The sequence below is a fragment of the Corvus kubaryi genome, unplaced genomic scaffold (genome assembly GCF_017639235.1).
Source record: "Corvus kubaryi isolate FWS band 111438036 unplaced genomic scaffold, C.kubaryi_AGA036_p1.0 64881, whole genome shotgun sequence".
NCBI lineage: Eukaryota > Metazoa > Chordata > Aves > Passeriformes > Corvidae > Corvus > Corvus kubaryi.
In genome coordinates this window covers 941-73,029 of record NW_024581579.1, presented here as the reverse complement: position 1 = coordinate 73,029, position 72,089 = coordinate 941, and the positions used below count along the sequence as shown (strand labels likewise).

Genomic DNA, 72,089 nt, shown 5'->3' with positions numbered 1-72,089 from the left:
TATAAGTCATTAGTGCTCAGGCTGCTCCCAAGACTGATCCAGCCCTAGCACAAGCAGGTTTCACTCAGTTTAGATCCTGCAGCCTGAATGTCCCACTGCATCTTGTGGCAGATGCACGCGGACGTGCCAGTGTTGTCCTCTGCAGCCTGCACAGCAGCTGCTGGGGCTCTCCTCATGGCAGATGTGATTGCAGCATGCTGGATTCCATTTCAGAAGACAAACAGGAACACCCCATCAGAGATCTCAAGACTGATGCTGTCAGCATATGATTTGCTGTTTTGCCAAGACCAAATTGAGAATGTTCTAAACAGGAGTGTAAATGTAGACAATCGATCCACAAAGACCTGACCAAATGTCAAAGTATTTTGCTGGTTTTGTAGATTGAATAAATATAGTCTTACACTACACAGCTTCCCCAAGGACTTACTGTAGCAGAGAAGAGTAGCATTGGCTGGAATAAAAGGGGGCTTTTTAAGAAACTGCAGAAGACTCTTGGTGTTAAGTAACAGTAGAAACTAGATACTTAGCTACTATTGTTTTGGTAGAGATCAGATTACTTGTGAAACATAGAAGGTTCTATTATAAAAGAAAGCTGAGAATTTGTTTTTTCTTTTGTGCTTATTACATCTTCATGTTTTAACATTGACAGCACAACAAAAATGACCTGTGCCTTCTGAACTCAGGAACAACTGAGTTCCTAAAGGTATTTCCTGCATGCCCTAAGAAACAAATCAGCTATACCTTTTTTATGAATTAAATTATCATTCATGCCCTTTGGACTTAGGGCACTAGAAAATAGAGATCCCCATATCATTGCTCCTATCTAAATACCTTTATCAGATCTCAATTCTCTCTGTGTTGCCACCCTCCCCTCCATGTCTGTTCTTCGCCTAAAAACAAAACAAAAAACCCACCCACAATGAAGAGGCACCACCCTATACTTCAAGATAGTGGTTTCTCAGATTGTGTAAAGTAACATACCCTTCAGTCCTGCACCTGCCACCATGTTTGATCTCTAAGGTGAAAATGTGTTATACTTGGTAAATGCAGACTAATGACACCAGGAGAGTGAAAGCCAAATTTTCCTGTGCTGAGACCAATAGGGACCATTCACCAGCCCGATTTTGTCTGTTCTCACCAACAGCAAAGGAACTGCATGAATCTAAATTCAAGATCAGTATTTTTACACTGATTGACTTTAACAGAGCTCAGACAACCGAGAGGAATCAATTGCCATTTTCAGGACTAGATCTGTGCTGAAAAAATGATAGAGACAAAGAGCATGATGAGAAGGTGGAATAGTTTACTGTTGGTGAGGCAGGAGGGACCCTAGCATGTTTCTTTAGCCATTTCCCATTTCACCAGCAGCATTATTAGGAACTAGGTCAGAGTGACATTTTCAGTATTATTGCAGCTTGTTCTCTGCTGTGGTTTGACCCCAGGTAGCAGCTAAGCACACACTCATCTGTTCATACACTTCCTGCCCCCAGCAAGACTAGGAGAGAATAGGAAGAGCAAGAGCAAAAAAAACCTGGTTAGTTGAGATAAAGATAGTTTAATAAGTGAAGAAAGGAGGGGAAAAAACAAGTGATGCAAAGGCAGCTCTCCACAACCCACAAGCAGATCAATGTCTAGGCAGTTTCTGAGTAACAACTAGAAGATAAACCACATGATTTTTCTTCCTACCCGTTTTACTGCTGAACATGAAATCTTATGGTAAGGAGTATCTTTTCAGCAGTTGGGATAATTTGTTCCAGCTGTGTCTCCTCCCAATTTCTTGCCCACCCCCAGCTACTAACTGGGGTGGGAGGGAGCAGAGAGGAAAAAAGAAAAAGCTTCCAGTGCTCTGCAAGTACTGTTTGTCAGCAGCCAAACACCGGGTGGTTTCAATCACAAATCCAAACCAGCACTGTGTGAAGAAATTTGACTCTGTCTCAGACAGGTATTGCACATTCTCTGTGGGGATTAGAGACAAAGGACAGAAATGCATGTTCCACCTCCTCTGTTTGGAGATGGGATTCCCACATTAGAATAGGAGTGATTTGCTCTTCACTGTCTCATTTCTTTCGCTGTTCACCAGCTACACTGTATTTTTAGACTACCCTACACCAGGATGTCATTAACCATCAAACTCGCACCACCTTTCCAAGGTTTCAACCCAGCAGAGGGCAACTAGTCTTTACTTACTCTGCTGTTTGATTAGTAAAGTACACATTACTTCTGGTCCCACATTCAGTTGTCATTCAACCAGTTCACTTTATAATATCTTTGATCAATTGGCAGGCTTCTAGAAATATAAAATAAACTACTTTACAGCTCTTAACCTCATTACTCCATTTGCAAATAAATGTGAAGTGGCTAAAGGTCACTCTAAATAATCCTGCTGAAGTTGAAGAAAGAGGAAGAAAATATTTTTCTCCTATATCTTTTTATGAGTATTTTTATAATTCTTACAGTACTTAAATCCTTTTCTTACAATTTGAAATGACTGAAATAACTTAGAAAAGGTAATTGCATTCCAGGTTTTAGTCTGAACCTGTGTGCAGAGAAGGGCAAATTATAGTTTTCATCTTTACATAATTCCAAAATTTTTGAAAACCAAGGTATTACTTTAGTTACCTATTGAAACTGGTGAATGTAAGGTGTAGCGGGTTCGGTTTGTAACCGGGCAGAAACACCAATTTAGTGCAGTGGTTTGGTCCAAAATACTTATTACTGTTTACCTTCTGTGAGATAAGAATTAGGAGAAACACAAAGCAGGCACCAAATTTGAAAGAATACAAAGAAGTTTATTAACAGACCTAAAAGAAGAAAAAAAAATATCATACCACACCTTCAGAACACTTCTCTTCCCCCCCCCCCCACCTTTCTCCCTTCTCCCACTGATAATGTAAAAAGACAACCCTTGCGATGTTCAGTCTGTTTATCACTTCCATAATAACCTTGTTCAGTCCATTTAGGAAGAGGAGTCTCTCTTGCCCATGCTATGAAAACATTATCACAACGAGACAGCCGCCCTGGTTGGTTCTGTGCTTGCATGCAAGTCCCTTCCCCCCAACTTGCAGCTTTTCCAACAACTGCTTTTGAGGGCCCACTCTTGAATTACTGGGGTAAAATTTTAAGGTTGAGCCGTTCAGAAACAAAAGTTCTCTTCACCCATCTCTGGGGAGCATTTCATCTCTAAGAACAGAGGCCCCTCTCCTTCCCTGGGAGCAAAGGGTCCTCCTCATCTTCATCTCTAGGACTATCTCTGGGAGCATCTCTAGGAGCTGAGGTCTTCTCCTTTTCCATTTGGAGCAAAAGTCCTCATTGCTTCCATCTCTCCCTGTTCAAACTTCTCAGGAAATTACAGCTGCATCAGCATCTGCCTATCTCAGCGCAGGTGCTTTTGCTCACAAGTTGAACGCTCCACCCCCCATGCCTTCATGAAATTACAATGGGTACTCTGATGCATCATAGCTTTACAACAGAGTTTCAGCTTTAAGCATCTCTTCTTTCTCTTCCCTCAGGTTTTCAGCTCTTCACAGCACTAAAAAAAGGGTTAGTCTCACCTAGGCTTTGCAGCTGGAATGAAGCTTATCGCTGTTGGTCACATGATCTTTTGCCGGACAGCAGGGCAACTTCAGCTGCATCTTGGCCGCACTGGAGAAGGGGAGCCGGGCCGCTCCGGCTGCAACAGAGCAGGGCTGTGGGGGGGATTCTGTGGGTGGAACAGGGCCCATCGGCTCCAGGACGGCCGTGGCCCGGTCCAGCCCGGCCTGAGCGGGGTCTGGGCCGGGCCCGCCGGCCCCCGCATGGGGCCCGCAGCCACCTGTCCCAGCACCAGAAACGAGACAGAGACTCTGCCTTGGGGTTTTCTTAAGTGTGGATCACTTAAGAGGCGGTCACAATTTTAAGTGCTTAAAGAATTGTCCATATTCAAACTGGCCAGCTGATAGGTTCTGTCTGGTCACAGAGGAAGCTGTAAGCACCCCTTTGCAAGAGCATCACTTCCGGGACTATGCTTGCTAACCTGTGACAGTAGGTAACCTAAAAAATGCCTGTATTAAGACATTAACTGAACTTAATAAACTCTTGCTTTATTAAAAGTCTATTATGTTGGATGAAATTAGTATGTTATGGGAATACAAACACATGGAGGCAATTTTCAATTTTACAAAAGTTTCATTAGTGTTTTTGGGCTATCTGTTGATGTTTAATCAATCTGTCCTGAAAATAAACAGGTCATCATCAGAAAACCAAATGAAGAAAACACAAGCAGTGGAGTAATAATATAATAATAAATAGCAGTAAAATGAAATAGACAGTTTTTTACAAGATCTGTAAGTGCTGGATTTGTACTCTTTTAACATATCATTTTTCATTGGCATTGAAAATGGAAAAAATGTAAGACATTCATCTTCATTAGCAATCACGAAGAGGTTAAACAACACAATAATTAAATTAGCAGATGATAATAAATTGGGAAGTGTAGTAAGTGACCTTTCTACAGCAAAGGCACAAAAATGCAGTATAGAATCTCCTTAGATTCAACTAAATATGTAGAAGAGGAAGAAACCAGATTAAGTTATTTTTCAAAACATGAGAAAAGAAACTGAACTACCAATATTACCGCAGTACAGTAAAGTGTGAATTACACAGTAGCATATTGCACAGAAAGGACAGTGTGATTTTGAGCAGCACGTATAAAACTACCTTGACGTATGGGAAAGAAAAAATATTTCATTTTACAAAGTTAGTAGAATTTAGACTAATGTATTCAATTCTAAGCACAGCCCAATAGACATTGAAAAGCTGAGGGAACCAAAAGCACAAAGGCAACAAGAGTGTGAAAGAGAACAATTTAACAGAAAATACTTAGAGCATGAAATATCTATAGATTGATTAAGAGAAAATGCCTAAATAATCTAAATGAGTTGAGAACTTATTATTGAGGTCAAATTAGGCAAAATAAGTAGGTTGGGTTGCAAGTGTTTAAAAGAATTTTTGGGAGAAATGAGATCTTTCAAGTTGTGTTTCATTGGAAACCCATTTTGAAGTTTAGAATAAATTGTTGGAGACCATCCTACCTTTGCCAAGATGTTAATTGCTTATTAAATCCACCCACACTGAGCAATTTCTCCATACCCTTCAAAAACAAACCAAGGAAAGGCAGCCAAGCAGGAAACCCTAAGGGAAAGAAGTGGAAGTAACTGAATGTCTAGCAAAAATACTAGATTTTCAAGTATGTAGTAGTGCCCATTGAGTTCAAAGGTCTTTAGCCTACTTGCTCTAAAAAGTAATTTAAGTAGGTTATCTGACTCTTCGGCTCCTTATATGTATCTTGAAAATTATTACCCTTAAAGGCCACATTGGTTTGTTTCCATTAAATATGAAACTTCACCACTTTTGTCACTTTTTCGCAACACTATTTTACATTTAAGTGCAGACACACATACTACAGACCACAGACTGACTTGACAAAAAGGTCACAAACTCATAATGCTGATCCAAGACTGATCTGTCAGCAGAAAAAATCTTTTTTTTCTTTTCTTTAATTATCAATAAGCTAGTCTATGTGCACAATTCCAGAAATTCTCTATTCTTTCAATTTTTCATAATATCTTGCAATTTTAAAACTTACGTAACACATTTTTGTTACGTTGTTTCAATTTCTCATATTATGTCAGAAATGGTACTTTGAATAATAAAACTATTGCATGTCTACTGCAATAAAACGAGTTTCAGATAGGAAGATACTGTTTAGGTACATTAAAACTATAAAACATGCATTTTATTATGTGTTCTAAGAGAATTATTATTATTATTGTGCAAGCATTGCATTTGTAGCTCAATATAAATTAAAATGTTTTATGTTTAGAAACTAGCAAGACCACATTTTTCTGAAAATCTTCAAGATAAAGTTGAGACATTTACACCAAATACATTGCATGGCTGACTCCCTTAAAATTTTCATTGCAGTTTAAGATGCAAAGAAAGTTAGCAGGAGTTCATTGTACTACTATAACAACTAAGCATTCATACTCTAAATTAAATATTCAAGGAAAATGCATGCAGCGAAATGCCAAAGTCAAACAAATTCCTGAAAAGTTAAGCACATTTCAATCTTTCTTTTCTCTTCTATTCCTAATCATGTCCACCAAAAATATGTCTAAAGTTCACAGGTTTTATTTTACTAGCACAGCAGGTACCTGTAACAACAGGCTCACCATCAGCTGCATAGGCTCAGCTGACTCATTAAGCCACACTAATTCAATCACTTTCAGCCATGGTCAACTACACTCAAATGGAGACGAGGGCTCTAAAACAAGCACAGTGCATTCCATATCTGTACCAAGAGGCACAAGAGAGCACACTTTGAGAAGGTATATTATATGGTATTTTTAGGGTAAAGCAAAGTCTCCATAATTTTGAAAAGATATTTAGTTCCTTGATTTAAACTGAAGTGTGTAAGGGGGTTTTCTCACGGAGAATCAATTGAAGTTCATGTTCCCTTTTAAAATTTAATTCTATGCTTCCTCTGCTTTATATTGCTCAAGTGCCACATTTGACAAGCACAGCCTTACCCAGCCCACCCTGTTGGCCTGGCTAAGGCATGCCAGCTGCTGTTGCCCTTGAACTGACATGTTGGAGTGCTCCTGTCTGTTTCTAACTACCAAGGCCTCATTAGATATGTTCAATGAGGTTGAGTGGAATGATTTGATCTCCAATCGGTGTCTTCATTTCCTTCCAATGATTCATAAAAGGTAAGGGAGTTACCACTGCCCAGGGCCCCATATTTTTTGAGTAGGAGCCCCGTATTTACACAGGTCCTTTACTGATTCAGAGCCACATTCAACTACTTATAGCATTCCAAGGTGGAGTTAGCTTGCTACAAAACCCTAATGGACCAGAGTCACTACAGGGTTAATTGACTTTTGTACAACTGACAAGCAATACTCTCATAAAAGTCTTTTCCCACCCAAAATAGGATGAATTTTTATCTCGTATCAGACTTAACAATACCAGAGTAAGAATTCCTCCCCCCCTCCTAGAAGAAGTACCTTTTGTTATACAATGAAAGATTTTATATTTGAGAAGAAAAGTTTCTGACCTTCATGCTTGCTAAGAAAACAGCAAACACACAGATGAACTGCCCCATTTTTTCCAGCTCTGAAATCTGAAGATGACACTTTAAAATGTCAGCATTGTTAGCTACTCTAGTGCACAAAGTTCTATAGATTCAGGGGTATTAAAGCCAACAGGCATTAATGGGCTAACATAATCTGACCTGCATAATATATGTCACTGAATTCCACCCATCCTTTCCTGAATCAAGTCAGTAACTCCAGGAAAGCTGGTGCCTGTACCTCTACAGCTGGTGCCTTTACCTTTAGAAAGATGTTGAATTTTGAACCGAAAATTTTCCATGATAAACAAGCCACCATATTCCAGAAAAACTTATCCTTGGCATGAAATAAAAATAAGCTCACTTGTGTTTCCATTCATTTTTCTGCCTCTATCCTTTAATTAGTAGCTTATTATTAAACAGATTTAAATTACTTCCTCTATAAAGGTTTTTCACCACTTAGGAAGCTACAGGATGTGTGTGCACCACACAGCAGAGTTCAGTGCAAATACTCCCAAGTTAATGGACAGTCAGCAAATCCATATGGTTCAGCTTCTCAGTATGGCTTTTAAAATGCAGATCAAGAGCCGTATGAACACAGCATAAAGGCCAGAAGCATTCTCTTGCCTTACACATATTTCATGAGTCTTTGGATCTGTCAAGTCACCCTACAGCTACAGAATTCCAGTGAAAAAAAGCCATTGTCTCAGTACTACATCAATTTCCTCTATTCTTTATGAAATTGCTGCAATACTGAGAGATTAAAATTAAAGAGGGTTTGTATCCCATAATCCTGGCAATATTATTCCTCTTTGTTCCTTTCATGAAAAACTGCAGTAATAACGTTATCACAGACTTTCCCTGTTCTGAATCCAAGATTTCTTTCAAGAGACCCAGGGATCTCCACTCCTGGCTATCATTGCCCTAATCCTTTCACTGAGCAGTTCAAAACCCTACTTGGAGTCAGTTCTCCAGGTTTAGCTCTACACCTCTATGTATTTTTCCACAACTGAGACTCTTTCTAATTAAAGAATTACAGAGTAGGAGGTTTCAGAGCAGTTAGATATGCCAGAATGCTTAGTTCTCTAATGCAGTCATTCATTATTCTACTTCCAGGTTTCAGATTAAAATAAATGAAAATCAAAGTAACCTCCCTCTCTCTCCAGTCTCATTCCAATACACACATACTGCTATCAGCCTTTCCCACAGCAGCAGCAACAACATTGTCCCTGCAATGATAACTTTCTTTATTCTCCCCTCTTCTTTATTTCAATGGTCAGTTCTGAAAATTGATGGAGTTTTTGCTTCCATTGTTTTAAAAATGTATGTGGGACTTTCTGTCCAGAAATCTCTTTTCTTAATTATTATTCCTCCATTTATGCAGGCTTTTTCTGCTTATAGCTGCTGTTTTCTCTCACCTCTCTCCCCTCTGCTGTCAATCTCCTTTGAATGATTGTTGCTACATATCATACACATGCAGACTAATCAAAGAAAAGGTCTCCTAATCTAAACTGACTCCCTAGTATGAGAATGATTTGCTGTAATTGCAGGCAGTACTCAACCCATGCACAAACATATTAGCTTTATCTTTCTTTTCCAAAATCTACCTTCTAGAGATAGTTTTCCTACTTTAAGTCACTACTGAGTACAAAAGAGATACATTTCTCGTCCCACCCTTGCTAGAAATTAAGACCACAAAGGTAAAAACAAGCTGGGTTTTGTCTCTGAAGAAATGTTATGTTGGAATTTACCAACCAAGCTGAGCTAAATGATATTATGCCAACACCCAGAGCCTGTCATTCATAGTTTAACAGTAATGCAGCTTGAACAGTCATTTACTATAAAAAGATGGTGCTGTGAATGAAGCTCAAGCCAGTGGAAAGGAAAATTAGCTCAGACAACAGCAGTTTTATTAAATCTCATATTCACTATGGTCTAGGTTTTCTTCTTTCAGCAAATCTTTTTTATAATATCCAATATAATATGGACCATGTGACAGGACTCCGATGGAGCCAAAGCTTTGAGATTAATTTGCTCCAGGTTATTTCCGACATGTTATAGTAAACACACTTAGGTCCCGCAAATCCACATCTTAAAAGATGCATTTTACTTGAATTCAAATTAGAAAAATCTAACATTTAAAGTAGAAAAAATTGATCTGCTGAGTGAGAAAAAAAAAAAAAAACCAAACCAAAAAAAACCACCAAACTAAATCCCTTTAGTCCTGTGTACTTCCTAGATCAGTGTTGTTCTCAGTCCAGCAACTTGCAAAGGCTTTCTATGGTACATTGCCCTATCCCTGTTAACATTCAGGGCCAGGCTGGAGGGGGCTCTGAGCAACCAGTTTTAGCTGAAGTTGTCCCTGTTCATTGCAAGGATTTGGACTAGGAGACCCTTAGAGGTCCCTTCCATTCTATGATTCTAGGATTTTCCTCTGCTCCATGGGGAAAAAACTACTTTCCATCACAGCTTTGGCTACACTTCAGTCTACCATGCTTTTCAGTAGCCTTCCAGTCTGGCTGCCACTGGAGCATCCTGCAGAGTATGCCCTTCTCTCTGCCAGCTCCCTCTGCTCTCCTCCATATCCATCTGCCCAGATAAAGCTTCTCATCTTCTGCCCTGAAAGGACTCCACCTGACAAAGGAAAAAGGCAGCCTTCCTCTCTTCTCCTAGATCACAGTCTTTAAAGTAATGTATTCAGCCATGAGATACAGAACAGGCTGAAGGAAGATGTTTAAACACGGCTGTCACAAGCCACATAGATATTATCCCCTGGCAAAAGACCTGGAGAACACATCTGTTTTCAGTACTGGAGGACTGTATTTGAAGGTTTTATAGCAGTACTCAGGGCAAGTCAAGATTAATGCTCAGGCCTTAGTAACAGAAGGGCATAAAAATTGCCAAACTAGGTCAGTCCTGCTTCCAATAGTAGTTTCCTAATAGATGCTTTGGGAAAGATTATATCAGGAAGAGTAGGAACAGTGTGATCCAAGCATAGCCTCACAGCTTCCAGCAACGTGTGCTTAGGGATTTCATGAGCTGGACATTGCATCTGTCCATCACATTTAATAGCTACCAGGGGAACTGCCTTCCATGAGCTTGTCTAATCTGTCTTTGAATCCATTTTTACTCCCGGCCTCCACAGATTCTTATGACAACAAATGCAGTAATTTCATCATGAATTATATGAAAGAAGTGAAGACAGACACCTGTCTTCACCAAGCTCCTTGCTTCTCATATGAGGAAGCTATCAGCTCCCATTCACCTTCTCTAAACCATTCATGGGTTTATAATCCTCCACAACATACCTTTTCCAAGCTGGAGTTGTCCTATATTTTCCTCTTATTCAGAAGCTTTTTTTGTAGTTCTTATTAAGGAATGTTAGGAGCAACTGCTCCCTCCAGCAGCTGTGGACCAGGACTCTTCTGCTTGACCACTGGACCCCAGCTTGGTATGCCTGTGGATCCAGGGCTTCTACCCAGGTTTGCAGGTTCAGTGGGTAGTGAAGGTGAGCACATACCCCAGGCACACACACACACACAAAGGCACACACAGGACACTCTCTGGAGTCACACACACGCACAGATTTTCAGGTCCCCTGAATACACGCAGAGACCCCCCCCAGCAGCCTGATTCCATGCCTAAACCCAGGCTCCCATGATTGCTGGCTGCTCCAGCCTGAGGTTTGCTGGTGAATGACACAGTCACACCACACCCATCCCAGTCTGGGGACGATGCAGACTCTGGCTCCCCCAAAAGTTGGCATGGGGCACGTGGGCTGTCCCACTCCAGCTGGCAGCACTGAGCCCCTCAGTGACCTCATTTACACTGGTCACCCACAGTAGCTCGATTTTTTTGGAACACACACCACAATGGAGAGAGGCAGAGATGCCCCACCCACTGAGGCAGCTGACACTGAGATGCCCCGTGCTCCAGTAGTTGATAACACAGACTGTGGGGCACCCATACCCCCAGTCTGACTCCAGATGGCACCGAATCTGCTCACAGTGGCCGCCCTAGTAATTGGCACGTAGTCTTTGCAGGACTGGTGGGGCAGAGAGCGAGATGACACAGAAAGATATTTAAGAAAGGATTAATATAATGGTCCATCAATTACTGTGTCTGAGGAGGTGTGTTCTGCTCTCTGCCTCCCTTATATTCATCTCTCAGGTTTGTATCTGTATATTCTTTTTATGGCTTCTTCCTTTTCTTATTATGCCCTTTTGTATTGAAAAGTCCTTGACCGGATACCCTCAAGAGAGTATCCACTCTCTCCTTCCACACACCCTTACATTTCTTAGCCTATTCTTTTCCACAAATTCACATTTCTTCCAGGGTTAGTATGCCAAGCTTGAGGTCCCCATAAACTGTTATAAAACACTGAAAAGTGTTTTCTACTTGATTCTTACTCTATAATTCTTGAAACTCAACTTGATTTTTTAATTGTCATGAAGATAATTTCTTATGTCTTTAGAGAATTCTATGTCACAACTCTCAGATATTTACAATTGTGACCCTGAAATTTCAGATGGTTGTGTATCACAATGTTTCACCATCATTGTATAAAATAATATTTCATGTATTTTTCTTTTTTGCACCTATAATTTCAAAATATAGAAATAACAACTTTATTTTCATGTAATACCTAAATGAGGGTGTTACATTGATGAGTAATTTTAAACGTTTGCTTTATAAAAATAAAGATTTTTTTTCCTATCATTTTCGTATAATATATTTATTTTGTGACCCAGCTCATAAAATAAAAGAAAATGAAACCATTTATGTATTACTTTTATGTTTTCAATGGCATTGTTTGGGAGAACCATATATGACTGCCTAAATTAGGCAACATAATTGCATTTCCAGTGACACCATTTCTACCAATCTATGTTTGTTCTAATTTGACTGCTTGTGGGTAGAGGTCTTGGCTATCCTTTTTCTGACTTGAGAACAGCCATATGTTGGTGAATGAGATACTGAGGAATTTCAGTCACATGGGCTTTTTGCATAGCTAAAATTTTGGGAGTCTGGCGAGGAAGAGACTGCTGGAGTACTAAAATTTAGTTACTTTTCCACATTTTCAGTGGTAGAATTTCAAGGTAACTATTTAAGCAGCAGGGTGGCAAACAACTAGACTAAGAAAGAGATCAGTAACTAATGGTGATTTTGCTCATACATGACAGAATTAGGAAACAAAGGCATTATGAGATAAATTCAGGGCAATCAGAACTGTTCATGTTATTTCTATATTAATTATTATCACTAGTGAAGGATGATATTATGTCAAAGGTTTTTACAAAAAAAATCAAGAGAAGTCCTCCTTTAAAGATATTCTGGTTCATGCAAAACACGATGGCTCAGAGAGTGGAAGGTGTGGCAAACAGTATAAGCATGGAGGCCAATGTGTTGATTTGCAAACGCCACAAATATTTTCTGCACTGGTTTGTGGACCATGTTGCAGGCATATCAAGTCTCACACTTCCTGTGATCAGTGCAGTTGTTCACACTTATGTTCTCCTATCACACACTGATATTCTATGTTTGGTACTAAGGCATGACAATATTTCACTCAGCATCTGTATCTTGTAGAACAATAGAGAAGCTGTGGTGCTGTACTGCATTTGGGAAACTTTCCTAGCAGGGCCACCAATCAAAGAAAAGCTCTGCTATAAGACACATTACCCATCAGCAGCTTAATTTTTCCTGAGCGTAGCCTGGTGCCTCTGTGGTCTGACAAGTAGTATTTCCTACAGCTGGGTTCAGAGATCTGGATGACTAAAAAAACAGAGAAAGGGGGAAGGAAAAATCCCAGAGGGGGATTTTTTGTGGATGGAAAGAGAGGGAAATACCCCTGCTCTTTCTTAAGCAGAAGCAGAACAAAATTACAACCAGGAAAGAAGGCTGTCCAAGGAAATTCTAGTTTAATGCAATCTGGAAAAGCACTTCATCAGTCTCATCATCTGTCATCAATATAAACATATGCACATTTTTTGGAAGCCATATAAAATACTATCTATTTTTAAAAATCAGAATTTGCAAGCATAAATCATTTGGCCAGTTTGCACAGAATGTTTTTATAGATCTGCTTTAGCATAAAAAATACAGTGAAAATAGTAAATTCTTCTAAAGGCAAAATGACTAAAAGGAACAACAAACTTACATGCATAATAACAAAGTTCTTTCTAATTAAAGTTATCATATTCTCATTAAACATTAGGTGAAGATTATCATTCATAGAATCACAGAGTTCCAGGTTGGAAGGGACCTCAAACATTTTCTGGTCCAATTTTTCTTGGTAAAATCATATTCTAGATAAGATTAAATTGTGCCCATTACTCCTCCTTCTTTCCATGTGACTCCACATGAGTCTCCATCCTCTTTGTAGACATCCTTTAAATACCGGAACATGGTGATAAGGTCTCCCTTAAGCCTTCTTTTCTCAAGTTGAACAAGCCCTGTTTTCTCAGCCTTTCCTCATACGGCAGGCTTTCCAGTCATGTTTGTGGCCCTTGCCTGGACCCCTTCCAGCCAGTCCACATTATTTTAGCATAGGAGAGACCAAAGCTAAATACTGTGTGGCCTGAGAGGTGCTGAGTGGGATAACGTCTTTATCTCTTGGTGATGTTCTTATTAATGCAACCTGTTGGGTTTCTCTGCTGCAGAGCACACTGTTCACTCATACCGAGTGTTTTGTCCACAAGGGGCCCTAGATCTTTTTCAACAGAGCTGCTCCCAGTCAGGTAGATCCCAGTCTATGCTGCACTCCTGAATTATGATTCTTGTATTGAAAGCCTTGGGGAACTCCAGGTAGACAGTGTCCACCCTGACCCAACATCAGCTGAGCAGGTTACTGTTTCCTAGAAGATGATCGTGTTTGCCAAGCATGATTTGCCCTTGATGAATCCATGGTGGCTTTTCCCAATCATGTTCTTCATATGACTTGTGATAGCCCTTAGGGAGATTCATCCCATAACTTAATTCAGTGTTAGGTAACATAAAATTAGCAGGTCAGTAATGAATGTAACTGAAAAACTAGCAGTCTGGAAAAACTGCTGTTAAGATTGGCTGTAAGAGTTAAGTTTTGTTTCCTTCTAGAAGAGTGTCTCATTTACAGTCCACTTTCCTGATATCAATACTTACACAGGTGCACCTATAAAGTTGTAATATTTGTTTTCATTTTAGTAAACTCAAAGAGAAGAAGAAGAGTGAAAAACTAGCAATATATTACAGGAGAAAATTGCTTGCTGTTAATAATTAGTGTTTTCCATTTCAAATAGAAATGTATTTCATTCTGTGAAAACTAATAGTTACAGAATTTTGTTCTTGTAATTTAGTCAAGTTATTCTATTTACACTTTTAGAACAATGCAGGAGAATGATAGCATGATATCTTCCCATGAGATTTTTGAACATAGCAACAAGTAATGTTGTCTTTTCACTTACATAAACTGACAAAGTTTAAGCTTCATTCAAACAAGAATGTTTTTTCCACATAAAGGCAGCAAAAAACATAAGTGTCTGATGTCAATTATAGCAAAAACCTACTACTCGACTTTGTAACTATTTAAGTGTAAAATAAAATGTTGACATTCACAGATGAATATACTCAAACAAATGATAGGTATATACCAAGCAATCACTTCATTACTGTCCTTTGAATAATTACTTTATATAGTTTATTAATATGTCAGTCACTGGAAAACAACAGACTGCTGTAGACAGGCAGCAGAGGGAGTTCAGGTTTATGCTGCTTCTCAAAAGAAATGCAGTACTTGGAGTTTCACAAGGGAGGGGGAACATGAAAAGGCAGTTTCTAAATCAGTTGCACTTTTTAAAAATGTTACAGCAGATTTACAGGATTTACACTTACAGTCTTCCAGATTCTTAGTCCCTTGTGCAGAAAGATTTCCTACATGATGGTAATGCTGAAGCTGTAATGCCGCATATTTTGCTCTCCTGAGGGAGCATGTGGTAGACATGTGGCTAACCAGTTTCCATAGCAGAAGTCCTCCTGTTCTGGCCCACTTCACCTTCCTTGTGTTAGTCCCCTTCTCATGGCGGTAACTGTTTCACTGGTCCAGTTCACTATTTTCCATGTTGGACCACAACTCTTGATAAATGGCCACATCTTTCACAGAGACACTTTATGGAAAAAAAAAGGTTCACAGTCTCTAATATGTTTCTACCTTTGATCCTGGTTTACTACAAAACATGCTAAGTCACTCTAAAAAGCACAACACAAATAGTAAGGTCAGAGCAAATTTACCTTCACCCTATTAAAAGTGGTTTTTCACCAAATATGGATTTGTTGAACATAGAGGCTTTTCCCCAGCCTTTTTGAGTTTCATGACTTTTCTGGAGACACTGTTGTGTAGCAACTTGAAAAGCCCTCTGCTGATTTGTTACCATTTTAACTTTTTTACTAGCTTTGTGGCTTTGTTTCCACCAGAGGACAGAATAGTTAATTTAAGTTTCACATCACCCCATTCATTATCTCCTTGGGTAAGCTTGGTTTCAGTTTTGACCAGCTCAGAATAGGTACTGTCCTGGGGTGACTGTATGATACTGTATTCCCTATCATCTGCCCTATGTCAGACATGAGTCCTGTGCCTTTAAAGCTAGGTCCAGGAGAGGGAGGGGGAGCTGGTGGAATTCTTTCGGCAGCTGTGTACAAAAACACAGATAACTCGTTTGTTTGCTCACCAGCTCTCAGCTTCAGAAGCAGGGAAGAGAGTTACATTCCTTTTCTTTTTATCTGGCTTCTTGTTCATTAGCTGAGGAAAAAGGTTTTCTTGGGACTTTGGCTTCTTCTTCTTCTCTTCTGGACTGTTCAGCAACACCAGAACATCACCGGGAGGCTGTACACTGCAGCCCAGGCGGACCCAAGCTGCACCCCAGCTCCAGAGGGAGCACAGCCATCACCTACAAAGAGCTCTGAATCTCCCCAAGTTTTCTCCACAGTGAGAGGTTTTGTTATTTAACATTATCCATTCTTTTTGGTGCCTGCGTGCACCCTGCTTCTTAAATAAATAACTTTTTTTTCACTTTCCTCCGAAGAATTTTTTTTCCTGAACCTGGTGGGGGAGGGACAGCTGAGACCTGCATTCTATCAGAGGAAGTTTCCTCCAATTTGTCTCAAACCGGGAAAAATAATTTTGGCACCCAGTGTAGGGTTTGAGGAAAGTGAAAAAAACCTGTACTAATTACATTTTGGCTTGGTTTTAATTACTTTGTATTGGGGTAAAGTAATCACCATGTTGTTTGAGGTACTAATGTCTTTCTGGTTTCAGGTACTAATGTCTTTCTCGTCCTTAGGTTTGAGGTACTAATGCCTCTCTGATCTGTAGGCCTGTTTGCCAAACTGGGACAGGTACTGAGTCATTTAGCACAGGGAGGAACACTACAGGCTGGTGGTTCACATTCCTTTCCTTGTGCTGAGGACAGTGGAGGTGTATTTTTCAGAGAAGACACTGTCAGTGACTCACTCAGATTGACTTTGGCAATATCAGCTAAGTGAAGGGGGTGAAGGGGGAAGAGGATGCAACTGGGCTCTTCAGAAGCGAGCCCAAGGCTGGTAAGCCATAGCCAGGGGTGAAGTCAGCAGCCCAGCTGAAGTGCATGTACACGAATGCATGCAGCATGGGTAACAAACAAGAGCTGGAAGCCAACGTACAGCAGCAAAGCTGTGATGCAGTCACCATCAAGGAAACATGGTGGGATGACTCACATAACTGGAGCACTGCACTGGATGGCTACAATCTCTTCAGAAGAGACAGGAGAGGGAGAAGAGGTGGAGGGGTAGCCCTTTATATTAAGGCCATTTGATGCCATGGAAATTGAAACTAATGACAATAAAGTTGAATGCCTATGGGTAAGAATTAAAGGGATGGCCAATAAGGCTGACATCCTGGTGGGAGTCTGTTATTGACCACCCAACCAGGAAGAAGAGGTGGATAACTTATTCTACAAGCAGCTGGAGGAGGCTTCAGGATCACCAGCCCTTGTTCTTGTAGGTGACTTTAACCTACCAGACATCTGCTGGGAACTCAATACAGCAGAGCAGAGGCAGTCCAGGAGGTCCTTAGAGTGTGTGGAGGACAACTTCTTGTCACAGCTGGTGAGTGAGCCCACCAGGGGAGGCACTACGCTAGACCTGCTGTTTGCCAATAGGGATGGGCTGGTGGGAGATGTGGTGGTTGGAGACCATCTGAGGCATACTGATAATGAAATTAAAGAGTTTTCAATATTTGGTTAAATAAGGAGGGGCATCAATAAAAGTTTCACACTAGACTTCCAGAGGGCAGACTTTGGTCTATTTAGGAGACTTATTTGGAGAGTTCCTTGGGAAGCACCCCTTAAAAACAATGGAGTCCAGGAAGTGTGGGCATGCTTCAAAACAGAGATCTTGAGGGCACAGGAATAGACTGTCCCTGTGGACCGAAAGATGAGTCAGAGGCAAATGTCCAGCCTGGATGGGCAAGGAGCTTTTGAAGGAACTAAGGAATAAAAAGAGGTAACTAAAGAATAAAAAGAGGATGTATCATCTTTGGAAGGAGGGTCAGGTATCTCAGGAAATATTTTAGAGGGTTGTTTGGGCACGTAGAAAAAAAATTAGAGAGGCCCAAGCTCAGAACTTATTTTGGCAACTTTTGTGAAGGATAATAAAAAAAGTTTTTACAAATATATTAATGGCTAAAGGAAGGGTAACCTCAGTTCTCTAGTGGATGCGAGAGGGAATTTAGTGACTGCAGATGGGGAGAAGGTGGAGGTGTTTAAGGCCTTCTTTGCCTCAGTCTTTATCGGAAAGACAGTTTGTCCTCAGGAGAACTGTTCTCCTGGATTGGTAAATGGTGCCAGGGAATAGAATGTTCCCCCTGTTTTCCAAGAGGAAGCAGTCAGAGAACTGCTGAGCTGCTTGGATGTTCATAAATCTACAGGACCAGATGGGATCCATCCCAGGGTGATGAGGGAGCTGGCAGATGAGCTTGAGAAGCCGCTCTCCATCATTTACCAAAAGTCCTGCTTCACTGGTGAGGTTCCAGATGACTGGAAGCTTCCCAATGTCATGCCCATTCACAAGAAGGGTAGGAAGGAGGATCCTGGAAATTATAGGCCAGTTAGTCTGACCTTGGTACCCAGTAAGGTAATGAAACTGTTTGAGTGCCATCACACAGCCCCTACAGGATGCCTGGGGGATCAGACCCAGCCAGCATGGGTTTAGGAGGGATAGGTCATGTCCGACCAACCTAATCTCCTTTTATGACCAAGTGACCCGCCTGGTGGATGCAGGAAAGGCTGTGGATGTTGTCTATTTGGAGTTCAGCAAGGCCTTTGACACTGTCTCCCACAGTAAACTCCTGGAAAAGCTGGCAGCCCACATCTTGGAGAGGTGCACTGTTTTCTGAGTTAAGAACTGGCTGGATGGCCAGGCCCAGAGAGTCTTGGTGAAGGGTGCTGCATCCAGTTGGCAGCCAGTCCTCAGGGATATGGGCTGGGGCCGGTTTTGTTTAATATTTTTATTGACAACATGGGTGAAGGTATTGAGTCTACTATCAGTAAATTTGCAGATGACACTAAGCTGGGAGTGTGTGTTGATCTGTTGGAAGGTAGGAGGGCTCTGCAAAGAGACCTGGAAGGGTTGGATAGATGGGCAGAGTCCAGTAAGATGAAGTTTAACAAGTCCAATGCCAAGTCCTGCATTTTGGCCACAATAACCTCCTGCAATGCTATAGGCAGTGTGGCTGGGCAGTGCCCAGGCAGAAAGGGACCTGGGGATACTGGTCGACAGCCAACTGAACGTAGCCAGCAGTGTGCCCTGGTGGTCAAGAAGGTCAATGGCATCCTGGCCTGTATCAAGAATAGTGTGGCCAGCAGGACCAGGGAAGTCATTCTTCCCCTGTACTTGGCACCAGTGAGGCCGTACCTTGAGCGCTGTGTCCAGTTCTGGGCCCCTCAGTCAGGAAGGACGTTGAGACAGTGGAACACATCCAAAGGAGGGCGACAAGGCTGGTGAGGGGCTTGGAACACAAGCCCTATGAGGAACAACTGAGGGAACTGGGGTTTTTTAGCCTGGAGAAAAGGAGACTCAGAGGTGACCTTTTCACTCTCTACAACTACCTGAAAGGTGGTTGTAGTCAGGCGGGGGTTGGTCTCTTTTTCCAGGCAGCAACTGACAGTACAAGAGGACACAGTCTCAAGCTGCGCCAAGGGAAATTTAGGTTGGATGTTAGGAAAAAGCCTTTTACTGAAAGAGTGATAAAGTACTGGAATCATCTGTCCATGGAGGTGGTGGAGTCACCGTCCCTGGATGTGTTTAAAAAAAGACTGGATGTGGCACTCAGTGCCATGGTTTACTTGAAGTGGTGTTAGGGCATGGGTTGGACTCAGTGATCTTAAAGGTCTCTTCCAACCTGGTGATTCTGTGATTCTGTGTGATTCTGTGATTCCGTGAAGTGCTTCATTTATCGTCTCCCCAGTGTCTTTGCACACCTTTGCCAGGCGCTCGCTGAGCACATAACTTAGTTCAACAGAGACCACACACTGCAACAGACACATTCATATCCAATGAATTTCAGTTTTATGAATTAATAGTATTCCAGCAAAACCCATACACAAGGGTGGCCATCAAACCCAACAAAACCCAAACACAAGGTGGAGCACAAGGGGGAACATAATCAGCTCCCATTTTGAAAATTCTGAGGCTAATAAAAGAAGGAAAGGAAAATTACTTTCCACCCCTTTCTTTTCCCTCTTTTTCTTATTCAACTCTATTTAATCCAGTCAATTTGTCTAAAACAACGCAGATTACTATTCACTATATAATAACAACTTCCGCTAATCTCATTTTAGCAGAGGACTTCTTGCTATTTGAAAACACATAGTACTGCTTTTTCTCATTCTTTCCTACAATATACTGGTGATTTTGAAATCATGTAGCAAAGGTACCTTTTATTTTTTTTTTATTGATTTGTCAATTCTTCAAAGCATACACTCTGCTACTTCTACATCTGAGGAGGCAACTTTCAGAAAAAAATTGTTTTAAAAGGATCAAAAATCATTAAACACAGATCTTGACATTTCATTACAAAGAAAATATATCTCCTGGGATGGTTTTCTTGCTTCTGGAGATGGTATAATGGTCAACAAGTTTCTCAGTGTACAACTTATTTTCCAAGAATTTGTCAACTGGTTTTTTGCACCCATTTGTCAGAAAAACCTTTTTTATAGATATTCAATTTCAAATAATGGAGGACAGTAATTTATTTACTTGGTTTAAATGACTCAGAGTTGTCATTACCACTGTAGTTGTATGTTCTGGGAATTCACCTGCTCAGAAGGGAGATAGTATTAGACTAATTGCATATGAAGAAGAGGCATAAGTCTTCTCTCTTTACCTTTTCCTCCTAAACAAATAAAGCAGTCTGGGTTGCTTCATATCCTGTGGGACTCATTTAACTAAAAAGTGCCCATCTAGATTTTGTCATAACTCTCTCCCAGTTAGTCTGGACTAAGAGAGAATCTCCTCTAGTCTATTCTATGTACTAAGGCAGAATTCCCAGAGGACTTAAGGAAAGTGTATGAAGGGTAGGAATAAAGGATGAATGTTATATTTTACATTACAAGACCAGACCCAACATGTGATCTAATAGCTGGGAGTATGAATTCCAAGTGAGGAAATGCAGAAAAGTAAATTAGCAAAACATAAAACATCATAAATAATAATTAAATAATAACATATAAACTTTTTCATTTATTTTATATATATATGTGTATCTGTATTTATATCTATCATGCAAAGAAAGAGACATTTGACTGCACTGTTAAGTGCTCTCAAGTAGAAGTTCAATGTTCATAGAGCAAGCACTTTCCTGGGCCAAACCCCATCATATCTATAACACAGTCATCCACCTTCCTTTTTCTTCATTTTAACAGTCATTGTCACTCCCAGCCAAGGTTTTGAATATAAATTTCTTCAGTTTACCACTCAGCTATGTCACCATGGTGCAATAAAATTACAACAAATACTACCAAGAGTCATCACGCTAGTGTCGGAGACTGAAAATAGTTCATGCCTCAAATATTGATACAAAGTTTTGCTCATTATAAAGAAGCTACAGCCAAAGAAGCCTCCCTGAAGAGTGGGACTTTGAACTGAAAGTCAAACTGTTGATTAAATAAAGGGAAATGCATTGTTCAATCACCTCAGGCTGAGGGAAAGGTATGCATCCACAAAAGGCCAAAGCCACCAGCTGCAACTATCCCCAGCTGAGTTTGGGGTGGGGGGAGAGCCCAGCTCACAGAAGCCAGGTATACACAGACTCCCCCCAGCTGAGTAGGGGGAAGGAGGAGGTTTTGGGTGCATGGTGCAACCTCTGGTGAGAGGCAATAAACACCCATCCTCCGTTACACAAACCGGCCCAGCTGTGGAACCCCCAACCCCACAGGCCACATCCATGGGACATTCCCGTGAGAGGCTTGGCCCCACAGGGCTGCACGTGGTGCAACAGACCCAGAGTCTGCTGTGAGAGACTGACCCCTACCCCAGGGGGACATGGCCGGACATGCCCACCCAGCCTGAGCATAGAAACCCATGGGATTCTGTGCCTTCTCGGGGACCTTCACCACCAAGAGACCAGCTGGAGAGGATCAACGAACATCGCTGGGATCCGTGAAGTGGGAATATTTTCCTTATTCTGTCCTGTCACTCTTTCTGTCCCCCCCCACCTATTTTCTACTTCTTTCTTTCCTTCTTTCTCTCTCTCTCTCTCTCTCTCTCTCATATTTACCATCAAATAAAACCCCTACTATTGTCACTGGCATATGGTCTCTCTTGCACCTTAATTCGGGCAGAAGCATTTCTAAGAACCTTAAAACTGGATCATAACACCTAGTTTAGGTCAAAAAAAGTCGAATGTTTTTTATTTCACAGTGTCAGTGTGATGTGATAGAAGGCCCTGTTTTGATTTAAGCCAGTAAACCATAAGTTAACACCATTCCAAAACACGGGGTTCCTCTTTTCTTTTTATCTGTCATTTCCAAATTTCAAGCTATATGATATTATTAACTAAGAAAGAATTCCATTATTTATCCAGAAGACAATATATTTAAAAAACAAAAAACTCCATTAAAGAGGTAAGTATCTCAATTATATAAATATTTAAACAGACACAGCAACTTACAGTATCAGAAACTGAGGGCCATTGAGTACTTAAGCTGACACCATTTTGAGAGATCACAGAGCAAATTCTTGGAGCTTCCTGAAGAAAATATCTTTAAGATCTCTTTCTCAGGCTGCATTATCTAAATTTTGGAGGACTCCAAATTATTACTATGTAGAAGATTAGATCTATTGAGCCAGTTAAACTTTAATTAGGGAAACTAAATTAAAATAGAAATCAGGATTGTCAGTATAATTGTAATCAGTCGTGCTTAAGAGAAATACACTCAAACTAGAACTGTTGCAGAGCACGGTACTATGATGATGAGGGAAAAGGAGACTTGTTTAGCCCAACAGAGTTTATAATGATATGCATTAGCAGAACAGGGGGACAACAAATTAGTACAAAGTGACTGTGACTAAATTTAGGATGGAAAGAAAAAGAAGAAAAAGGCTGTCACAAAGTACAGGGCTATGGCAGAAAAATGTAGAGTTAATTAAAACTATTACATGATAGACTGCAATAGCAGCAACTTCTGAATTAATTTGCCTGCATCCAGATACAATTCTTCCTTATTGCAGTATCCCGCAGTGGTAGGGAGGAGAAGAGAGATCCAGCAGGCAGGAATTGTGCAGCAAGATTGATTTATTTAATTATTTTACAACTCTTTTATAGACATTTTTCTTCATAGTCTAATTGGTCAAAGGATCAGCCACCCTTTGGGGTGATTGGCTAAAATCCTAAAACATCCATTGTCAAGATATTTTTCTATTGTGCTATAAACAAAGGTTTGCAAGGTCGCAGGTGTTCATAGCTTACAGAACACTACTAATATCTTCCGTGAAAGAGAAAACTATCTCACGGGACTGGAAGGAAGCAAGAGAAATTCTTGCTAGCTGCATATTTGTATCCACACTTCCTTTTCTTTCTCCTAAAGGAAAATTCACAAGGAACCCTTAAACTTTCAAATCTTCGCCAAGTGGATTATGTGGATGAAGGTCTTTTTTGGTCATACATATCCAGAGTTTTTCTCTATTCACAGGACTAGGAAATACATTCAACATAATTGTTTGTGGTGCAATTTGGTACCATTCCTGAATTGTCTTTGGAAGATTTTGATTATGCAGGTGAATTCATACAATCCTGAGATTGAGATATATTCCTTGGACAAAAGAGGCAGTCATGGGAAGTCATGTAAAAATCATGCGAGGAAATAATTTAGTTAAGCCTAATTTAGTTTCTGCTTCAAAACTCTTAATACTGAGCTTCCTTTATGACTCCTCTGCTACTTAAATGTATTGCTTGTTACTATAAATATGACAACATTTCAAAAAGTATTCATTTGTGGCTGACTGCTTTAGTGGCTTAGTGAAAGTCAAGTGGATTATTTTTGCAATATGTTCCCCACAATTAAGCCTTCTGTCCCAGCCTGACAAGAACCAAGACTGTCCCAGAAGAACTCTAAACTGTAGTTTGAGGAAACCAATAACTCTGCTGTGCTCGTTTTTATTAACCATCTTCACTAGATAGCAACGTTGTCAAAGAACTAGGCTTTTGTTCTTCACTGCAATTGTGACAATTGTTTCCAGTCCAGGGCATTAATTTTTGACCTGTTAAACCAGGATTCCCCTGGTGGCAAAAGGGCAAATTCAGTCTGCCATCTGTGAAGCTTCATTTAGCTCTGTCCTAAATGTTGTCCAGAAAGGAGCTGGAAAGGTCAAGAGAAACCCAGAAAACAGAGAAGCGTGTTCTTTCCTCAGCTGAAATCTGTATGTTGAGTTCAAAAAGCAGCAGTGACCTTTCCTCTGCACTCTGGTTTTAATCAAGGGTTGTCAGTGATCCTGGTTTCAGTGTAGTCCAGGTAGCTGTTAAAGAGTGAATGTACCACCTGCAGCCATCTGCTTTAGTCCTCAGGCTATTATGGATAAAGATGGTGGTAACACCAACTTTTGCTAGACATCATCCTCACAGATACCACAGAGCTCAGTAAGGTTTCACAGCCACATGAGAGTTAACTCACTGTACACTGAGATAGTGCTTCTTACTAACTCTGTGCCGAGCTTTGCATGACCCAGCACAGGATACAATTTATTTATAAAAGAATTATAATAGAAATATATAGAATAGGAAACAGCAAAGTAGCCATCTTCTTCTTGGATGATTTTCATGGCCAAAGGCAAAATGAGAAATCATGACAAACTCCTCAGTAAATTAGGATTCAGGGTTTCTCATCATATTCTCTTTAGTGAATATTTTAGAAATGTATTTTGCTGCCACCAAAAACTGCAGCATGTGCTAAAATTTCCAGCTCTATTGATGCAGGAAGTAGAGAATCAAATAGAAAATATCCTTAAAAATTGTCCATGACATGACACAATATTTACCTCTCACCCTGAGTCAGCATGTGTAGGTCTGCGGCAAGCAGTCAGACTTTTTAGGGGGTTTCCATATCCATGAATATAGCTGCTAATAACATTCTAACCTCTGACTTCTTAATTACTACCTTCTACTTACATCATTCAGCAACTCAGTGTTAAGACCCTATTAACATATTATAAGACATTAATAGATTTTTTTTTATTACCAGTTATATTTCAGGATTGCTTTTCATATAAATCCCCTACTGCTAAGTGCATGTCATCTCCATGACTCTACTGTGACGTACCAACACAGTAGTTAAAAAAGGCTAATAACTCGCTCATGTAACATTACAGGTACATTTGGTACCTTTCCTCTGATTATAGGCATATCAGCTCATTAAACACTAGTATAAGAACACTAGCTGAGCCCTTCCTTTTAACAAACTACCAGTTTGAAACTAGAAGCTATGCCCTTCTCTTTTAATGTATAGGTAGCTCTGCCTTCATAATCAGGGGAGGCTAGGAAGTGGCGTAAGGAGTCCATACCATATTTCAGCCAGCATTTATTGCTGCAGAAGTAGTGGGTTTTCATGTCTGATTTCAAGCATGTTTTTAAATGTCTTCATGTGCCCTTTCCAGATTGTTTCTTTTATTAATAATGTTGATGTTCACTCTCAGAAAGATTACTATACTTGTGTATGTGCCACATTGAAGGTAATTATTCCATGCAATCATTTAGAAGCTGTATAGTACTACAGATACAATGAAAAACTAGTATAGCTTGTAAACATGTATTCTAAATAATATACCATATAGTTATTTAAGTATGTACAACAATATATGTTGTAACCCTAAGTCAGACTCTAATTTGGAACCTTCAGTGGCCCCCAACAAAACCCCATTTGTTTCTACAGAGAATAGGAAAGTATTTTGTGTGATTGCTTTAATAAATAAAATCAGTCATTTTTTGCTCCCAGTCCAATCATATATTAACAGTAAATTGTGTCATGGCTCTTGTGGGTTTCCTCTCCTGAAGATTTAAAAGGGTAAAAAGGCTTTATCTTCACTGAGAATTGAGCCTGTAGCCTCTGGAAGGTTCTCTACCCTTACCGTTGGAAATAGCCTTCTAGCTATTGACAAGGAAGTCCTTCCTTTCTGGGTTTGTCAGTGATCAGAAGGAAAAACAGATGCAGAAATAAACACAAAGTGAAACACTTTTCCCTTAGAAATTCTTGTCCCTTAGATACTACAAGGGCATACAGTGATAGGACAAGGAGGAATAGCTTAAAACAAAAGGAGGGCAGGTATAGACTAGATAGTAGGAAGAAGGTGAAGGTGGTGAGGCATTGGAACAGATTGACCAGAGAAGCTACAGACACACCCCATCCCTGGAAGTGTTCAAGGCCAGGTTGGATGGGGCTTTGAACAAACTGGTCTAGTAGAAGTTGTTCCTGCCCATGGTAGAGGGGTTAGAACCAGATGATATTTAAGATGCCTTCAAAACCAAATTATTCTATGATTCTGTGATATTCTCTGGTGAAACTTTCCACCCAAGACATGGACCACAGGGCCCCTCCCCTATCTGCAGAAGCACACAAGAAAAGAGTCACTGCAGAGACAGTTGTACACAGTCTTCCCTAGGCACAGCAGATTCTCCATGAGCCTATGCCTTCCCATTTTACACTTGCTCATGATTTCTGTTTTCCTTTTCCTTCCTTTAAGTCTGATTTTCATACTGGTATGTTGGGGTAGAACCCCTTGATCTCATCACAGCTCATCAACCCCTTGTTTGGCAGTAGCATACCTGCATAACTGTTCACAGGGCACCACTGAAAGGTACAAAAAACATTTCATCAGAAATATATGCTGCAGCAATATAACAGTGCCCATCGGACTCTTGGCTGATTTTCATGGCTGAAGGCAAGATGAGAAGTAATAACTAATTCTACAGTAGATGAGGATTTAAGGTTTCTCATCTTTTCTTTGCTGAATATTTAGATAAAATGCATTTTATAGCTGCCAAAAAATTAGAGCACATACCACAATTTGCAGTTCCATTACCCAAGATAAATTAGTACAGTATGACAAAGTGATTCAACAGACTCACCCTGTTATTATTACCCATTTCAGAACTCCCAAATAAAATCAGTCAGCTGCAATGTATGCTGTGCTTCCCAGAGCTCCATTAGTTGATTTGGTACCTTAAACATGAGTAACTGCTGGAAAGGGAAAGGTTTCATTAATGTTTCTAAATACTGTACCAAATAATTAAGTTGTCAAAAACAAAAGTAACAAACTTATTTTAGGACCTTCCCTATACTAACAATTTGGTAATATTAGCAGTTAATGAGACACACATCCTCAAGGGCTATTAAATTACTTTACAAATGACAGTCCGGGAAATAGCACTATTTGCATCTTAAACTGAGGAAATTCAGAAACAGAAATGCTATTAGACAAAACATCAATGGTGAATCACATTGAAGTCATAAAAAAGAGAAATGGTGACACAGATTAATTTAGCTGAATTTAACTGCGTCAAGCTAGGAGTATAGTCATACCACACTCCCTTTGTTGAGATAGAGAGTATCCCAGTAAATACATTTTTGCTGTTATTAACAAAAGGCTTCATATTGTCCTTCCAGTGCAAGGGTCTGAGAACTTACCAGGAATTATCTTGGCATGGCTTAGTCATGATATCAATTGTCTAGAAGTGAGGCAACTATCATCAAAAATTTCTTCATCTTAGTTTTAGTTCATAACAACTGGGTTAAATAATCTAGAAGTCTAAAGCAAAAATTGAAAGGTTTATCTGAGGTCCCAGACTGCAAATGCTGATGACAATCAACAAGCAGGCAACAAGTGGTCTTTATATAAGTGCGGCCTCATGAGTAATGTGACACTAGTTGTAAAGGAAAAAGCAAAGAGAAAAACTGAATAATCTGGAAACTATTAAAATAAGCAGCATATAAGAAGTCTGTATGAAGAAAACATACAAAAGTAAATCCAAGCAGATGCAGGACTGAAGAAATCTCTGTCATGAACATCACGCTCCATCTGACGAAGACGTGCGGAAGCTGATGACATTTTATATTTCCCTTCTCCACTCTACTTCAAAAGTGTTGAAGGGTCAACCTTGGACTCAGAGGGATACTGAAAGCACCACTGAACAAAGGATAAATGCTAGGAAGGTTTAGTATAAAAATGTTAATACTAATGATGAAGATCCACTGTGTTAGTTTGAGTTATTAGCCTGTTAAAACATTGACTGGGCTAGCAATAAATTCTTATCTCCATATATATGATATTAATGCCTTTTGCTCATAACTGAATTTTGAGCATAGTGAGACACAAAGCATGGTCAGATCCTAAGGCACACAGACTGCCATAAAGTACAGGGGCCTTTCATTCCCAGAGTGAAGCGCTGTAAGTTCTCCAGGAGCTCATACATTCCCATCCAGCAATAATACCCTACTTACAGACTCAGCGATGAATTCTTCCTCTATATTTAGAGGAAGTGACACTATTTCAACATATAATAATTATGGAACATATGAATGCAAAATTCATTTTCTAATATGAATTATCAATCAAGAATATCCATTTTCAGAAGGAGCAACTGAACTCCTGGTCAGTTTCAAAGACAGTAATCTGTGAATTTCAAAAAAAGCTTTTTCACAAAAAAGATTTCATCCTTCCTGATAATGGCTCTACTGCTTTCAGTCTTATAATACGTGGTATTGCTGTATTCTGCCTGCACTGGAATGGTTGCATTTCAATAGGAGTTGAAATAACATTCTTCCAAATACATATGCCAAAAAAACCCCTAGCATGTACATAAAATGCCATTTTTATTATTAGCTCCTTTCCCTTGCATTCTTTATAATGGAAAATTAGTACTTTTCAGCAGACTATCACATTGTAAAATATTCTCTTTCTCTCTTATATTTGGTATCACAAAATACCATGGCAGATTAGTCCTGTTCAGCAGCATGATGCCCCAGCAGGAACATAGAAAAAAGATACCCCAGCTTTTTAAAAACCATAGGTCCTGCAACAGGAACTTTAGCTTTCATTTCTTTAGAATTCAGGATTTCTCATGAACAAGAATAAGAGTAGGAAATTACTGTTGATGAGCCTAAAACAAAAACAGAAAAATAAAATCAGTATTTGGTAAAATCCTGAGCAAGGGAATAGTGGGGAAAATTATTTTGGTACTGTAACCAGTGCAAAAACAAACAATATCAAAGTAAAACAATTCCAAATAGGAAATGTGGTAAGACTAACTTGAGCTCGCATGGAGCTTTCTGAGAATTTCAGAATCAAATAAGTATTGTCCAAAAGTATAAACAGGAGGAAATCACTTAGGATGATTGAGAAAGTAGTACAGAAGTACAAACGGACAAAACAAGGAGTGGTAAGTGCAAATGTGTAAAAGCCAGCAATGGGTAATAAGTTTGAAAATGGTAGCCCAAAAAAAATTTTAAAAAAAGGGAGATAGAGACAATATATAAAAGCTTTAGAGGGCATGGCAAAATGAAGTAAAATGTCTTGAGCCTTATGGGGAAAGTGAGATATTAACAGATAACATATCAGAGGCAGAGATATCCCAGGGTTTTTCACTTCCTTTTTCACAAAAAGGTTAATAGTGATCAGATGATTCATAAGATTGCTGTTAACAACAAAGGGATGTGAACATAGGCCAGACTAGAATAAAAATAAATCAGAGAATATTTAGGTATTAAGGGAAGTTATATATATTCAAGTCACAAGGCTTGAGAAAATTTATTGTAGAGCAAATCAATCTTTGAATTGTTAGTGATTATCTTCTAGACTTCATGGAGAATAGACTAAATCTGAAAGGGATGGAGAAGGACAATTATTGATCTTAACTTTAAGAAAAGGAAAAATAAACACCTGGGGAATTAGAGATTAGTAAACATAACTTTATCTTAGCAGAATGATACTGAAGTAAATGATTAAATAATCAATTTATAAGCTCCTAAAAGCAATGAAGTAGCTTTAAGCATCCACTATCCATTTCTTGAGACAAAACCTTTTCAATGACCAACCTGTTTGTCTTTACTGGCTGCCTCTCCCTCAGTAAACAGAGTAGAAGCGCAGGCTGAACTCCGATGAAACTGGGAAATGTTTTTGGCACAGTCACTCTCAGGAGAAAAAGCTGTGTCTGGTATTTTGGTTCTGGCTGAACACAGGTGCCTAGCAGGTAAAGAGCCAGTTTTAACATAATTATCACTAGGTTGCATCACACTGTAAGATCATATTTGGTGGGAACAAGGTAAGGCTGCACTACACATAATTCTAGTCAGTGTTCTCATGGACAATACAAATAGTGGAAAAGCTCCTTAAAATATTTGTAGATAATTGAGCTGGGAGGGGCTTCAAGCACTTTGGAGTGTACGTTTAGAATTCAAAACAATTTTGATAAAGTGGCGAAATGGGCTCAGATCAGTACAGCAAAATTCAATAACAACATCCATGAAGTACTGCAGGAAACTCAAATGCATGCACATAACAAGGCAAACAAGTGACTAGATAGCTACACTGCAAAAAAGGATCTGAGGTATATAAAGGCTGTAAAACTGGATACAAGTCAACAGTGTGCTGGCCTTGCAAAGAAAGGTTATATTATTCAGGGTATTATTATTAAGAGCATATAAGAAACAGAAGGCAACCATCCTGCTGTCCAAGGCACTAGAGTGGCAGGCACTGGAGTCCAGTTTTCAGCAGCACACTTTCAGAAAAATATAAGTAAATAAAAGAAGAGAGTACTTTTAGGTTGAAAAAATCAAAAAGGAAGGCAAGATCCAATCTGTCATTGCTACTCCTTGGTCTGTCACAATCTTCATGGCTCAGCTGACTCGTCCTGAGTAGGTCTTTTCCTTGACAGTTGGTTAAAAAAAAAACTAGACTAAATTCTTTCATATTACCAGCAAACTAATAGCTGTGTGAATTAAAACTGAAACAGCCTACTTCTCCACCTAAATCCTGATTTCTTACAGCTTTTCTTAATAATTCTGTGACTGTAGTATGCAAATTAATCTGCCTTTGAAAAAGCGCAACTAGACATTACTGACGGGATTTAGTTCAGTGCATGACTTATTCACTGATACATTTATGAGCATAAATTGATCTGCCACTTTTAGGACCAGATACTTGATAACATGCACAATCCTTAAAATATGCAAGATACAGATAAGAATACAGTCTGTTATCAGGAAGTTATTCTAAATCAGCTCCAAAATCATATCAGTTGAAATCATACTTCTCAGCTGATTTCTGCTTTTTAAATGCTACCTCACTCCCAGACTATCATAAGTGATGCATTCTCACAAAAGAAACTTAGGTCTTTTGTGGCACTTGTGTGAAGTTTCTTACAAGACTTCAGGTAGATGGAAATAACATCAGCTGGCTCAGTAATTAGAGAATTTCAGCTGGAAATTATACACCCTTGTTTACACTGGAAGATGAAGCTGGAGGAATGGTATCCATCATATCACCCTGTATGCCATGAACTACAAGAAGCATTGAAACTTTGTTTGAGTGCAGAGAATGTCAAAAGGAACCTTCAATTTCTTTTTCATGTAAGAATCAAATAAATGTTGGAAAATTTTCAGACCAAACACCACCAGATACAGATAACATGCAAAGCTGACTGTTCAGTCAGATAATAGTGTGTTTTCAGACACTTCAGGGTGAGCCTGTATTTCCTCTTCCATTTTGGTTTTCCATTGCTGGAGACAGCATTTCTACATTTCACAGCATATTTCTATTGCAGACAAGTATTATTTATAGTTTTTTAATTTATCTTTTTAAATATTCTCTCCTAACCTCTGACTAGGACAGAGTGATGACCCTCTAAAACTCATGAATAAGAACTAGAATGTTTCTTAGGAGTTTTAGCAGTGAATTTATCTCTTCTACTGTTTTTTTTTTCTACTTTGGGCTGCAACCTGACATGACAGCACAAGATCTTAATTAATTGCTAAGGATTCACAGATAGATGGATAGATAGATAAATAGAGAGAGAAAAGCAGTAAGGTAATTGCTTCTAATGGAGGCAGCAGGAGTGGTGGCAGAGAAGGCAGAGATTATAAATGCTCCTAAATCAGACTGTTTCTTTTCTTATATCAGTGCTTGTTCTATTCATAGTTACCAGTGGAGAAAGACCCACATTTTAAAGAATTTTAAACACATCATCACAGTGAAGGAACGAGAAAGTTCTTGGAAAATGCAGTTATCAGCTCCCAAGTTAAGCCCAGAGTAAAAGGCAGAATGTCAGGAGAAATCAGGCCAGAATCAGCAGCTCGGGGGCTCTGAGGATGCTCCATGAGCAAAACTTGGGTTCAGCCAGTAACAGGGCTGAGTGTGGGTTCTTAGCTGGCATATACAGAGCACATGTATGCATTGTACATACTATGAAATGTATGCAACTGGTCGTTCAGATAACATGCACAACACTCACACAAACACATGCAGCACAGCAGCCTCGTCCCGCTCCCCGCTCTGACTGAGCAGAGTGGAGTACCAACAGCAAAAATGTACATGTATCTCTCCATCTCAGACAGAAAGAGAGAGAGGGAGAGATTCATGCCTCCCATGGTTCCCTGCAGCCAACCTTGCTGTGTTTACCTTCTGTGTTCCTTTTGGGTGTGTAGACCATATTTAACTAGGCAGTTTAGCTAGGACAAGGCAGTCAGTGACTGGAAATTACATTCAGAGATGGGAAGGAGGTAGTTAACTAGGCGGGAGAGAAGTCCATTCAGGATTGTAAGGAGGGAAATCTGCAGAAAATTGAGGCAAATTCTGAAATTGTGGGAGAGGGTTCTTCAATAAAACCATAAGAAAACAGATTAATATTTAGGGACTTGGTTTGGTTCTGAAAAACGTATCTCAGTGAGAACAGTTATAGAATCATAGAAAAGAATGTTTGGGGTTGAAAAGGACCTGAAAGGTCACCTAATTCCAACTCTGCTGCCATGGGCAGAGATGTGTTCCACTAGACCATGTTGTTCAAAGCCCATCCCAACAAGACCTTGAACACTTCCAGGGATGGAAAATTTCTCTGGGAAATCTATTCCCAATATCTTGCCACCCTCATAGCAAAGATATTCTTCCTCATATCTAAAAAATATCTAATAAAAGGTTGCCAAAACACACAGTGGGCAGAAGCTCAAACTAGTGTTTGGGAGTGTCACTCAACCACCACATACTGGATTGGGACTGGCAAAACAACTTTAGGTAAAATAAAAATTTTCAACCATTAGTTGCAAAGAAACCAAAAGACTGTGATATCTGTACAACAGGGAGGTGCCCTACAGTTCGTAACAAAGAAAGCCTGGCAGATGTTTGCCAATTTATGCACGTCTCATGCCATGGCCCTTCATAGAATTTTGTATGTAATGGAAGAGAAGTCTGCACAAGAGGAAGACAAACAAAAGGAAGGAGTAATAGAAATGGACGTTTTGAGCAACAGAATAGGGAAAACAACTCCATTTTGTCAGACACTTTCCCAATATTAATCTTCCCTCCATTAAGATACCCTATTTTTCCTAATTAGACTCCATATGAAAACACCACTGAAAGCTTTATTTAAACAGTCATGTAGTCTCCATCCTCGGAGATTTTTAAAATTAGTCTGGATGAAGCCCTGAATAACCTGGTCTGATCTGAGAGACAACCTTGCTTTGTGTCAGAGGTTGCACTAGAGACCTCCTGAAGTTTCTTTCAGCCCGAATTGTTCTGTGATTCTGCAATCCTAAGAAACTTTGTACATCAAAAAGTTCATTTGCATATCTGAAAGCAGTCAAGGCTGTGGGCATGTTCTGATAAGTTTTTAAACATGTCATATCTGCAGATGTCTCTTTCTGCAGGCTATCAGTTTCAACTGTAGATAAATGCATGGCATAGAAGTTTGGGGCGGTTTTACCTCAAGAACTTTTGAGTTCAAACCAAACATTCCATTGAGCCTGAACCCAAATCATCTCAGAATGTCATTTTGTGACATCTGTCAGTAGAAATATCATCAAACTATGACACAAGAAGAGAGTGAGTTTCAGGGAGGAGTCACCCCCTCAGAGGAGCTGTCAGCTTCTTTAGCTGGCAGGAATGAGACAACAGACCTTGGACTTGTACCAATAGCTCGTTTCTTGACAATTGTCTCTAAGTAGACTCTTGATGTACTTGGTTTTTCTAGGCTGCCATAACAGAGTTGGTGTAGAGATGATGTTTACATTATTTTTTAAAATTCATTGTGACTTTCTAAGATGGACTTTTCTGTCAGCAAAACCCACTTTCCCCTGTTCAAGCTGCATGAAGGGTATAATTGATAACTGATGAGAATTATGCCTCTGCCAAGGAGCTTTACATTGGCAGAAAGATGTGAAGGCAGAATTGTCACCTCTCATGGCACCCTATTTCATGTAATGGATAGAAAGGAAAGTTCACAATAATGGTTCTGGAACTGTGCATAAAGTCAGCTGATAAATACAAACTGGAGGTGTGCTTCCAGCAATAGAACATAAAAATTAAAAGTTATAAACATCACATTGCACCTGAATAAAGCTCAGATGTAGTTTAAGCTCTCTTCCCACTGTCCCTGTTTAATTTGGTTAACTGCCTGTGAGTGGTTCATATTTTCATTCCAAGTTCCTTCACCCCTACCTTAAAATTTTCTGTAAATATGGAAGAGAATGCAAAAGATACATAATAATGCAAGAATTGGGAGAAATCAGAACAATTACTGAAAAGAAAAGATGTCCCTTCCATAAATAGGGTGTTAAAAGTGTTGACATGAACAACAAGAAAGCTTAACTGTGAACAAGACTGTGATTTCTGTTCAGGCAAGCAATTGATTCCCTTTAAAATGGTCATTCATAACACTGGGGGAAATTCTCACTATGCAGCAACTGGTGGGATGTTCAAATGTCATGCTTGCTCTGTGAGAGCAGGAAACTATTGAAGAGTAAATATGTTAAAAGTAAAATAGAGCTAAGCAGGGTTTTATGGGCGTGGGAGATTTGTCCTGAGAACAAGGTTGTTCTTTCCATTTAAGTTATGCCCATGGCAATTAAGAACTATGAAACATTTTTTACTGTATGGTGGATACTTATGGACCAAGAAAAGCTAAATATACTACCTTACTTGAAAAGTCACATAAAGATTTGTATAAATTCTTCCTTATAATCTTAGTTGCCATCTCAGCAAGATGGTTATAGTGGTAAAGAATTTTCACATTATGGTATGGAACGTTATTATGGCATAAACACTCATGTTTTTATACCAATGACTCATTCTTATTTCCCTTCTTCTGAGCATATTATATATTACTACATATCATATATTACTACAATTTGGTTTTCAAAAACAAATACAGAATAGAGATCTAAAAATATTAGAGTACGCACACACTGAACACGAAATACAGGTGGATGATGATCATGAGTCCATTTTCTGCACTGGTTTCTGGACTTTATATGTTAACGTCCAATCAGAATGTGCTGCATGTGTCTCAAATCCTGTCAAATCAAATAACTTCTCATCTTTCTGGAAGCTAATCTTTAGCTAATATAAAAGTTGTATTTAATAAAATTGGATCAAATAATGGCACATATTTTGGTTTTTGCTCAGATGTGATAATTGGTAATACCTTTCACTACTATTTTCCATTTCTAGCATATATTAGATTACACTGGTTGATTTCATCTTGTAGATTGAGGAGATTAAACATTGCAGGGGCAAATGAACCCACTTTGAGTCTCATTTCTTATGGTTCTGTGAAGGATAGATTGTAGGGGTGATATAACCATAAAAATTACCCATTTGTTTGCTGAGAATTTTAAGCAATTCTGCCTTCATGCTTTTAGTTATACAGCTGATTATTGACAGTTCTGGAATCTAAAAAGGTCTCCCAATTCGCTGAGGAGCGAAGTGAAATTTAGTGCTTGAAAAATAGTATCCACAGATTACACTACATACAATAAAGGGTCATCTTGAAAGTGAGGATCAAATACTTTGTGATCATTCTACCCTTATCCTTTTTGATAAAGCTGCCAACACAACATGTTTAATGATGATGACTTTGAAATACAAACATTCATCCAATAGAAATGAGTGAAAGACTGAACAGATTTGTAAGATCCGCTGGGGGAAAAAATCCCCATGAAATGGAAACCACTTCCTGATTCAGAGCCAAACTGCAATTTGTATTGGTTATTAGCTCTATGGTAGGATTTTCTCTGGCCCAGGAAAGATTTACTGGAACTACATCCAACACACAGACAGTAAGCAAAATACTTCTATCTCCTCCTTATAAATTTGTCTAAAAAAATCCATAGCACTGAGTACCTGCATTGAAATATCCCTACTGATTCTCACAAGAATCTTGTGCAGGAATGCCTTCAGAACCATCCCAAACCAGATTTGCCAACAATTTATGGAACTGTACGAAAAGTAGTTACATGATGCACACTGGGGAAGGACTTCTGTTAGTGTGATAGGGATTTTTGTTGGTTAACCACACTCATCAGTTCTGTGTCTCTGCTGTCTAAAGCAGGATACATTGGAAGAGCTTTCTGTAAGCTCCAATGTTAATCATATCCAAACACCTTTCATAGGGCCTGCACCTGTTCTTAGGCACCAAAGAAGCACCTGCATCAGCGAGGATAGCAATTTTTCTTGCGGAGTGGGCTTCACATAATTCAGTGTACTCCACAGCACATTCACAGCCCCTACAATGAATCCTAGAAGCAGTACAGTCCCAGCATGAAGGCAGGCAAGAAAACTCTGGCACTCTCTGAATGCTGATATCTATGGCACACATGATGCAATCATTGATTGTACATGCATATATTTTAATGGAAATAACTTAAAACCTGCTGTATTGATATCAGGTTTTTAAAGAATTGTGTGTTTAATTTTTTTTATTGCTGCGGTAAAAGGACTGCTAATCTGCACTTAGTATATTGCATCTGATAAATTTTATGGGTTTGACTGTATAAGGGTTGATTTCTTTGTCAAAGAAAGTATCAATTTAAGTGCAACCCTCTATGGTTTTTACTTCAGGGACATAGAGCGCTATTTAATTGTCTTGTGTATATTGCTTGCTGATTTTTGATACTTTAATAAAACCCTTAGGCATTGCTGTGGTTTCTCATTTCCTTACAATTAAGCAGAAAACAAATCCTTAATAAAAATGCAGAACTTTATTAGACTTAGAATTATATGCAATAATAAAATTCCAGAGCAGTGCAGTCCAACTTGTGATTGCCAAAAAGGTAGGAAAGTGCTTTTTTTAAACTATCAAACAATGCTTCATCTAAAAATAAGTAAGAAAAAGAAAGGAAAAGGAAAAGTTAAAGTTAATTAAAGCAAAAGTACTAAACCACAGTTTGTAAATAACATTGTAAAACATCCTACAGGCAAACTGAATGGCACTGATCTCTATTTTCTTCCCTTCACCTACCTTTTCTGTTATGCCTGCTGTAGAGCCATTGCAGAGCTGAATGAGTAGGGAGTTTTTGTTCTGTTCCTTCTACAATTACTCCAACTGCGCATCCCCTAAAATCTGTGAATGTAGCTAGTAAATTCCACATTGGGGTACTCACTTGCTCCCTATGTGATGGATTGCCAATATCATGTTCCCTGCTTCTCTCAGCTCATATTTTGAAACTTTATGAGGAACCCAGAGCTGGGGAAAATCCAATGCATCTGCAATAGCTGACATTTCATGATGTCATGCAGACAGAAAGACCATAGCAGAATCTCAGTGTAAAGCGGAAATTAACTGCATTTGGTTGCACATTTCAGCTGCAGCAAACTTTATTGGTGCATAGGTTTTAATCCTGATCAGCCAGAGAAGAGAACATAATTGGGTGGTCCGTGTTGCTTGTGACCCCATGCAAGCTTTGTGTGCTTAAGCACGTGCTGATAACAGTGCCATTCTCTCACTTGTGTTGCTCTGTTTTGTATTGTGTGTACCTTTATATCTTCAAAGTACATGCCAGCCTTGCTACAGCCTGGACCTGGAATTGAGACCATCGGTGGCCATGTCTGGCAGAGTAGGAGCAGAAACCTTTTGTGTGTTAAAGCCCTCAGGATCTAGCTTCTCCTAATCTTACTAGAAGCACAGCTTCAACATACAAGTTCTTCCAGAGGCCAGTTTTTTATGCATAAACCAATGTGACATTGTGATAAGGAGAAACCTGGCACAGCTGGGAGTACTTTAGCATGAACTTGATTAGCTACAAGAGAAGTTCCCAATCAACAGGGAAGCTATTTTGTACTGGCTTGTCTATGTGTGGTGAGAAATGTTCTTCACTGACAGCAAGGCTGGTCATCTGTCCCTGTAGTGATTGGCTTATAATAAGGAACATGCATGCTGCTGTGATTCAACCCCAGCCAGCAACTAAGTACTCTGCAGCTGCTCACTTACTCCTCCAGGGAATGGGGATGAGAGTCAGAAAAAAAGTGGGTTAAGATAAGAACAGTTTAATAGTTGAAACAAATTTAAATGATGGTGATGATGATAATAATAACAATTACAATAATAGTAATTTAAAAAAAAGAGGAAAATAAAATGCAAGAGAAACCAGTGGCCCAAAATACAGTTGCTTACCACCCACTTGCCAGTGCTCATCCCAGTGATCACCCCTCCCAGTCAACTCCCCCCAGTTTATAAACTGAGCTTGATGTTCTGTGGTATGGAATATCCCTTTGGTCAGTTAGGGTCAGCTGTCCTGGCCATGGCCTCTCCCAGCTCCTCACTGAGAGCATGGGACACTGAAAATTCCTTGACTTGCAAACCACTTATATACAAGCAAAGTACCAGTGCATTATCAACGTTATTCTCATACTAAATACAAAACACAGCACTGTACTGGCTACTCAGATGAAAATGAACTCTATTGCAGGACAGATGTGAACAGATGTCCTTCAAATTCTGCTGGTAATATCAGTTCTCCTTCCCTTCGTCACAGAAGAAAAAGCAGCAGAATCTAGTTTTGTTAAAACTGCAAAGCATTCATAAGTCAGTGAAAGGTTTACTGCAATGAAAATACGATTCCTCTGTTAAAAAAAAAAAAAAATTAAAAACCCAAAACAAAACACAACAAAAACAATCAGAAGCAGAGGAGAACTTGTCACAGAGGCAGATCTCAGGCTGGATTTCAAAAAAGGGGGATTACAAGCAATGGTATCGTTGATAGAAGTACAGCATCGCATGGCACCGCAACTGCCTCATCCTGTAGTCTGGACCACAAACCCCATTACACCTACTCCAAATCTCTGAAAAGTGAGTTAGCTCATGCTGCTGGGCAGATTATTGCTCCTGCTCACACCAGCTCATTGCAAGCTGGCTCAGGCATCTCTTCAGTCTGCCACATGGATGCCCCACATTGCCACAGATCAGCACACTCTGCAACATTAAACTCCTCAGCTCAGACACTTAGGCATTCACACAGCATTTTTTGTTGTAACTGTGAATGAAGCATGTTGAAATTCTAAGCAAGCACCATTCTACAAGCACCAATATTTCAACCAAATCCGTTTGTGCACTTAGTGGTTGATCCACAGCCCACTAGAGACAATGGGAAGACTGCCATTAACTTCACATCAGGCTCGTAAAAAACGAGGCAGATAACTTCCATTAATGTTAATGAGAGTCATGTGTATAAATCACCTAACCACTGACGGAAGAAGAAACCTTCTTCTGTTCTGCTTTTTACACAGCTCCCATACTCTGTGATCTTCATCCTCCTCCAATAGCATTGTGAAGACAAAAGGTTTTTCAACAGCCACATCTTCCTAATGATTTTGTTTTCTGTCAACATGAGTCAAGCTTCACGTAGACAGAATACATCTAATCATACAGTCATGAAACAATTACATTTTAACATTGTAATGGACAGATTTTTACTATTATAATTTTTTTTTCTAATTACTTCTATTTGTATAAATATGTATGTAAAAATTTTAAAACAAGCAGAAATTAATCTTCTCCTTTTAAAAGGTCATTATAGGGTAATAATATAAAATGGCATTTATCTCATTAATGTTTAAATTTGAGAGGAGCTTTAATGGCAATCCAGAAGCTGCATTTTTCATGTACATTTCAACAATGGATGGTTGAGACACAGTGCAGGAAAAATGACTTATCGTTAATGACTTGACACCAGCAGCAGATATTAGGATTCTAGAAAGCATTGCAAATGGATTTTTAGTTTTCAAGACTAGACTGCAGCTGCTTTGCTCCACCAGGTTTAGTCTTTCTTTGGCTGCTTATCCTTAACTCCTTAATGTGGCACATTAATTATAGCCTCTCAACGGTTTCATTCCTTCAGGTCCCCATGTCTAGAAATGATGCCACTCAAATAGCAAAGTGCAAGGTTTCCATCATTCTAATAGTTAAATAATGGAAAGGCTATGCAATTGAAACAGCATGAAAGGTCACCTTGACAATATTCTGACTGGTAAAATGTAGCTTAAGGCACCACTGTTCTTTATTGTGAATGAATTGACTGAGTTTATTACTACTTGTGATATTTGAATCATTTACAAGTTCGAAACAAAGTAAGAAATACCATTTTGGAATTGCTGCAAATTATCAGATATATAAAATTTAAAGACAATGTTTACAAAGCATACTTCTTACTATATTGATCAACAAAAAAGTGAGGAGATGCAGGACTTTGAACCAATGATAGTTTTTGGAACAGCTGGCACAGGTAGTCAGTATGCAATGTAAGCCTCATCAGAAGTCCATAAGAAGCTTTAGTCATCAGCAGAGTACCCAGAAAGCTCTATTTTCAGGATTTAAGGCGCACAAACACGAAACAGAGACCTTACACTGGGGTTTTGAGAGGGAAAGTTTTGTGCCAAATGACATTCATAAACCACCTTTGGTATGCATTTTATGGCAGGAATAAGAGCAGGGCAGGACTGAATTTCACAAATTTCTCTGTTGGAGGTGGGACCAGGACCATAATTCCCACAATTATATACCAATATGATATCTGGTGAAACAGTGAAAGAAACCTAAATTTTCTGTCATCTTTATTTTATTCTTACCCAAGCCCTTGAAGTTTCATGTGCCCTTTAATGTAAGTCTTCAAATTAACTGCAGATTAAATTTCTGAACTATTTATATAGGATGTTAAAACTAGATTTACCTGGAGAATAACGCCACTAAAGACAGTGAAGTTAACCCAGGCATAAACAGCCTTGAACTTGCTTTTGTGTGTCCTTTCAGATCTGCTAATTGCAGAAATCGATCAGTTTAAGGTCCTTATGTTACATGCGTCAACAAAAGGTGAGGTAAGATCTAAGCGACATGGACTTGAGCAGTAAACACATCATTAACTGAAGTACAGTGAGCACTTCAGCTGCAAGTCTTCTGGTATGTCTCTATTTCCTTCCAAGGACATAAAAATGTAGAAAATACTTGCTACTTTCCTTATCCATTGGGAGCATTAAGTAAAGCCCTTGATTTGAAACGTGCTGGGTGCTTGATCACATACATCAATACTTAAGGATCCATCTTTCAAGTCACTATTAATCTTTTATATCGATACTATTACTGCCCAAATTTCTGTATAATCAAATTAGAATCAAAGCAGAGGGCTGGATATTCTGAATGATGGAATACAATCTTACACATAGGAGCTATAACTTCCTTCACTAATCAAGGTCTATTTGCTTGAGATTAATTAAATCAGTACATCTTCAAGGCTCTTTTACTACTTCATCATCTAGTTTCTCATGCACGTACTGACAGAATGAAAAAACACAACACGCTGATGAAAGACTTACCACCCATTGACCATTTTCCTCCAGTGATTAAAAAAATCACTAATGGACGACACTATTTTAAAAGGTGCCACCAGCAGCTGACAGAGAGACTAATATATATATAGCACAAATGAATAAATTGTAATAGGATAAACATATAAGAAGCTGCAAAATACATCTTTTAAGTGTATTGTTCAGACTGGTGCAAAATAAAAACTTCTACATTTTCACGTAATAATAAACATTTTTTCTGTAGCTGTCAGGAAAAAAACCACAAATATAGAGAACAATCAATGTTGTCAGTATTAAGACAAAATACGTGTGATAATGAACATTCTGCTTCCTGCTGAGGCTTGTCGGAGTAAATATTCTGCTCTGAAAGGTGCAGGACAAGTGGTGCAGCTTGCCAGCAGTATACTGTGTTACTCTGGCTTAGAAGAACAGTATAATAACACAGTCCATTTCCAGCAGCAAAGGAGGAGGATTGGATCTGAACTTCTGGAGGCCCTCTCTCACAACTTGACACCAAATCTTGGCTTTAGGAATCCATATTGGCCAGGGAATACATACACAACTCTACTACAGATACTACCTAAACGGCTATGTTCCGTCTTTTTTATAAAAGGCAGTGACCTAGATGGACATCCTGTGGACATATCAGACAATTTTAAGGCCTGTAGAGCCACACTGTAATAGATGCCCACACAGTTTCTCTATGTCATTCTCTATTGATTTATGTATAACATTTGATTCAGCTCCATGTAGTAAGAGACACCCTTTTGGAGCTGGGCAACAGTGACGCCTGCAGAAGTGTTTATCTAGAAACACTTTCTACACTTTCTCTAGGTGATAGGCCATATTTTACCAGCCACTGCACTAAGGTCATAGATATCAGTCTATCCACCTCCCACCTGTCTAATGCATAGCTTCTGCTAGTGCCCACATCTACTACAGGGACACTTTATAGTACCCCAAATGCTCCTTGTTTAAGCCAGTTTCATGGTCAGTCTTGAGTGAAAAATAATAGAAAAAAAAATACCATAAAACAGGAAAGAGTCCTAAGTGTAACTAAAAAAGCATACAAACATTGGTGTATAATACTTTGAATTAATGTATGATTAGCTTGTTTTTTGCTGTATTTAACTATTATAGAGAATAAATAACTAATTAATAATACTCAGTATTCATTAAAACAGCTCTGCACTGGATATGATCCCCTTCCATTAGTCAGCTGAGCTGGATGAAATAAACATTAACAATTCTTTCGTGAAACAGAAACATGGTATTCATCAAAGAGATTATGTTGACACTGAAATCAACCCATAGCCAAAGGCCTGATCCTGCCAACAGACTTGTATGGGTGGAACTTCTGGTCATTCCTATTAGTGAAAAGATCTTAGTTATAGTTTAACCAAATATTTGGAAAAATGTAGAAAATACAGAGTTGTCCTCAAATTAGCAGCAAAATTGCCACTATTATCCCTAAAGCCAGGTTTTAACCCACCATCTAGAAGTGGATTTGAATGCACTGAGATAACAGCTCCATAAATGTCAATTTCCTTATGAAGTGGAAAGAAAGAGTTTGAACTTTCTCTGCTAAGTTTGCCTGTGCACAGAGGTCTTTTATAATATAAATTTAAATACACAATCTGTTTTATAATGTTTTCTATCATCTCTCTTCTCCATATGTTCTCCCACTAGGAATCTAATGAGTTCTACATATGAGGGATGACAAGGGAATATGCCTGAGAAAGAATTCCAGGAATTACAGCATATGGAGGCATTGTTTTTGAGTCACTTTTGCCATGAACATTAGGCAGAGCATCTGGGACCAAATTATGTCTACCTGCCCATGGACATTAGCAAAATCATCTTCCATTTGTAAATTCTGCTGAGGTAATCTGCCATACAGAGAGGACCATTTCATCAGCTTTACGATCAGAGAGTATACTGAAACACAGTCCATTTATATTTAGGAAAAAATGCTTCTCTTTAGAAAGGATAGTTTAAACTGGAAACTATTTTAAGATAGAATTATAGAAACTTATCATCTTTCTCTCTTCCCTCCTGCGTTCAGTTCCAGGCCACTACTTACTAAAAAATTTTCTCATCACTACTGGAGTTTTGTAAGAACTAACTGGATTGTGGGACAGGAGAAAATGACCAAGGAAAAATAAAAAGAAAAACAAAAATATGCACAAACTCTAAATCAGTAATAGTAAGGATTATGTTCTCTGTGCCCAAATACGACAAGGTATCGGTAATTAATTATAAGGAGGAAACAGACTAAAAAAAACTACTTTATATGGCAACATAGTGACTGAAATAGTGTGCATTTTGTAAGTTCTGATTTAAACACTAAGACATAAGGCTGGAGAATTCAAGTACAGTTTCTATCATGTTTCTTATGACAGTATGGAGAAAAGAGATCAAGAAATTCAACCATTATGCTCATGTGGGGTAAACTTGCAACTCTTCATATTCCTCATACTCAAGAAAAATGTCTCAGCAATGCAAGTAACATAAGTATTTTTACGTGTTGTTTTCCCAGCTGTGCAGCTGAAGCAGTGAAAGCCATAAATCCTGAAATACAGTGTCCTTAGGTTACCTCTGTGTTTTAGCAGAAAAAAGAATGTCCCTGCTGTTATAGAGGATCTAAACCAAATTTGACATTTTTCAGTTATGAATATAAATATAATTTAAAGAGCTAATATAGAACTTTTACTGTTAGGGTTACATATAAGCAATAATATTTCTATTACACAAACTATTTATTTAATTTAGTTGGGCAATAAAATGGTTTTCAGAACTGAAAGCCAGATTTATTTCACGTCTTTCAGTCATGGCTAATATTGATGGGGTTAGTGATATTTCATCAAAAGAATCTATTATCAAGGAATGACTGGATTTCTCTTCCAATTGCTACACAGGTTGCCCTGTATACTTGCAAGGAAATAGTGAAAATAGAGACTAATTTCTTTAACCATTAACTTGAACATGTGAACTTTAATTAATTTGCTCATTCAGAATTTTCTGAACAAAAGACTGAACATTCATCTGCATCTGAAGGCCTTATCCAAACCATACTGAAATCAACAAGGTGCCTTGCCATTTCTGTAATCTGGCTTTGGAGCAAATCCCAGAGACACAAGACAGACCTTTCCTCCACCCCAGAGAACTGGTCTACGGTCCTCCTGTCACCCCCACAGCCTCAGGTTCAGGATGCTGACTGTACCCCTGTGGTCATATGCTGGATCCACTTCCCCCGAACCTACATCTCTGGTTATGAAACCATACTACAGTGGTTTGACTCTCCTGGCATCCTATTCACAGCAGTCTGATAAAGAACTGTCACTCCCTTATACAAGAGTTTCCAGTGTCACCATCAGTGGCCCTCCTACCAGTCTTAAGTTAGTTTTGGATAAAGAGACATTGAAAACACTTGTAGTCTCATCTCAATTGTAATCTCATCTGTCAAAACAAAGTTGTGGGAAGTTCAACCTTTTCATATACAACCTCTTCTGTAGTATAGATGAATACAGAAGATACAAAAATACCAGCCATATTTTTACTAAAATATTTGCAATGACTGTCTGTAAAGTAGTGTCCAAAAGTTACATAAGCTCCTACAGAAACAAGATCAAAGATGTAATCTGGAAATATTTGCTCATTCTGTGAAAGAATAAACAGAAAAGTTTATCAGGATACAAACTGTGTTATAAAGACAAAGTGATTAGGAAATTCTTATTATCAATTTAAGACCACTGAATCCATGAGAAATCATTTATTGCATCAGATCCTTCAGGTGTCACAGGTTTGGCAAAAAGAAACTAGAAATTAAGCCAACACTTCTCTTGCAAATCAAAACTGTGCTCCTTTTCTTTGCCAATATCCTTGTGAACAACAGATGTGTAAAATTTGAGGCATGAAGGAGGAGACAGTGAATCAACAGAAAAGGATGCCAATCACATATTTCTGTTTTGTTGTTACAGACTTCCATGCATTACCTAGAAATTATAAAAGCCAGCTGCACAATTTTAATGAGCAAAAAACCACTGCATATATTTTTATGAAATCTAACACAATAAAATGCTTTATATCAGATTTTTTAGTTTCAAAATAAATGTATCTGATGCACTCTTAAAGCATATAGATTCTGCTCAAAACAGAGCTGCATTAGTTTGGTGAAGTTACTGAAATGCTACACCAGTAACATTTTTAGGCAGAGCTGAAGGAGACAAGACTTAAAAGACACAGGATAAATACAAAAATTTAATATATATAGCACAATAGTTGTATTTATAGGTAGCAACAGTGGTATCTGCAGCAGTGCTGTTTTAAAGGTTCATTATGACCAATAAACCAGATACAAGCAAGATCTAGACTTGAATGTTTTTTAAGCTCTATTTTAGATTTAATTGATCTGATATAGAATATTTTTTCATTAAGATTCTTATCAGAATTTCCTTTTGTGCTTTGTTGAACTGATCCAATACATTTAACTGTGAAAGGTATGAACAAAGCTGTGATTTTTCTTTCCCTCTCAATGCACTGCCACTTGGAACTGCAAAACTGAAATGTATATTCTGCAGTTCAGAGTTCTTGATGATTATTCAATTCGAAGGGTAACTCTAATCATAATGCCTGATCACTTTTGTAATCAGATGAAATAATCTAGAAAGTAGTATATAAGGAACAAATGATTAATTGAAGCAATTCACATGCCTACAACATGAATGCACATAGTTGATCCAGTCACCTGTACTCCGTTTTCAAAGGAGCACCAAACCTGCTTGCTTCCCATCTTGCTTCAAGCTGCACAAGCACATCTGATAAAAGGGCGCTTTTTCATTTTTCTTTTAAACAGTTCCACAAATTAACCTGAAACATTACTTTTTCAGGATTGTCTATCACGTCTTGTTGCTACTTAAAACATCTAAATTATAAGTTTTCAGGATTCACATTTTGGGAAGAAAAAAATTTTACTCAGTCTGACCTGAAAACAACAGTACACCCACCAGAATTTGCCATAGGTATCAGTTCCTTTCAAAAAGGACATTTCAAAGTGGTAGGAGGTATTCTCAGCTCTACTGAAGAAATATAAAGTTAATATAACCTTTGAGATTCTTATTCACTAAAAAATTATTTTGTTCCATGAGTAAACAGAATAGATCTCCAAAATGCACATCCATACAGGGAACTCTATTTTATATTACAATTTTATTCACTTGCTATGAATAGTCACAACATTTATCTAGTGCAGATAATCTATTCAGTATATTTGAAAATCCATTTATTTTCATTTATTGGTATGCATGTGTTACACTTGTATATAATACAGTATTTTCAGAGCTGTTTAAGAACAAGGAAACAAAGAAAACAAGTATTGAGAAGCATGATATAGCTTTTCGACCAAATAGAGGCCATATTCAGATTTTACAAAACAGCACATTTATACTTTGCACTGTCCCAGACAACCTCTTTAAGATGCTACCTTCCCTTCTGAACCTGTTAGCACAAATCCATATAATACTAATCCATCCTAAAATACCAAGATACCTAGTTTCTGCTACAAACAGTTTATTCTAATTAAATTTTAATCAGAAAATAAGATCTTTTTCTGTCAACATTTTTTTTATTATTTCCCCGCAAAATGATAGAATATACTTCTCAATTTTATTCCCAACAGTCATTTATTTTATTTAAGCTCTCCTGTGCAATAGTAGAGCAGAGGTAATGAAATGGTTTTGGAACAGCAGGGGCTACAGTGAACAGCAGGGGCTACAGGCAGAGCACTCCAAGGTGTTCATCCATCATGGAGCATAATATATAACTAAACTAGCCACATCAATGGCTTGTAAAGTTAAAATAATTTCCTTCTATTTTTTTTTTTTTTTTTTTTTGGTTTGCTGTGTCTGGTAACCACACAGGACTTAAATAAGCTTACCTCTATATATTTTTGACTACCATTAAGTGTGTGTGGCTTTCATTTCAATTCACCAAAGCATACAGTCAGAACCCCCTCTAGTCAGTATGTTTAGGCAGTGTCACTAAAAGAAATTGCCAAATTTCTTTTGTATCAACATTACAGATGGTACAATATATATTAAGTATAAAATTATACATTCTGTAATAACTTAGAAAAAAGCTCAAAGACGTTTAAGGCCTTTAAATATTGAGGATTTCTTTCATGTAACAGCACATTGCAAAGTTCAAGAATTTCTAACAAAACAATACAAAACAAAGAAAATGAAATTCTGGCAAGGGTCAGATCTGAATTGGATGACTGTAAGCAAGCAAAATACCCATGAACTAGGTAAATCTGGGAGAGCATTAGGACTTTTTTCCTTTATAGCAAACAGACTGAGCAGAGATCTACATAAGCATCCATCAGTACTTAGGTTCAAGCAAGAGATTTTATTTTTTAATAAAAAGACAAAAATTCTGAATGATTACCATCCAATATCATAATTGCAAAACTCATTTACATCCCTGCCTACCTTTATAAAAAAAGGGATGAAATGCTGTAATTGACTGCTTACCATTAATTTAAATGAATTAAAGGTTAGGAAAGTAAAGCACATTTTGGGAACACCCATTTCCTTCAAACTAAATGGAAATGTATATCTTAAAGATATAAAATGCCTTATAATGAAAGTGGTAATTGAGTTTTGACCACTACTTTCTTTAACTGTTAAGCTGCAGTAGTTGGTTAGCCTTAGGGAAAAACATGTTAACTTGACTGTACATTCTAATATGACTGATGTATTCAGATAACTATTACTTGTCAACAATAATTATTAACAATGGATATATAATTCCATTCCTATAACAAAGCAACTTCAAGATGTTGAAATATGTACCTTTGAGAGCTGCAAGATTAGAACACAAATAAAAATGTCTAAAACTGCGCCATGCCAGAGGACAATTTCTGCAACAGAAATTTAATTAAAGCAGTGTGCAGTCCCACCAGCAATCTGAAGAGTGAACCAGGGATCATTTTAAAGTGAAAGATCCAATACATTTCAGAGGTTGACTTCATCAAGATGAAAAGCCACTGATCTGCAATGGAGAACCCAAAAGTTTGCTGCTTTTCTGCACCTTTAGAATATCAGCTCGTGATTACAGCTGCAAATTCCTTCAGCAAGTGCAATTTTACAAGTGTACACAGTTCAATCAGTTGAAATATTTGTGACACAGAAGTTCAAAATAACTTTCCAGTAGTTTAGATCTCAAGGCTGTTGCTGATTACAAGCCAGGTTCTCATTGAAACAATTGATTCTGAAGGATACACCCCAGCAGTATAAAATTTCACTTCAAGGATTGCCTGGAGGAATGAAATTCCTGTGTGTTGTATTTAATGTTATCAGCCTTGAGACTGGCTTGATTTCTCTTTAGCTATCAGGTTACCTGTAAAGAAAAAGAAAATCAGAAAATCAAAGTTGGACATAGTGAATCTACTTCCGAAGTACCGGAAACTGAAACTGAAATGTAAGATCTCTGTCCAGCAAAGCTCTTTAGACTGTTTTTAAATAAGTGAATAAAACCCAATGGTATTAGATGGCATTGCTCCTCAACTTAAATTGTGTGTTTAAGTGCTTTGTGGGAATAGGATTTGACAAGGAGAACTTGAAATGTGACCATGCCTAAAAATATGATAAAATCATGAATTACCAACCCACAAATTTCTGTTTTCTGTTATTCTTTTCTTGGTTTTTAAAAAAATTCTGCGTGGTGACAGCTTTGCTTTTAAAATGTGAGCCATTGAGTATACAGTGACTGATACTGGAGCTGTATTCTTCCATTCTTTGCATGCTTCTTTACAAAAAAATCATAACATCATAGAATCATTTAGGTTGGAAAAGGAAATGTCCTGTTAAAGTTTTAATGCATCTTAGCAAGAAATAATCACTTAGTGGAGAAACAGGACAAAACTCACACACAAATTAGAAAGAGATACAGGTCCTCTTATTCACAAAGTACAAAACAATCAAGGATTTAATTTAGAATTGTTTCACCCAGCCTAACATGAAACAAGAGTGAAACAGAAGGACCACAGAGAAAGAGTGGGAGACAAAGCACTTCACAATAATTGGATTTTGCCTCTAACTGATTTAGATTTTAAACTTTAGAAGAAAAAAATCTGTCATATCAAAGAAACATAACTTTGAGGAATATTTCTGCTGTGTCAGTGGATACAATTAATCATCACGTAACCTTTTAATACCAAACTGTGTCAGGGAACAGCTTCCCAAGGCTTGAGGAACAACTCATTGGAATGGCCACAACACTTTGCGGCATCAAGGGGCATATGCTTTTCATTTTGATCACAGAGAGAAGGGTCATGCTCCTTAATGGAAGATTCTTTTGCTCTCAGCAAAACTGTTTGCATATAGCTCTTGTCAGCTCTGCAGAGCATAAACGTAGAACAAACAGAATATTAAACAGACTGTTCAAGGAGTTCATTGCTTCAGTTTGCCTTCTCCACAGAGTTGTTTCTAGGAACTGCACTTAAGGCAATAATAAAATTGTGCTTTGTGATTTTTATGATACATGGGCTTATTTATTACCCTGCTTTTATTTCGCTTTGGTCTTGCTGTTGGAAACAGCCTCATGTGGCCCCTTCTAAAATAGAAGATTGCCTGAAAAAATAATAAAGAATTAATTTAAAAGTCAGGCAACATGTTTCTGTGCCTTGCACCAAAGCTCAAAAGGCTGATGCACCGTCTTATTGTTATTTATTTTTTGCTTCATTGTAGCAAGCTGGAATTCTATTCATGGAACCAGGTGCCACTGAGCTACACAAGGTAAAATATACATCTTCTGATACTATCCACAGCTGGATTTTTATTGACTTCATTTGTGATACATGTCTATATATCTATATCTATGTCTACCTATCTGTCTATCCAGTAAAGAGCCACGAAGGTGAATAAGACATAGGAGCATGTCATGTGAAGAAAGGCTGAGAGCACTGAAACTGTTCAACCTGGAGAAGAGAAGGCTCAGGAGGGGATCTCATCAATGTGTACAAATATGTGAAGAAAGGGTGCCAAGAAATGAAGCCAGACTCTCTTCAAGTGGTGCCCAGCAGCAGGACAAGAAACAATGAGAACACAGGCAGTTCCCTCTTAGGAAAAAGGTTTTTACTGTGAGGGTGACTGAGCACTAGCACAGATTGCCCAGGGAGATTGTGGATCTTCCATTCTTGAAGATACTCAAAAGCCGTCTGGTCCTCGGCACGTGGCTATAGATGGCTCTGCTTGAGGCAGGGAGTGCCACTTCCAGAGTTCCCTTCCAACCCCAACTATCCTGTGCTGCATTATTTCTGTTACACCCAGCTCTGCCATGCCTGGGCTAAGGTGATAAACTGAAGCTAGCAAACCCAGTATTTTTGCAGGTACATGACTGCTCAGTTACATGGCTGTTTGGAAGTGCAAATATATTTTCAGTCACAAAAAAACTCAGTAGAATCATAATCTGCAGGCCTATCTGCTCCCCCCACCTAGCACTACAACCCTGTGGTGCAAATACCCCCATGAAAGCAACATACACTGTTACATAAATTAAATAGGTGATAAAAATGAGAAAAAAAGCAGATTGCCATTCAAATTTCTGCTCTATGTGTTTAGTCTATGTCACTGACATACCTATATGGTCCACATTTGCCTCTGTGTAAAATGGTAATACCTGTTATGTGCAAGCATAGATTGCACGTCAACATTAATAGAAGCTATCTATCCATACACCATGCACATCAGGGAGTGAATAAACCTCTTGGATATTAAAGGCAGTCTCATAAAGAAGCAACGAAATTTTAGCTAATACCTAGTGATGGTATTCCCAGAAATGCTTAATTTTGGATATAGTAAATGCTATTTAATTTAAGTGTCTGGGAGGTAAGGTATTAAAGTATTGTGCCAAAGGCCTTTATAGGAAAAGAGGGACCAATAACACTATGTGTCTGATCTTTAAAGTCCTTAGAGAACTGTAAATAGGTGCAAATCAAGTTTTCAGTTAATAATTAATATGTATGGAAAATTAACAATACAAATGAGAAAAGTACATTAAACCTTTAGCATCCTAGGTGTTATTTGAATTAGTTTGTTCATTCTTGGAACACAATTACTCTTTTATACTAATAATTTTTTTTCACATCATTGTTATATCATAAATATACCACATTAGATTCTCTTCATTTTCTTGTCCTAAATGTGCAATTAAAGCATAATTACTCTGCAGTTGCAGACTTTTTAATTTAAATTAGTGAGTGGCTGCTGTAAATTGGCTGTAATTGTATGTAGACTCACTTGCTTTATTTTAACATAACAATATATAATTAAATGCACCTGAAGGTTTCCACATTATTCTGCTCACTAAATGTTCAGAACAAACTAAGTCTTTGGGTAAAACATTTTTGCCAGGGTAATGCAGAATGGACCAGAGATGAAAAGATCTCATGACATCACATTAGAAAAGCTACCAGCCTCAAGAGATTTTTCTGGACAACCTCCATTCCAGTGCTGCTCACAATGGGTGAAAAATATCCTCACTTGTGAAATCCACACAGTGGATGAATACAGCAGATAATATTGTTTATTTCATTAGAATAGATTCTCAATAAAAACCAAGTCTGATACTTTTACTCAGGACTTTCTTCTGCCTTAGAAGAGGAAGGAAGAAAAATCAAGACTATAGGATATAAAGAATGGCTGAGTGAATATTCCCTGAATAGTAAAGCCCTTCTCCCTAAATTCATGCACCTAAACATCAAAGTTACAGAACCACAATTAGGTATAATAAAAGTCTTCTGTTTGTTCAGAGAAATAAATATATTTATATTTATATATATATATATATAAAACAAATCATTAGCTAACTACAGAATAGCTTATATATCCAAAATTAGGCACATAATTAATTATTATTTAATAATGTTAGAAAAAAATAGGTAACAATATATGTTATATTGAAATTAAGTGTGTTCTGGAACATTTCATAACACAAATTGTACATTACTATTTTTTGACTGGCAGCTTTTTGAGTTTTTTCTGTGTTTATCATAAACCATACACAAAATCCATATTGAAAACTGGCTCTTGAGTTTGCAAAGTCAAGCACTTGAAAGTTAGCAACTTGCTTTTTTATATGTCCCCTTGCAATTTAATTCTCTCTCTTTTCCGCCATGCACAGTAAAGAAGAGATTTCAGTGGGTGAGGAGAGTTGGAGAGAAGACAGGACTATGTATCAATGCAAAAGCAGAAAAGGTAAAATTTTTAAGCCAATGTTTTTTGCTTCAACAGATGATTCCACATGGATGGACTCTCTGTTCTAGGTTTTCTCCAAAGAAAGTACTTCATAAAGGAAGTTTTCTTTTTAATTAAAACTGTTCCATCAACCATATAGGATTGTGTGTGGTCATAGGCTTAGGTGTGTGTCACCTAAGCATTCTCAGGCTTTTTCTTTTCTTTTCTTTTTTTGCTGAGATACATAAGACGCAGAAAGGAAATTATTTTTTGTGAAAGCAGTTAATAGCTCACCCTAAGCTACGTGGAACTTCATGAGACAAAGTCATCTTGGCACCCCTTCCATTTTTCTCTAAAATATTAAAAGCCTGTGGGAAACAAAAATGGTATGGGGATTTGAAGTAAAAATAAAAGGGGTCTCACAAATTTATTTGATGACCAACATGAGATAAGCTAAATACAGGGAATGACACAAGCCATAAGGAATGGCTTGAAGAAGTGCCTAGCTATGGATTGTCGTCCAAGTCATGGAGAAAAGACAGCAATGCCATACCAGAACAGCCCTTGTTTCTATGCAGTATATTTCTGTTCATTTTGTGTCCTAATTGTTGTAGTCTTTCTTATACTGTATGCAAAAGACCACAAAAAATTTAAAAAATGGTGAACAAAGTGATTCTTTAGCAAACCTTTCCTAAAGAGGAATGAAATTGGGCGGGCTATATCAGTCATATTTTTCTAGAAAATAAATAACTTTGCTGTAGTAGTAAGAACTTAATGTAAATATTACAATGTAGAAACCAGAAGGGCACAATAACCAGAAACAAACATCTGCCAGTGCATTTTTTCCACTCAGGCCCTCTGAGGTTGGAAATGAATCTTTTGAACAGATGGAAGCACACTATTTACTGGAACTTTAAAATCCATACAGCATGTTTGCCATGCACTATCATTCATACATGGCTTATGAAAGCAAATGACGGTTTGCATTACCACTTGTGCATGTTCATGCACTGAAACAGTTCAGCTTGTAAGCTTGGAAAATGCTTCTGTTCTAATACTACTATGTTGTACTAGTGATAATCCAAAGTACTTTGAAAATGTTAACAAAAGACAGGTTCACAATTTCCTCACAGATGGATAATCCTGTAATTTATGTTCCAATGAATTGAGGAAAGTGGACAAAAAGGTGTTAAGGACCTTTCTGCAATAGGGCTTCTATATGCATATGCCCTTTACAGTAGGCAGGTGTGGATTTAGGTGTTTATTGCTAGATAACTAAGTTTCTGGAGGCAGGAGGAACCATTTCATAAACCTGAGGAATGAAGGTGACTCAAGCACATTTGAAGGGAACTGCAACAGAGAACCATTAATTAGAGCACGGGCCCTTGTTTTAGTATTACAGATGGCTCTTTGACTTGCGCTACTGATAAAAGGCAAAATTTGAGTGACTTGTGAGCAGTCTGAAAAACAGATATTTAATGATAACTATATGGATTTAATTACCTTCAGAGAAGGTTACATATTGGAAGACACTTTTTCAAGTCAAATGTTTCACTTCTGTTTATAAAATTTTGACCCTACCTAACTTTTTATTTAAAGATGCAAGAGCTTCAAATTGTTCCCTTAGTTTTATTTTAGGCACTACAGTATGAAAAGTATTTATCTAAACGCATTCCCAAGCCTGTTGTTAAGCAATTTAGAATTCTAGATCCTCATGTTTGTCCTTCAGGAGCTATGACTGGCTCATTTTATTAATTGAAATGAGTATTTCCCAGTACATGACTCAAAAGGCTCCCAGGCCTTTAATAACCATAAGACTCTAAAACCTTATAATTCTTTTGTATTTTTATTTCATAGTGACTAATCGGAGCTGCATTTGTGATAGCTCCTGTGTTTAGGACTTCCATTATAGAGAGACAAACATTTTGAAAATTCATTTCATGCAATGCCATTTGAAATATAACTCTGTACTCCTTTATTTCCCACTGCTCTTAAGGATTTCAGCAGGAGATTTTTGGTGGTAATGTGGAGAGATAGACAATCAGTGTTAAAAATTGTAATTGAAACTAAAAAATGCTTTGGAAATCTTCCACATGTAAATTGAGCTTTCCCCTTACGTCAAATAATCTCAAAGGTAGGACTAGAAAAGTAGGTAAAAGAAAAATACTTCAGAGCATGGCATATTTTCCTGTAAATGATAAAGGTCTTAATCTTTAACACAGCTTTAAGATAGATAGACAACTTCTAGCCTATCTTAGGAATATAATGGAAATACCCATTTCTTAGCTTTTTTCTGAAATTTAAGTAATTCAGTGTGGGATACTGAGCTTTCAACTACAGATGCCACACCAGACTGAATGTACTAAGATGGACTTCTTTTCCAAGTGCTGTTCTCCAGAGCATCTGTTGTTTTCCCATGAGAGTGAGTGACTTAAGTTTACCAACTGGGTCTACCTTTGACACTCAGGTGTGTGAAAAAAGATATTTTAATGCTCCTAGAAACACTTAAGTAACACTCTGAGGCTGCTTAGGAGCACAATCAGAGTCTCTCCAACCACCCTCCAGCAATTGTGTCTACAGCAAACTAAGCAACTACATTGAGGAGTAAGGTACAACAATTCCTGTTAATACTATGTAAACCTGAATTTGTACACACCTGCTGCTCTGTGAGTAATAAACCGGGGCTGGAACACATTTTCTGGAGTGGTTTGACTCTTTATTCCTCAACGAACGTTCTGGCCCTTCCTTAGAATCCAATCAAGACTAGGATTCATCACAACTAGTGCTCCAACGTGGAGCCAGAATATTTTTTGTGTGTGGAAAAAACAAAAATTGTCATCAGGCACAGCAGAAACCTCCTTTCTCTACTTCTCCATTCGGACTTCAGGAATTTTACACGTTTGCCTAAGAAACAAACACATGTCAAGTACTACACTGTTATGAAATTAGTTACAAAAAACAAAACTGGGATAGTTGGAATATTTTTTAAACTTACAAGGAAAAATACAAAATGACAGGAAAAACAAATTTCAGAATTAGAGAAAATTCTTTTGGAAAAGTGCACGGTCTTCAAAATACCCAAACATACTCAAATGCAAACCAAAAAGCAATAGAAACTGATAGATTACACTAGTTTTTTAAAGTATATCAGCAATATTTAAGTATGACAAAACAGGAATCAAAAAGTTCTTTGAGAATAAGTCCATGCATAGACCTGTGGTACAGAAAGGAGTCATGAAGTCAGAAGACAATTCCTTCAAAATGAAAGTTTTGAGTGTGTTCTTCTCATATATGTTTAAAGTAAAAAAAAAAAAAAAATTAGAAGGTTACAGGAAACACCATAAAATAACAGATGACACATTACACATTACAAAAGACAATATTCAATTCAGACAGATAGTTCCTTATCTAAATATTTGAGGTAGATTTTGGACCTGCCGATAATGATTGCTTCTGAAAAGGGTTGCACAGCATCTCAAAAGATCACCAACATTTCTTTAAGTCTTCTTCTTTTATTTTCTTAACCTTTTTAACTTAAATCTCATGCTGCAGTTCATTAGAAGTATACAAGATTAAACTCAGAACTTCAGTAATTTCTTCCTTAAATAAAATCTCTACATATTTGAATACTATGGAACAAATTAATATGGTCCTGTGTTCATATTTCCTTGAACTAGATAGTTTACAAAATAAAATTATTTGGTACAACTCACTGGGACAATTATGATAATGAACAGTTGATGAAGACATATGAGTTACATCAAGGCTAAATCCAATTCATTAGTCCTTCGTTTGTACTCATTATTACTGTCTTCCAAAAGGTTATGCCACTATATTGAACATACCCTAGTTTTCTCAATGTTTCTGTAACTCAGTAGAAAACTGAGTTTATGGTAGAATTATTTTAACAGAATGTTTCATTTACAGACAACAGTTTTATATTAAAAGAAGACTTAAACCTTATTTTACTTTCTGTAACAGATAATAACAGCAGCGATTCAGACAAGGATATATCCTCTTGAGGTTTTTATGGTGATCACAACTCCATAGTGGAACTGCAGCATGGCGGCATAAAAGACTGCAAGACAATTAATTACATAAACATAATTCTTTTCTCTTCTACACCACTTATCCCACCTAACCATCCCAAGTGGGAGATAAAAAAAAACTCTTTCCTTTCGACATATGAGGACACTGAAGCATAATAAAGGGTCATGTTAGCCTTTCAACTGTCAGGAAGTGGAAATGGAGAGATGGGAACAGAGTCCTTCTGTCTTTGACGTTATCTGCATTCACTTACCTAAAGAAAAGCCTACACTTGTTTTTGATCAGAAAGGAAAACCTACAACAAGCGCTTTCCTATGTTTACATTCTAAATATGAAAAAGCAAAACAAATTTTAAAAAAACTAAACCCAGCCTTGTTTTAAAACTACATTGAGGTTTTAAATTGTCTAACAGGTATAAAGGATTTTCACCTTGTAATATATTTTTCCAGAAATGGGGTCAGACTGAACTTCAGATTATCCCCACTAAAAAAATCAGGTAGCCTAAGTTGCTCAAATTTGAGACCTTTTTCTTCTTCAAATTTTATGCTGTTGGGTTTTTTCCTGGTATTTGGAATGGAGAGTAACAAGCCATTTGGAAAAGTTCAAAATAGAAATGTAAATTATTTCCTTACCTGTAATTTTATCTTCTCTATAAGAGTACCTGCTGTTCTGTTAGTGCAGTACTGATGTGTTTTCTGCCTTTGTCCCAAGCTTCAGAGATTCCTCTGGTGATTTTTCCCCACTTGCCTACCAGCTTCCACTGCTGGCATTTTGAGGAACTGCACTCACATTTGGCTCCAGGAGTACTGCCACAGCTGAGGGAATATAAGACAACTAAAAAACAAGTTAGAAAACAGCAGACCCAATATCCAGGCTGGAAAAGAATGCTTAAAAACAATGAATCAGTCATCAACTTGAAACCCTTTGATAATTTTCTTTTCTCTTTTCATCTATTTAGAATTTCCACAGGAAGAAAAGACTTTTCTGTGCTTGGAGAAATTTTAGCCTAAGTAATGGGTACTGACAGAGTAGTGGGTACCCATTCAGAGAATATAAAATTATTTCAAGGAAATCTAATTTTAACTTTCTCCTGTATGAGTACCCATCATGCCATCACTCCAGTGCAGATAAGAAAGAGAAGAAATGTGGCAGATTTGAAGGAATATGAGAAATCCCTGTCATCTTTTCTCAACTCCTAATAGAACTGTGAAAAAGGAAGAGTCTGTCATAGATGAACAATAAGAAGGATTTCTCATTACCCAGGAAAATAACACATAAAATCTCTTTCACTAAGACATAGTCAAGATTGTGGTTGCTGATTCCCAGCTAATATTTGTAGTCATCTTGGTCAGAGATGAAAAGAACAACTAGTACTGTCAGCTTAATAAGTAAATGTTTACTTGCTTGAGCATTATGGAGACATCCCGGTGAAAGTTACAATGCCCTATAACACCTCTCTACTCAGGATCATCTGGATACTATTTTTGAACTTCACAGTACACAGAAAAGAAGTATCATGTCAAAGCTAAAAATGAATGCTAGGAGTTCTAAGAACCTGCTGTGGTATTCATTTAATTTGTCTTTCTAATAGAACCTGTCAAGTTCTCTTCATGTCTGCATCTTCTCATTATCTCCTAAATAGAATGTAGCCTAAGACAAAGGAAGTATGAATGACTCAAGGAAGCCAACTGCAATTAGACACTGGTATTCTAAAATCTCAAGTAATGAAGGAAAGACCAAAAGGCTCAGAAGAGGTCGTTGCCTTCAAATTTCAGGAATGTAAGTACCAATGATGTACTTTAAGGTTGCAAGAAAGAAAAAGGACTCTGGCAATTTCCTGAATGACCTTCAAAAAAGGACTTGGTTTTCCAAGTAATAAGCTTCAAATTTTTCAGGTTGCGTTCTAGAAGAAAGTCTGTTGTTCCTTTTTGTACTTTGAGGATAATGAAAAATAATTATTAGCAAGTGGAATTGGAATGATGCCTTGCAGATGATAAAGTTGCATTTTCCAAGGTCACTCTGAAAAAGTGACAAGGAGTCAGGATAGAGAGCTTTCCAATTTCTAGAACAACTAATCTGATTTTGGAGTGCATTTGCCTGAATTAGGAACAGCATGAGCAAAGATAAAGTCCTTTGGTCTTCCTTTGGCAGGAACATGTTCCTAAGCCATAAAGCTTGAATTCAGGATGAAGAAGCGAGTTCTTCTGGCTGGCATCAGTAAATTATCTTCTGATGTTCTTCATCCTGAAGAGAAAAAACTGCATCTCTATTAAAATTCTCAGATCTATTACTGCTGAGTTTGTAGATTCATGTTGGTTAGACACAATCCATTGTTTTCTTGAGTTCCCATTGATTTTCATAAGCTGGAGACAAACTTGTGTTCGGTCTTGCGAACATAATTTTACAGGTTTCATCAGGAAAAGAAGCCCTGATGAACTGGATATTTTGTAGCTTCACACAGAATCTGCACTTCAGAGCTCTATGGCATTTATCACTGCAGATATGACAGATGATGGATGATAATCAGGACTGTAAGATCTGAGAAGGGGTCATCTGTGTATTATGCATAGTATATGCATAATAATGCAGTAGAAGAAAGCTCAGAGTCCATTTTATAGAACATGGAAAATCCTTAGGAGTATTTTCTCTATACACAGCAGTAGTGTCTTTCCTGAAATTGACTTGGTGTTCACTGGGGTGGAAGAAGGAATAAACTACAAGTCATGACAAATATGAACAATTTTGAAATTCTCATGGAAATTAACTCTACGTTGATTGTCTTCTTTATTAATTTAGTCATAGGCAGCAATTTTCCACTTATTCCTGCCTGAACTTTTTCTTCATTTTGAAGAGATCTCACTAAGGATGGGACTATCTTCATCATTCTTAGGGAGAAATATTTACGATTTACAACCATGCTCACTTTGCTGTGCAAGGGAATAATATCTGAGTAATCTGATTTCAACTGGTTTGAGAATTGTTCACTCCTCCAACAGCGACTGTGTAGGCTCAGAACGCTCTGTATGTCTGACTCTCCATAACCACTTGAGAGTGATTATTATCTATTTCCTTCCCTAACAGAAGGCAGAAAAGCAGACCTGAGACAAGGGGGTGTTTTTGATGTTTTCTATAATCAGTCCTCATGAGTAAGGAAATACAACAAGAAAACTATGTTATTTTGAAGAACTAAAAGTATTACCTTTTGAGCAATTGAGGGCCACTTTTCCACTCCCTCATACATTTCTGCAACTAAGCAGTGATGCAGAATTTGTGAAGCCTGTGCCAAATACCCAGGGAAAGAGGCAAAAATTCTGCGTGCAGCTGTTTAGGCAGCAGATAATGTGAGGTTTCAGAACATCACAGTCTCTCTGACCCGAAATGTATCATTTCTGACTTGCAGAAATGATGCAAAGAAGCCCCTACAGACTAAAAAGGAAGGTGAGACAAGGAAGAAGTGAGTTTTAGAGCGTGTCAGCATGACTCACACGATACTGGCATTTGAATATCTTCTTGTATGGTAACTTCTGAGATATTAGAAGCTGAAAAAAATTTTCCAAGAAAATTTAAAAGGACTACTAGATATTCAAAGAGCCCTTCTTGCACAGCTGTGAATGGCAAAGAGACTGACAGAATGAAGCTGCAAATGGAAGTGGAAACATCTTCGCTTTTGGTGTCAGGACACTGGAAAAGTGGAAATTCATGGAGAAGTGAAAAAAATCAGTCATTAACAAACGGCCTTAAGAACTTGTTCTTATTTTCCATCACAGAGGCAGAAAATTATTCTTCAGACATGAGGTCAATATCTCAAACACACCAGCAAAGGACAAGGCAGAAGAATAAAAAAAATAAATCACAAGTTGAATCTTTTGGGACAAAGGCAGAAAACATCTTGGCTGGACAGGTGAATTGGAGGATTTGCACATGGAAGAAAGTAATGGTTGCAAAAATCACTGATTAGTAATTAACGACATGCAACTGCAATCTATTTGCATTTTTCTTGAAATATTGCAGAAATAGTTTCCTTTGATTTCAGTGTAATTCTGTCAATGTTCAGGTTCTGCAGAAGCTAAAATGGTGTTTTACATTGCATCCTAGCTGCAGTCTTACCTTTGGAAAAAGTATTCCCCAATAAAAATGCATAAACTACAGCATATATTACTAACACTGTGAGTGTGATGAAGGGATTGCAAAAGATTTCATTTCTCATGATTTTCACAGTGTGTCTGCTCACAAAAAAAAATTAGATTACCTCTCCAAATATCTTGAGACCAGACTCAGTGTATTGACAGATAGATACAGCAATGTAATGTATAATCAGGCTCCCTTTTTTCAAAAGATCTGTACCTGTGAATATTGCCTTTAACTCATTCTCTCTTTTGATGTTACTCACTTTCATTCTTAATTTCAGTATCCATAGGGATAATGTCAGAACAGAACTAAACAAAATTTGAAACTGAAAGTGTCTTGGGAGTCAAATGTTTGGATTATCCTCACCTGCCCAACAAGTTTTACTGGCCTTTCAGTCTATGACTTTGCTTACAGCATTTCACACCACAACATTTCTTCCTTTAATCCTTTATTCCACGACTAGTCTTTTGTAGGTATTTTAGAGTACTTTTGCTTTTGGGGAAAGGACCATGACTTGTCTAGATTTCTTTGATCACAAATGAACATCTTCAACCTGTAGGCCTAGGCTCCTGTCGAAGGGAGACTTGCAACTTTACATAGGATAGAACTAGGCACACCAACTTCACATTAAAGAAGCAAATTTGGTATATAAAGGCTATTTTTAGGAAAATCAGTGAATTGCATAGCCCTGAATACTGATGATTCCTTTTAACATGTGTTGGCTGGCATGCTACCTACTTTCATCAAAATGTCCAAGTGTCCCAAAAGATTAGCATTTAGGTGCCCTACAAAAAATACAAAGCTTTAAAATGAAAGAACTGTGATGCTAGATCAAAACGATAATTACTGATTAATAAAAAAATCCTGCTTGATCCTAGAGAATGTAATCATATTTCCATTACCAGCTCATTTGCCCCCTAAAATTTGTATTTATTCTTAGAAAATATATGCATACCACTTACTGCTCTTTTAATGACAGGTTAGATACAGCAGTCTCCGAGTTAGCAATGAGAAACATGCTGAGACAGCTGCAAATTTCTCCTAGTGACAGATTAGCCAAAGGCATGGAAAGAGATACCATAGCAACAAAGAGGCTGTCATAAGTGCAATCACTCTTTACCACGGGTAGTATTTTGCTATAGTCTGTGCACTCACTTATATTGTAATCACATCATTTTTATGAACCACAAGGTATTGCTGGCCACTGTATATGTACATTATTCCTATAAATCTACATTTGAAATTAAAGTAGGAACTGAGGAGTCTATACAGAGAGGCTCTGAAGTAAGGCAGGGGAACAGAGTAGTTTTACAGTGAGGTGGTTTCTTCAGTTATATAACCCCTTATATAATATTAGAAAAACACTTCCTGTACCTGACATATGGCAGATCATTGATCCATCCTATAATTATTTCACATTTCACAGCGGTCAAAACAAAAGGCAAATTTTTTTATGTGATGCAAGTTAGTAGCAGTTTTACACTGTAAAACATGCCATGTGAGAAATACACTGCCTTATTAGCACTCACTGACCCCAACTACCATACATCTGGCCTATCGGAAACATCCTGGAATAGCCTATACATTGTATTTAGATGATGAATTTCTGCTTTTTCTAATTGCATATCATTACTACTGCTGTTTCTGAAAAACCTGGATGAGGAAGAGCAACAAAGACATGAGGGAAGAAGCTATTACAGATTTATTTTTAACTTTGGCAGAGAAAAGAGTAACACTTAAAGAGCCTATGGATCTGTTGCTTCTGTGGAGAAGTACAGACCAACAACTAACATTACTGCATTGCTAACGCTAGGTCAGGCTCAGTTACAAGAAAAATGCCATTTTCCTTTCATATCCAGACGCATTTTAGCTCTCTTGCATTGTGCTGTCTTACTCAAGCAGCAGTTATGACAGCACTGGTAGTAGTTTAGTCACCACTTTATGCTGCCTCTTGATACTGGGAATCTGAGTAGCCCATTGAAATGCAAAGGTACCAAACAGAGATGCTTTCATTGCTTATGCTAAAAGGGTTATGAACAGCATATTTTATAAATTGAAACATAAATAAAATTGCTGTCTCTCACCAGCTGTAATTAATTTAGAAACAACACAGCATCTGCAAGTGAGAAAGAGGAGATAGAGTAAAAATGTAAGCAGTATTTATAGATAGCAACAAAACCACATTGACTGAGAGCAGTGGGATGCACATACTGAACACAGTTTGGTTTCATGTGCAGCCAGTTGGTGTGTTTGGACAGTACACTTTCTCTTCTTCCAAGGATCTTACTCAATTTTGAGTTTCTTTTAAGTTCTGGATGCCATAATGTAAAATTAGATAAATAGGAATATTACAAATAACTGACTTCAGGCTCTCTCCTATATTGTTTTTGAATGTATAGACACTTTCAGTATGGATTTCTCACCATCCTGGCAATATTTCTGTTCTTTTCACACCAGTTGTCTATCTCTGGTATTGATTTGGAATGCAGATTTGGGTTTGGAATGTAGATGAATATACTCACTATAGATATTTTTTTGGCCCTGTCATATTTCTCTGTTATTTCTTTCTGCCCTTGTAATATTTATTTTATTTTATTGCAGTACTCTATTTCTGATATTGGTTTGGCATACAGTTACATAGTAATATGCTAGGTATTGATTTCTTTCTGTTCTGCAGTGTGCTTTCCTCCACATGTTAAAAAATCTTAGCCAGTTTTCAGAGCAACAATTGCAGTTCCTTCAGTCCATTTAAAAGTGTGGGTGCTCAGCTATTCCAGAAGCTGAATGGTCATTTCCAAACAATAGCTCTTTACAACCTGGCTGAAAATACTTTCACTTGTTTATAGGAAAACATTACTCACTTTCATTTTCTAGAGATTTTCAGAGGTTAATAATTAATATCTGCTATGTACCTGACTATTTTGCTGTTGTTGATTTATATTATTAGTATTGGTATTGCACCAACAATTCCTAAAGAACATGCACTGTTGCCAACTTTTAGTGAGTAGTAGATACTGGACGTTGCTCATCACAGTATGAGTCACTGATTTAGCTCATAGCTGTGTCTCTTCAGACTGTGAACATTTTTTAAACTCCTATTTTAATATACTGCATTTTATAGTGGTCAAAGTCCAAAGCTTCCCAAACTGACAAGGAATGAATGGGTTTTTGTGGTCATCTTCCTGCTGAAGACCACATCAAAGTGACTAAATTATCTAAGCTAGTTGCTTCCTATTCAATATTGAGTATCTAAACATTAGGGGCTAAGTTAGTCAAGGTAGTTTTCCTTTAGGTTATGTGAGAGACATAAGCACTTCCAGAAGACAATTCATCTGACTTACCTTAGAACAAAATCAATTGTCCTCTGGAACTGAACAATTCTATCTAAAACTGAAAAGACAGTCCAGAGCCTGGGCTAGTTGTCTCACTCTAGAGAGTCCTAATCCAAGTAAAGTCCAGTAAATTCTACCCCACATATTTTAACCAGAAGTCAGTGTTAAATTATGCCTCATTCCACAAGCAATTCTACCAAATCAAATTAAAAGCTTGAGGACAAGGTACCATTTAATTACTGTGCAATGGTTCAAAGCTGCACCAGGGAAGGTTTAGACTGAACACTAAGAACCTTTGGAAAGGCTTTCTAGAAAGGTGTCCAAACCTATCATTGTTTAAGAGACATTTAAACAACCTCCTTACTTACATGTTTTAATTTGGTCAGCCCTGAATTGGTCAGGTCACCAGATTAAACGATCATTGTAGGTTCCTTTCAACTGAAATAGTCTATTTTATTCTATACTTTTTCTCATGAAAAATACTGTCAGAGACTGAAATATTATATTTTATGACTTAAACATTTTCTTAAAGGACTCTTAAAACGGTATTCCAAAAGCTGCAGAGAAGACTCCCACACCCTGAATGGGGCCCTGACAGAGGCCTGACACTGCTCGCTGATGAAGATAAGATAAAGTAACAACTCAGGGCTGGGGACATTCACGGAGCACAGACTTAACACCTCCAAGGTGGAGACCACAGCCCCAGGGCTATCAGCTGCCAGGCTCGAACGGACCCTCGAACCAAGGGGTGGAGGGAGGAGAGGCTTTGGGTATCTTGGAAAAGCCTCTGGTCAGAGGTGCCGTGACTGCCCATCCTCCACTGTGCAGAGGAGCCCAGCTGAGGGGTCCTCACTGGGGAAGGGGGGGAAGCTTATCCACAGCAGAAGGGGTGACATGGCCCATCACAGGGGCCCCCCTCAAAGGGGTCCCCAGACCCTGCACCAGAGATGATGCAACAGACCCTCAGTGTTGCAGGGGACAGTGTCAAGCTCGCCCCTGCAAGAAAGACACGTGGGAGTTCCCACCTGGCCCGAAGTGTATATTAATCCATGGGATTCTGTACTCTTTGGCGTGTGGTGTGGCGGCGTGGCATGGCGCGTGGCAGCATGTAGCGGCGTGGCCACGGCAGCAGGGGACCCTGACCACCAGCAGATCAGATGGAGGGGAGCAACGAGATGTCATCGGGACCCTTGGATGGGTGATCTGCTTCCATCTAACCCCTGTCACGTCTCCCTGTTCCCCCACCCCCCACGCACACTTCTTTTTTCTATTTCTTTCTTTTCTCTTCCCCTCTCTTTGCCTCTCTACTCTTAAATAAAATACATCAATATTTTGGCATCAACACCTAACCTCATTTGGTTTTAATCTCGTTTCTGGGGATATTTTGAACCTTCTAAATTCTTTCCGGTTTATGCCCAGAGACTTAGCTTGCTTTGCTTTTCTGGGTTTAAACAGGATCGTAACAAATACCAATGCACATTTCTCTACATCTTCATAAAATATCAGCCCAGGAATACTGTCCCACTGCCTGGAGCAAGTACACACTTCTTCAGTCATGTTCCACCTCCAGAATCTCAAGATGAGACCTGGGATACAGCACTTTACCTTGTTCTTTTTCTCTAATTTCTGCAGGAAAGGCAAACAGGTTTATGAGGCACCTAGGAACCATTACATGTTGCAGGCTAGTCCGAGGGTGGATGCCTGGAGAACTGGGACCCCAGGAGGCACTGCAACATGCACTTTCATACAGATTATGTGCACCTTCTGGTGCTCTTATGTAAAGTCTGCCTGTTTGGTAGAGATAGCAGGCAATGTACTGTTCTTAAAATTACAAATAAAGCCTGGCATCTAGATCTGCCCAGGGAAATGCCCTATACAGAGAGAGAGAACTGATGTGGAATATACCCCATAACGAAGAGAAATATTTAGTTCTTTCTCTTCAGCTGTTATCTGACTGCAAAATGTTAGTTTTCCATCTTTGTAAAGGGTTCATCTGTTTGATATAAACTCAGAGAATTTTTTAAATGTCATTGTCAGTTTTATACATAATAAAGATATATTTTTCAACTGATGGAAAAATTAGGTTTTTTTTAATACAGACATTTTCCTATATTGCAAGAAAAGAAAGGAAACAAAAAAAAAAGGAAACAAGGAGAACTTCTGGAACTAAAATAATTATATTAGAAAGAGGCTGTAAGAAGAAAGAGTATTTCAAATGTAAAAAAAAAGTTTAGATTTTCACTTTTTTTAACCACTTTTGTCCCCATTTAAAGAGGGCAATGTGACAAAATTTTTGGGTTTTGTGTATCAAAAATTGACACTAACCATGTGGGAAAAAAATGCAATTGTTTCCTTTCACAACAGTTTCTCATCCTGGAAGAGAATGCCCAAGTGTGCCTGGTAAAATCTCAGCTATGCTCATAATCATCTCATAATTCTCCTAATGTATTCATGAACATCCTCTATTGTTGTGGTATTACGCCCAGGAACACAAGCCCATATTTCTTTATATGAAGTCAAAAAAATTACTGATTTACCTAAGTTGTCATTGGCTTTTTTCCCTTTCATCTCCTGCAGGCTACATAGACCCAAAATAGTCAATTCTAAATCAACACAAGTTAACTCAGTACTCATCTGATTCATACACACTTTTTCTCTCTATTCAGTTCTTTTCTATGGTTAATTCCTAACATCAGCCTTTTCTCACCAATATGCAAACAAATTAGGAAAACAATACCTGGTTTTGTATTCTGAAGGTAAATAATTTCCAAATTAGTTTTCTTAACATTTGAATTCTGAGTACTTCTAATTCATTATTCATGTATGACCTTATTAGATCTCTATAACTGAACAAAATGTAAAACCTCACGTAGACCCCATTTTTAAAAAACCAATTCGTTGTCTCCCATTTTTCATCTGCCCTTTTTACTTAGTGACTAATACCATAAGTATTAGGAAGTCAGTATCATAATTTTTTACAATAGTGAGATTAAAAATGCAAACAGAGGTGGACAAGCAAAATATCTCCTTCCTCTACTGTTTTTGTTTCTAACATAAAGGTTAACTATTAAGAGATGTGGAAACGTAGGTGCTACCTTTGAACTTGGTATCCCGTAGAAGAGCAGACAGTACTTCAGCAGGTAATTGGGTTAGGATTTTGGCACATGAAGGAGGCAAACTTACAGAAAATGTTTTGAGGTGAAGATAGACTTTTTTTTTGCCTTTCAGGAAAGCCTTGACAAGGCTTTTCTGTAATCCACTTAAATTGCCCAAGCTGTTCAGTTGCCTTTTTTTCTTTATGCTCCTACATTATACATGATAATTGCATATGGCTTATTTCATTTGACAGTCAGAAACTTATTATTCATGACTTCTTAATACTGGCTCTCTGTACAGTTTTTTTGGTTTTTTTCTCAAAAAAAGGGGGGTGGGTGTTTTGAAACAACAGAGCAATTTAGAATTTTTCCTTTTATTTATATAGAGTTTGGGGAGCAGAAAGAGGAGCTACAAAATACAATAGTAACTACATATTAAGGAAAAGTGCTTGTCCTTTGATAATAATCTACTCTCCTAACACAAAGAACCACTCATATTTCCAGTAGCAATATATATTTTACTGACCATCAGAATGATGTTTCTTAAAATCACAGCTCCCTGTACCTGAAAGACAGAGACTTTGATTCACCTGTCACTGACCTGGTTTCAATTACTTAGGTCAACTTTTAGTCAGAAATTTGAATTCAAGTTTGCTATTGTCTCAAAACAGCCTTGCAGCCCTGTGGGAAATGAAGGAAGAAGGAGGAAATCATACAACATCTGGACAAACAAGAAAGCAGAACAAATAGTGGGGATTTAAGGTGACTAGTACTTCCTTTTAGTAGTGCTAGGTCTGTAAGCAGGTTATGGTAGCCATGATACTGAATCAGTTTTTATCACAGCAAATATAAAAAATGACTGGCTTTTCCAAGCATCATTACTGAAGAGGTATGAAATGAGTCCTGAGGACTGCCCCCACCAAGGAGAACAAGAAAATTCCAGCTGCTGCAAAGAGACAAACCTAAAAGTCTCACAACAAAGGCATAAGCTCCTGAAGATAAGAGCCTTGGGCTTCTTTAGATCACTAACACCAGAAAAAATTCCATAACCTCAACCAATGCAGAGAAACCTATACTCTGACAAACTTTTAAGAAGCAATTTCATCAAAGCAATCATAATTGATTTTTTCCCCTTTTGTGACCTCTTTTTTTTCCTACAGAAATATAATCCAGGTCCACATTTTGTTAAACACTCTCAATACATATAAAATGTCAAGTATTCTGTAACACTAATAGTGTCATGTAGTAGTAACCAGGAAAAATTTCAAAACATACACAATTCTTTTTCTATTTCTATTTCTATTTCTATTATTAAGTATCTGTCTAGTTCCTTTTGATTATATTATACATGCACATACATTTTACATGCATATAATCAGATTTGCATTGGCATGCACAAAGTTAAGTGTGGGCAGCATTCCATCAAGTTTATCTTCAGAAGAAACACATCTGAAAGCAGATTCAGGAAGGGAACTGTAAAACAAACATTTAAGAAGCATCCTTCCTTCAAAGAATGTCAAAATGTTTTAGAGACTTATAAATACAGAAACTGAGACACATAGAGCTCTCTATGGAACAGAAGGAATATAATTCAGTCAGTGCATGCTACATTTCACCACAACCAATGTGTACCAGAAATGTAGTGCCTATGCAAGGAAGAATTCAATAAAATTATGTAGCTACTCAAACACCTGCATAGAGTAAACACCACTCTAGCACATTATGGACTGACACTACAAACTATTAAATACTTAAAAGAAAAATCAGTCATGAGTATGTGTGGTGGGGTGCAGGGGGGAAGGTGTTTATACTTAAACACATGCATATGTGTCTTCAGAGTACATTTTGATCTTTTGTATGTTGATGAAGAACTGTGTTGACCCTGCTGAGATACAATGCTGTAGTTTTAGGAAATTTGTGTGTTCAGTGCTCATCTGAAGAATTTTTTTTTCTTCTGTTTCTCTTAGCCACTAAAATGCAAAGATGGCAGGATGTTTACTTTGTTGTCAGGCATTGTATATGATGACTGTCAAATATATTTCTGTTAATATAATTTTGAAACAATAATATGAAAAGTGTCAAATGGAGGAAAGTAACTCCCTGAAACTCTGTCAAAACTTTTTAGTAAATCCCAGTCACACAAGATAGAAAGAACCAGATCATACTGTAATGACACATCAAATGCTTACCATACTCAGCACTTTCTATGCAGAAATGTGATAATTCCATGTAACTGATAAAAATGCATTTGTTTGCTATCCTGTGAACTGAGAGCTTAGCAAAGTGTACAGACTTTGTGCAACTGATTTCAGAGAGAAATACATATTAGATTATAACACATTTGATCATTACTGTTAGTTGAAGGGATCAACTCTACTATCCCCAGTGCTTACCTGAGAAGGTCTGGCACACAGCTTACTATGTTCAAGCAATTGAAAAGTATGCTGAGAAAAGTGTGCAGGACCAGAGAGTCCAATCCCAGTACAACTGTCTTCCCATGCTTCTTTAGTCTTCTCAACTTAGGTCTTCTTTGTGCACCTAATTTCCTGTGCACCTTTTTTTTTTTTAACTTGTTGGTAACATGTCAGGTTGGTATCATACCTACCCTAGTTGTTTTCACTTTATTCCCAGAGGAACAGCTCCATCCCTTACGATCTGGAAGAACTTTACATTCCTCCCCTTCAAGACACGGTTGCATGTGGCACCACCATTTCTGCTCCACTATTGAAGCTACAAGAGAAGAAAACAAATATATTTGCATTTTGTTGAAATGGACACTTTAATATATCATTATGTTGCAACATTTCTTTTATTTTCCAGGAATACATTAGAAATACGTTGAGTGACATCTAGTCTGTAATTTTCAGCCACCTCAGAACCTTCATAAGAAATTCGGTTTCCAATTTGCAAAAGGTGCTATGTGTTTCAAAGTCAATCTCTTCACAGCAGTTCTTTTCAACCTCATTTTTATCTTGCTCAGCCAGATTTCAAAGTTTTAAGTAGAATCTCTTCTTTTGCTTGGTCTACAATATAGCCTAGCATAGCTTGATTAAATTTATTCCCCAATGACAACATATTTACAGCTTCTCTGACAGCCAACAACATATCAACATTAAAGAGATCATGTAAAGGGTGATTCCTGCTACTCTTTCAGAGAAAGAGATGTGAAAAATCAGCTATTATTTTCCCAAATAAAACATATGAGACTACCAGAATTGTTAAGACACTAATATTGCACTGTGAATAGGAATAATAGTGTAGGTCTAAAAAGATTTAAAAACAGAACCGTGTTCTGTTTGTCTGCTTGTTTCTTTCCAGTGTGGTAAATATATAAATTAGGTGTAAGACTGTAGCACATAAAAATTATGTTTATGTAGGTTTTGCATAAACACTTTTAATTAAGTGAATTTCATACAACTCCGAGAATCCTCTTTTAGTTAGATCAAATTTAGCGTCTCAAGGGGCCTCTTTCACTGGCATCTAATAATTTTGTTTAGCACTTCCACAGAGCAAGAGCAAATAATTAATTTTTCCATCTTCCTCCCATTCACCTTGGACACCCCCTTCAAAATGCAGCTTTCCTACTCTTACTTTAAATAGTTAACTGTAATGGAGTGGGTCTCGTTAATGACCTTAAGCCAGCAAAAACTCCTAGGAACACAAAGAGGAAGCAATAGAAGGAGTCGCACCATCAACACAAGAAGGAGCTGCCCGGGTGGTACCTGCTACCTGCCCAGGGAAGCAGGAACACTTCACCGTCTGTGATCTTTCTTCTATCTTATTCTTATTGCAGCATCTGTGAAGCGCCACCACTTCACAGGTCCCAGTTTTAACATGGTGAGCTGTGAAAATAAGAAGATGAACAATTTGATAACTTTGTGAAGTAACATCATACTGTTTGGTTTGGATTCTTTTTAATTAGAAATGCATTAAACTTGGCTCTGTAAGGTAATCTGCCACACATGAAAACAGAACTACAATGGTATTAACACTAGAATGAAGAGTTGATTTCATTTCCAAATGTAGTATAACTATCACAGGCAGAAAACACTGGCTAAAGAAGAACAGTTGGATAAGGCTGCATATGGGCCTGTTCCAGTGAAGCAGGAAGCAGAAACTTAACACTAACCTAGAAACTACATTAATTTCTGGACTCCCATAAACAGCTGTGTATCTTTACCAATTTTTTTTTTCTTTTTCCCTATGGGAGAAACTTTGAAATGAAAGTATATCAATGGTAAAATACCCCTATATGCATATGTTTTCAGAATCTGTCTTCAGACTTTATGCCCAGAACAGACTTTGACATGGTATTCCAAAACCTTCCTACAGGCAGACAGAGAATAAATGGCAGGATACAAGGAAAGCCCTCAAATGAAACCCAGAAATAAAATCTACTAAGAAATCACACTTGAAATTTTTCTGCCTGGCACTGCAAAGTTTGAGATCATGGGGAACAAAATCTTTCAAACAAGGGAGGCAGCAGGACAATCTTAATTATTCCATATCTGTACCTATCACTCCCATTCATGCTGCTCTAACTGATCACCAGAATAATACTGCTGGAGTTCAATGAAAGGACCAATTTCGTAAGAGGAGAGCTACCAAAATACTCTTTCTGGTTCAGCAGTCAGTTACCAAACGATCTGGAGTTCGGAAAAAGTAGTTTTAACTGAACTTTCAGCGGTTACTTATACAAGACCAGATATTCTTGGGGGTAGTTCATTACCAGCAGAAGAAAGAGATTAAAAAATCTGAACTTTAGCTGGTATTGACCTACAACCTTGTATGGTCAGGAATACTAATTATG

At 38.0% G+C, this 72,089-nt stretch overlaps 1 long non-coding RNA gene across 1 annotated transcript; it reads right to left on the bottom strand.

Annotated features, from left to right (window-relative positions):
* Positions 1 to 45,200: 45,200 nt before the first annotated feature.
* LOC121672721 lies at positions 45,201 to 71,162 on the bottom strand. The gene is made up of 4 exons (XR_006018959.1): positions 70,969 to 71,162; positions 69,885 to 70,009; positions 55,334 to 55,581; positions 45,201 to 48,841 (listed from the first exon to the last, which is right to left on the bottom strand). It is a non-coding gene; the product is annotated as an uncharacterized LOC121672721 (long non-coding RNA).
* Positions 71,163 to 72,089: the final 927 nt, after the last annotated feature.